The sequence below is a fragment of the Onychostruthus taczanowskii genome, unplaced genomic scaffold (genome assembly GCF_017590055.1).
Source record: "Onychostruthus taczanowskii isolate IOZ18803 unplaced genomic scaffold, ASM1759005v1 scaffold185, whole genome shotgun sequence".
NCBI classification, from domain to species: domain Eukaryota; kingdom Metazoa; phylum Chordata; class Aves; order Passeriformes; family Passeridae; genus Onychostruthus; species Onychostruthus taczanowskii.
Genome location: NW_024499073.1, coordinates 2792 through 74880, shown reverse-complemented (window position 1 = coordinate 74880; position 72089 = coordinate 2792). Strand labels below are relative to the sequence as shown.

General features: G+C 39.8%; 1 protein-coding gene across 1 annotated transcript; it reads right to left on the bottom strand.

Annotated features, from left to right (window-relative positions):
• Positions 1–12731: 12731 nt before the first annotated feature.
• On the bottom strand, positions 12732–60821 carry MOB3B (MOB kinase activator 3B). The gene is made up of 3 exons (XM_041401123.1): positions 60259–60821; positions 29435–29637; positions 12732–13621 (listed from the first exon to the last, which is right to left on the bottom strand). Exons 1-3 carry the CDS (start codon positions 60674–60676, stop codon positions 13592–13594), a joined length of 651 nt encoding a protein of 216 aa, XP_041257057.1. The 5' UTR covers positions 60677–60821; the 3' UTR covers positions 12732–13591.
• Positions 60822–72089: the final 11268 nt, after the last annotated feature.

The following is a 72089-nucleotide window of genomic DNA, read 5'->3' as shown; positions in this document are numbered from 1 at the left end:
TCATCCCCTACACAATCATTCCAGGCAGTGCAGAGACGTGTGCAAGGAATTCAAGCTGAGATTAAGCATAGTGTATGTGACACTAAAGGTTTAGGTTCATATCCAAAGCAGTCTAGGAATGACTGATTGGCTGATGAATGAATAGGGGTATAAAGCAATGTTAAACAGCTACCGGGGTATTTGTACTGCAAGACACAAGCAAATGTGATTTTGAGCTGAGAGGCTGAGTTAGCAAAACTAGACACATGGTAAATGTGGAAAAGAACCCCCACGACATGACACTGAAGTTTTCCAGATTGGTTATGGATATATTTTGCTTCCATACAGTGAAAATTTAGATATATGTGTGCATCTGTATTACACAGATAATCTATAAAAGGTTTAATTTCAGGCTACTAGTTCTTAGCTGTCTTGCAATTGATCTACAAGAATCTAATTGTCTTATTATTTACTTTTCTCCTTTTTCCACAATCGCAGATTCTCTTCCATTTTCATTTTTCAACAAATAATTACACTGCCTGACATCTTGATGAATAAGCATTGCTAGAGGAACAAAGTTAATGAGATCTATCCCACTAATTTCCTGTCATGGTCTTTTTGAAAATGCTTTATGTTCCACATATAAACATGTATTGTACTTAGGATTATCTTCTCCCCTTTTTGCCCTCATTAAGTGCTCCAGAAGGGAACCAGTTGAGTGTACCAGAGCCAATACCTCCTGCCCATGGATGATTTTCTATGACATCATTTCCTATTATTTCTTTTCTTTTTTTTCCCAAAACAAGTACCAGAGGAAGTTGCTACTAACAAAAAATCCCCACAAAAACACAAAATCCTCAACAACACTCCCAAAAAGCAAAGAAAGAATTAAACTCCAGAACAGAATAAAATATGAGGCACTTCATACTAGTCTAGAAGATAATTTCTCCTCCTGAATTTCTTTCTGTTTATCAATTACAGAATTAGTTTTTTAGTTAAAGCCAGCAAATGGAGTATGTTGCATTCCACTTGGAAAGAAAACACAGATTTTTCCATCTCATAACTAAAAATATATGTAGTGTATTCCTTAAAGGATAGGAGTTCCAATGTCATTTCTATCATGATGATTCCTTGCCACAGCTTTACTCTGAACAGTATTTTAGCAATTCACTTTTATGCACTTGGGTTTGACATCCAAGAAAAAGTCTTAGAGACTTTAGCCTACAGAGGGAACAAGACAAAAGGATTTGGACATTTCCTGATTTATTTTCCCCCTCCTCCTAGACATAGGACAGAAAGCCTTAGGCAGAGCAGCAGAGATGCTTAAAAAAACAAAAGAAAACCAAACCAAACTCAACCATCCATCCACCCACCCAACCAAGCAAAAAGAAGAAACCAACCTGAAGAGCTTAAAGTCTGTACAGTGAAACAATTACAGAAGAGACAGTCTTGTTTTCCTTTATTTAAATATAAAAGTACATGGGCAACAGCTGATATTTTTACTTTCACATAGGAACTAGAAGAGTAAAAAAAAAAAACCCAAAAAAACCAAACAAACAAAAAAAAACCCAAAAAAAAAACAAAAACCAAAACAAAAAAAAAAAAAAAACCCCAAAAAAACCAAAAAAACAAAAAAAAACCCAAAAAAAAAACAAAAACCAAAACAAAAAAAAAAAAAAAACCCCAAAAAAACCCAACAAACCAAAAAATAGCCCCTGTTTCAGTGTTTGGACTTGAGACTATTTAACTAGTAATGGCATCCAGATCTTTCACTAGGAAAAGTTAAATACCATATCTCTGTTTATTGTCTTTTATTCTTTAATTTGTTCAAACAAAGACCTTTCTCGTTCACTCACTTGTGCTGTGGTTTCTCTGCTTTGTACATCTCTTTCTTTCTCAGAAAGGGAGAATGTCCCGTTCCGCTATAAAAGGGGAGTCGGGGAGGATTCTTTTTGGCAGATTTCTCTGATGAAAATAAGACGCAAATGCAGCAATACTATATCTGAGAACCGTCTATTGATACAAAAAGGTAAGTGTTCCTACTAATAGAGGAATAGAAAAAAAGAGCAGAGAGGGAAAAAGAGAGACAGAGAAAGAAAGAGAAGAGAGGGACAGCGTTACCATGAGCCCCCTGACGCTCTGCCGGCGCCGGCTCGACGCACGGAGCAGGCATGCTGCCAGCCGTGGTGTGTCTGCGTAGCTCCCGCGGCGGGCGGGGTACGATTTCCAAACAGCAGCGGTCTGCGTGTCCCTTCCATCGGCGAAGAACAGGCTGCTGTGGCTGCGGGTGAGCTCCTAGAGGGAACTGCGGGTTCTCGGGTCGGGGCACCACAGCTGCGGGCGCGCCCGAGAGCAGGAGGCGGCGGTGGCGGGGCTGCAGCGGTCGCAGCCGGGTTGCCCAAGTTGGCGGCGAGAGGCTGGTCGCTGTGGGCAGTGCTGGTCGCTGTGGGCAGTGCTGGGCAGGTGCTCAGCGGGCAGCGCAGGGAGCGCAGCGGCGGCGGCGGGCTCGGCCGCGGCAGCCGCAGCGGGAGCGGCCGGGCAGCGCAGGGGGAGCACGAGGTTGTCCCTGTGGTGAGCTGGTTGGTGGAAAAGGAGAAGCAGGGTAGGGAAGCAGGACCACAGCGGGGAAAAAGCGAGACGGGGGGAGAAGGGCCAAGATGACCCTCCGAGTGAGGCCCTGATCCCTCCGAGAAGCGTAAAGCAAAAATGGCTGGTGTTGTGTAACAGCTATTTGCTTCAATGTGTTTCTCCCACAGCCCGACATCACGGGCGTTTTTGGCACGCTTGCTTTGCAGGCACCCGGGTATCTGCCCCACCAGCCTGCGGCAGGTTCTCTTGCAGAACGATCGTGGAAGTTTTCTCTGCCCTGATCCACTGTCAGGGGAAGCCTCTCCGGGGACAGGGCTGTCTACACCTGTACAGTCCTGATAGGAATCCTTCGCCTCATGTATACCATACGTTGAGACATAAATAAAAATCAGATTGTCCATCTCAGGGAAGTTTATTTCATCCCTCTGAATACGTCTCATAACTGGGCTAGCTGGATCAAATAATGACACTTTGGCTGTGCCACACGGGCAGGAAATAGCCAATCTGTTAGAGTAACTGTTTTGAATGAATGCATTAAGTCCACCTTGAGTCCTGCAAAACCACCTCCAAACTAAGAACAGGAAATGGCAGCAAGTTCAGTCCTATTTGTCATTCCAGTCACTGAATGAATGAATGAACGGCGCTAAGAAGGTTTTTATAAACTTGCTTTTATAGAGGTCAATTTTTCAACCATGAGTTTGTTCTCAGGTGTGAGTTTTAGTTTCATTATGTTCCCGTTACAGTAGTTTGATCAATTTTCAGGCACCAGTTTGGATAATAGCAACGTGTGGCAATGCAAGAGCTCACAAATCAGAAGTAACAAACTAAAGACATTTTCTCCCCCAGCACCAGTGAAGTGGCAGTGTCAGAAACAACACCAGTACAGGCTGGCCTTCGACATCACAGTCAAGGCCTGCAGAGTAAGTCCATCAGCTTGTTTAGTTGTTTTCCTCCTTTTTTTTCTCTCTGTTGTACTTTGTATTTTGGAATTGTTTTTTTCAAACGGGCTGGTATAAAGATTGATTTATGTCGGCCCATTGAATGAAATCAGCTTGTGAAATGCTGGCTAATAGCAACAAAATGCTATGTCAAACTAAGGTAGCGATTTATCACAGTTCCTGCTCATTTTCAGGAACATTTGGGTTGTTTGAGATAGAAACCCTGGCAGACACTCAGACATTCATCTACCAGTAAAATTCAATTTTTGGTGTGTTATTTGGAACTGACATTTTGAAGGTCAGACATACATCACAAAGCTCAGGATCATGCACTAGTGATACTAAAAGTTGATTTTTTTTTGAGTCAACTCAGACTTTTCCTTTAGTTCAATCTTCTTCCCATTTTTATATGTCATGTCCAAGTGACTCTGAGACAGAAAGACAGACTGGGCAAGTCTGATTTCACTGCCGTGGATGATCATCTTAGAAGAAAATGATCAGCAGATTGTTTGATCAATGGGCTTCAAACACCACTACTAAAACAAAACAGTATTCTTTGTGCAATTTTCTTTTCTTATACTGATTTTTTCTCTGCTAGGAAAATCTAGCACAGGATTGCTTAATGAAGCGTGTCCTGTCAGTGAGACCTGTTATTTAAGGAAATCAGCTCTCCTTCCCAGGCGCATGCACTCCCTCATAAATTTATTGACAAAATCATAGAACCATAGAGCAGTTTGTATTGGAAGGAACTGTAAATGTCACCTAGTTCCAACCCCCCTGCCATGGGCAGGGTCACCTCCCTCTAGAGCAGGTTGCTCAGAGCTGCATCCAGTCTCTCCTTGAGCAGCACCTTGGGCAACCCGCTCCACCGCCTCAGAGAGCTCACAGAACCTGCCTTCTTTCAGTTTAAAGTCATTATTCCTTGTTCTATCACTATAAGCCCTTGTCAAAAATTTTCTTGTAGGTCCTATTTAGGTATTACATACCACCCTGTTTGAGAAGGACAAATGCAGTATATTAGACTATTAGGATTTTGGGGGTGTAAAGAGTTTTTCAGCTAGTAAATATAATTTGTCTCCTCACACTTTATCACGTCATATCTCCCTAGAAATTAGGCAATCAAACAGATAGATTAATTGGCCATAGTATTGGTATGGCTGGGAGATCAGGTGACTTAATTCTTGGACTTAACTCTGTAGGTCTTACCTGTGTGTGTCCCTGAAGCTACTGGTTATTATGAGGGATTTTAGACTGCACTGTTAGCTTATTTCTCTGATTATTTTCTAGGATAAAGCCTCAGAAAGTTTAAACAGGTGGTTGAATCGTTGTCTTTATTTTGTTAACATAGTATAAAGTGCATGTATATTTAGTTTAATAAACACTTATCTTCTGGGACCACAATGGAACAGTTTGTGGAAACATGTGATTTTTACAGTTTGAGTCCAGGGGAGGCTGAAAGACAGAGACCATGAGTGAAGTGCACTCCAGCACAGCATGGTGAGACAAGGCTTGGATAATCATTTACAGCTGACTTTAGACCTCTCTGCAGACTCAGGAGGTCTTCCAAACCTGGGCCAGAATTCTGTTACTATCACTGCATCCACGGATTCTCTTTTTACTAATGAACATTGATGCCAATGTGTAGCAAGCAAATTGATGATTTGTCTGAAAGGAAAGCACCGCTAAGACAGAGACTACTAGCAATAACAGAAGCAGCTTTGTTCAGTTTGTTCCCAGCCATTTTGAGGTTTTCCTGCTCCATCCACATAAAGTTAAGTGTGTTCAGCAAGAGCCGTCCTTCATTTGGTGAAAGTGATGTCACTTTTTAGAAGCCAGTCTCTTGCTATAAGACCTTTCTAGTGCATGAGCTGGTGGCTGTTGCCCATTGCAAGTCAGAAAGTAACATGAAACATGCTTAACACTGAAAAAAAAGTGTCCTGATTTGCAGAGCTGACTAGCCTGACAAGATTTTGTGGTGGTCTAGGAGTACTCTGTGACACAGTTGATACGTATAAATGCCAGATTTCATAACTAGTCTGGTCTTGGTTTTATGCTTTTGTGGGTTTTTTTTACTTTTCGATGGATAGAATGTAATTACACCAAGAGAGTGCTACTGTTCATGCACCTCCCCTCCTAACTACTGCTATCCTTTGTGCCATATTTGTTCCTGAATAGTTAGTAATTACCTACAGTGTGGCTTTTAAGGGTGTGAGTAACGTGTGGCTTTTACTCTGCCAGAATGGCTCCACTTCCCAAAGTGCATGCATCAGGTGGGTGACACCTTCAGATGACCTGTAAATTTACTTTAACTGCTTTAATTGCCATGATATATTAAACACAATCTAAGGTTTCAAACCATGAGTGAAATCTGTTCCGTATCATATGTAATTTTTGTTAATTAGGAAGATCTGCTTGTTTCTCTGTTGTAGTGTGCTTTTATACTTTGTAATACTTTGTAAGAGTTTTGATTTTGTATCCCCTTAGTCTCCCCAGATGATGTACCCCCTTTTTGTACCCCCTTCCTCTACCTGTGTAACCATTCTCCTGTGTTGAGATCATCCTCCAAATCCCCACCCTGGCTCTCTGTCAGTCACTCAGCATCCCATCCCCTCTATCTAGATCTTTTGGTCAAAGCCGTCAAGTGATTTGCCCGAAGCCAGGGGTCAGCCTCCCAAGGATGATGTTATATGCTATCCCAAATGTCTATCCCTAAGGCTGCATCCCTGGGGAGAAATAGGGGGATACAAAATCAAAACTATTACAAAGTATTACAAAGTATAAAAGCACACTACAACATTTCTCACCCCATCACCTGCTGGGTTTGCCTCACTTTTATTTTGTGCTTTCTCCAAGGACTGTGAAGAGTAGTTTGGAATAGAAAAGGGAGGCTGGATCCTGCTTTGCCATCATATTGAGCAGCAACAGCAAAAAAATTATCCTGTTTATGGTGGTAATGCATAGCTGAGACAACTTGTGTGCTGCAGCAAGGCATGCGGGCTGCAACAGCCAATAGTCGCCTATAGTCGCTTCTGCCACACTGCTTCGCTTCTTGGCCGATGCAGGGAAGTGCCTTCCTCTTGCTGCTCAGCTTTCACTGCTGTATGGAATCAGGATAGGTAGGCATGCAACAACATTCCATAGCAGGGTTTCCTACCGTGATTTCCCCTGATAGAACAGGTCTCTTCTGGCCTTGACAAGGGGATTGTGAACAGCACACTGAAGAGCCTCATCACTTCTGGACAGCCTAGATAGCTGCTGTGGTTGCAGGCCTACCACACCACTGGACTGGAGGCACTGCTGGCAGTCCCTAGTTCAATGCCACACTCAGAGCAAGGTCACTTTGAACAGGTTTTTTATGTGTTTAACACAAGATTCCTGTACTTTGTATCCAATTGCTTCTGTCATTGGATACCACTGAGAAAAGTCTGACTGTTTTCTTCACTCACCTCATTAAATGTTTTTAGATAGGGATAACATTCCCCATTGGGCTTCTGCAGGATAAGCAGCCCCATCTCTTTCAGCTTCCCCTTGTGTGAGAGATTTCCTGGTCCATTCATCATGCTTGTGGCCCTTTTCTGCATTCTTCCAGTCTGTACTGTCTCTTGTATTGATGCATCCAGGAGTGGACTTAGCACTCCAGGCATGTCTCACCAGGGCTGATCACAGAGGAAAGATCAGCTCTTGAACTGCTGGTAACACTCCTCTTAATGCAGTCCAGGAGGCTATTTGACATATTTGTCATGAGGGCAGATTACTGGGTTGTGGTGAGCTTGCTGTCTACTGCGGCCCTGGGTCCTTCCCTGCCAAACTGTTTTTCAGCTGAGTGATTCCTGCATATACAGGCAGAGCCTGGTCCTCTCAAATGCAGGACTTTCCATTTCCCTTTATTCAACTTCATGAGCTTTCTCTTGGCATTTTTCTACAAGCTTTTGAGGACCCTCTGAATGGTGGCACAGACTTTTGGTGTACAGAGGTGCACACGCTATCCTGCAAAACTTCCTGCTACTCTTGCCACTGGGCTTCTTTCAGCTTCCAAGTTCCTCAGCTTCCCTCAGCAGCTGTTTTCCAGTTACTCCTTTAGTCTCAGCATCTCTAATCTTCTGATCCTCCTTGTGCCAGAGAGAGACACTGAAAGTCCAGCATCAGCTCTCCTGCTGGGTGTTGTCTCTACTGTGCCATTCTTAATCATAATGCTTCTGCTCCCCTCGAGCTCCGTACCTGACTCGTATTAAGTACAGCAATTTCAACACGTAATTTTGCACAAACATGTGCTTATCTGCGCTTTAGGAATGAGGACAAAGAGAACAATGCAGTAAGTGCCCAAGTCCGTATGCTGGAGATAGTTTCTATTGCCTACTAGGCCTCTTTTCTGTCTGTGGCAGCCAAATTCTAACTGAGGCTCTTGAGGTTTTTTTTTTAGGAGACAAAACTTTGCCTTTAACTAGCTATTTGGTACTACTTACCCGTCACTCCTGGAGGCTCCTTGGAGTGTCTCACAGGACCCCGGTTAAAGGACATAATGAAGTCCCTGAGTTGCCCAAGCACAAATATTTGACAGATAAAAATGAGCAAGCCAGCTTAGCTAAGGAATGGCTACTCACATGCTTTGTCAGTGCACAGTGCTGGTGAGAGGCTGGCCAGTTGCATCAGCATGACATTTGGTCAATTTTTCTTGGTATCACATTGGTGATGGGAGGACTGTGAAGCTGGTGCATTGGCAGTGATGAATCTCACTCACCTCTGAGTCCAGGGAGCCTGCCAGAGAATTCTGCTCTGTGGTATGAAAACCACATGCATTTTTCTTGCTGAAGAGTTAGATGGGAAATAACTTCACAATACTTCTGCATTGTTATGTTTATTTTATTTATATTTGTATTCAATTGCTTCATCCATAATGATTGGTTTGAAAAGTAAACTTTCCTTTTCTTTTAATGATTACAACAGTTAACGTTGGTCTCTCTTCCCAAACAGTTGAACAAATATTTAATAACAAACAACTAAAAAAGTTTGAGACAAATGTGACAGCATTAAAAAAAATTAACACACCAAACAGAGCTGATGCATGGAGGAAGAAAAGGAATCAACCACTTACTTCTTACAGAGAAGCATTCCCCTAAAAATTACCAAAATTTTTAAAAAATGTATTTTATAGGAAAGAGCAGGGAGTGTACATGTGCATATGCTGATGCTTCCACATCCATACCCCCAAACATACACATAGAGATTTATATCTGTATATATACACGCACATGCACATACACAGACACACATGTATTAGACTGGACAAGTAAATTACTTTTTTCCCTGGAAGAAAATTATTATAACTTTTAATTATATTATATCTGTCTTTAAAACAGGAAAACTTATTAAAACACAGAACAGAAACTACTTTAAGAGTTCTAACATATTTCGCTAAACCTTGGAAATCACTGCCTATTTAGCACAGAACACATTCAAAAATCAATTTTTATTTAAATGTACACCATCACCAGGTTCTTAGTGCTGATTTGGCTTGCTTTGCCTTTGGAATAATCTCCATAATTGTTAAAAATGTCTTTTATTAAAAATTTCTTCTAATATATAAGAGAAAATGTTTAAATACTGACCACTATACTGGATGCCCCAGTGTTATCCCCTTTCTGAAGCCCATAGATCATGCTTTACTATAGCAATCATATTTCTATTTTACATGCAGTGACTGCTGTTTTGCTGCCCTTGCAGGAACCTCTTGCTCTTGCTTTTGTTCTTCTGAAGAGATGGTAAACAGCCAGCCCTTGATGGTCTCTCTTCAGAGGGCATAGCTGAGAAGTAGCCCTTCTAGAGGCACAGAGACAGGTGAGAAAGCTACTTTTTGTAACAGCAATGTCCTTGGGGAAGCAAAAGGAACACTAAAAGGCTGAAGGTTGGCTCTGAGACCTACCATCCAGAAAATGAGAAACCTCAAGAACTTGCAGAGAAGGTAAAAAGCAACAGAAATTAGTAGCTTTTTGTGAGACATCTCCAAAATGTGTAATTTAACCCAAAGATGCTTAAAGTCCTTTTAATCCGTCATTAGTAGAGACTTGACAAGAGTGGCTTCCCAGTTACAAAGAGTATCATTCTCTGTATTCTCTTCACAGACAAGGAATTTGTGGTCACTGAGGATAATGTGCACCCATTATGTTTCTGCACGTCTTGAGCTGTTGTCTGTATGTCCCTGTAGAGTTACTCCTTATCTGTTTTCCTCTCTTTTCCTGCCTTCTTCTAAATGAATTCGTTCATCAGGAGAGTCAGATAACTTGCCCGATGTAAGTTTTGCTGCTTTAGAGCCTGAGTTCTTGGAGGAAACTGGTAAGTTTCATAAGTCTCCAGCTTCTCTCAAATCTGATAGAAATCATCAATTTCACTGTTGTGGATTAGTAAAAAAACCCACCCTTCAAAAGACCCTGGGACTCCAGTGTTCATAAAACCTAAGGGAGGTTATGTTCATGTTGTATTCCATTTTATGTAAATGGTATGCCCTGTCTCACCCCTCCGAAATGTATGGTATATTCTAAGCCTGTGGTCCTGCCCTGAACCATCCTGTATCTGTCATCCCATTGGCCCAATGTGATTCCGCGCCCACTTCAATTCTCCTCTTAAGCTGTGCTAGGAGATCAGTCTGTCTCTTAGCCCTTCCTCTCTCTCAGCCTCTTCCCCCCTCTTGCCCCTTCCCTCCCCGAGGCTCCCCCTCCCTCCCCCTTCCCCCCTTTTCCCTCAGTAGCCGTCCTGTACCCGGGGTTGGGACTCCAAATAAACCTTCATCTGATCAGCACCCTCAGAAGCCGTGTGGAGTCTCCTTGCCTGCCTGCTGCTGCCAGCCAGCTCACAGCCTAGGGGGCCCTCCGGGGACATCCCCGGGATGCCCCCACCTCAAAACGCACCGCAACATGTTCAGATTTGTTTCATATTACAGTTGTCACTAATCCATGTTAACATAAACCAGAAGTTCATTACAAAATCTATTACAGAGACAATCAATAGAAGCTGTCAAGTCTTTAACAACTGAAATCAAGTTTGGTGTCATAGGAACCTTTCACAACCTTTCATTACTTCAGAGTACTGCTGAGTTTCAGTCAGTTGAAACGATTCCTCTATAAAGGCACTAAGAAGTGCCTTGAAGCTTAACACAACTTAAAGGTAAGTATCAAGGAAAAAAATGTAAGAAAAACAAAACCTGATTGAAGAACTAGAAAAGTGATTAAAAAACCACAACAAAATAAAAAATCCAAACAAAACCCTCTTTTTTCCCCTCTCCTCCCCCCACCTTTCCCAATCCCAGAACAATATGGAATGCTGGCATTAGTAGAAACATAAGTAATAATAAGATCAGGTAGAAAAAGCATTAACAATCAAAACATGATTCTGTCTGTTTGTAACCCTGAGCAAATTACTGATGAAGCTGGAACACTTGATCAGCTACCACAAAGTGGAACAGCAGAGATGGCCTGTGGCATACGATGGCCAAGTGATAGCTGACTAGCTGTGCTGCAGAAGCAAGAGTACTTGTTGGGAGATACTCAGCAGAAGGCCACACCTTGTCAGATGGAGGAAGGAAACTCCATGTTCTTCCTAGCAGAATAAGCAACCAAAACAAGTCCACTTTTCCTTTCTTTGCAGCTGGTTCATCTCCTGTGTATTAATGGACTTTTACCATTACAGGGATTTTGGCCAGGTTGAACACAAACAATCCTCTAGGGTTCAATTCTGCATTTCTCTCTTTTGCTTTATACAGTGTGCTCTACCAGAAAATGAAACATAGGGGTTTGTGGGGAAAAAAAAAAAAAAGGCAGTTAAAAAAATAGGAAAATACTTCCAACTGATAAGTTTTGCATTCACAAAATGTATGCATTCACAGAAAGGTAACTGAAATTTTTCTCACGTGATTTTTTCTCAGCCTAATTCTCAGACTGAGCTGCAGTGAATAGTCTCCACAGCACATGGTAAGTAGTGTAATAAAATGAAGACTAAATTATGCATAAAACCCCATGTTTTTCAATTTGTGTAGTGACTTTGATCTTTATGTGCTTTGCACACCTTTGCATCTTTATGTTAATCTTTTAAATACAGTGCTGCCCAGACTGAGAACACCAGAAAGCAACTGTCCATGGTGGCAGTGAAATTCAAGTGCACTGCATCAGCTACAGCTCCATCTCAAACAGTGCCATATCCCAGGCACTTTGGAGGAGTTCAAGACACCTATCATAAGCAATTGAAGTCATAATTCCAGGCAGTTGCCAGCTACATGAACCACCCCAAAGAAGTCATATATTTAATCTTCTTTAACATGAGGCAAGCTCAAGAGTAGCTATGGCCATGAATTCCAGAAGCTAGTTATATACTGGGCACAACAGAAATCATCTGTGTGTGCATCCCAATCCCCAGAGAAGTAACCTGATTGCAAAGACTACCAAAGGAGGTAAGAACACTTAGGTCCATCCCCTTGAAAGCTAAGGATAATGCTGCTTGCCTAGTTCTAGAGATGCAGAAAAGCCCCCATCATAGCAACACCAAATGTTCACAGACAAAAGCACTTTTTCCAGCAAGAGTTTTACACGTCCTGATTTAAGCAAGCAGGCAAATAAATCATCATGTGCTACAACACTGAGCTAGAAAATATTTGCTGTTATTCTTTAGTGTCTGCTACCACTCTATTTCAAATGTCCCAATCACTGGATACTCCATGAGATTTTCTTCTGTTTCTGTCTCAGAAGATGTAAACCTACCTAAAATTATTCAAGGAGAAGGTAGCAACAGGGTTCAGCACTTACTCAGGAAAAAGTAACTTTTCACAATAACACAAGTGTGCAACATTCATTACAAGGCACAGAATACATAGGTGTGTTCCACTTGATTCCCATTTATTCAGAAGTATTTATCTTGTGATATTCTGTATCACTTTCATTTTTTTAATTTTTTTTTTTTTTTTTCAGAAGAAAGCCCCCTCAGGGCTTATTTGGTGTAGAAGACTTGATTTGCTGCAATGGATCCTTCTAGACTGTCCATACACATGTTAATTTTCCAGAATTAAGTTCTGGAAAAAAGTATTGTGTTAGCCCAGTGTATAAAGCAAGTCACATTACTGGGCACTGTTTAACTGCAACAGGGACCTTCAATTAATTCCTCCCGCTCTAACATTTTTTACTATTCATCTTTACTGTATCTTCCTGCAAGTTACCCAAATTAAATTTATTTTTCTCTGTAAAGATGAAATTTTAGGGTGATTGAGTGGGATCCTTTTCCTAAGGAGATAAAAGGATACAAAATTACATGACAGATTGGTGTACTTTATAGGGTACTTCAGGGAAATGATGACTGTAGCTTTTTTTTTTAATGTAATATAGAGATACCGAGAACGTTTGCTGTCAGTCACAGCATGAATTCAAGGAAAATACCTCAGCACTGCAGAGCTATATCTGGGTCCCTGTTCATGTAGTTGAGATCAGAAACCCTTCCATTGTCATTAAATTATGAGTCACAATGAAGCATAAACTGCATGTTCAGCTGAAGGATATGGCTGTCTTCCCAGAAACACAAGGTTTGCTAGTATTTGGGAATGGTGGCCAAGCTTTGGGTGGCCTGGAGTGGGGTAGGGGGCATTAAAGGCTAAGTCTTCTTTGATTCCAGAACCTCTTCATAGTCTGTTGCAGTTAGGAAAGAAAGCACATACCAAGAAACAAAAGAAAAAGAAAGCAAAATTGCAATTTCATTTCAAAACAGCAAGTCTGGAGGTCAGCCCAAGGACCTGAATCTCAGTAAATCTTTAGCAGCAGGGGCCCTATCTGCCATTTTTGTGGCTGAAGAGGTTCTTATCCCTGATAAAGGAGCTAGAACTGATATGATTCTTCTTTTTCTCAATAATCCATGTTGCTCAGATGAGGTTCCTAGCAGCCTATTTAGGGTTAACATCATTGACACTGGAGAGAAGCATTTGTGACAGTAACTGTGGCTTCCAACTTTCCTGCATTCAGGCATTAAGAAGCAGGTTCAGTCCATGAGGGCTGTCATATTCTTGAACTCTGCGGTAGGAAGGAAATTGGACTTTGCTTTTATTCAGTGGGTAGTTTTTAGTGACACATCCTGGTTGTCATCTCTTTCTGTAAAACAAGAAGGGGAAAAAAAAAAAACAAATGGCATTTGTGATAAAGTGTGCACAGGCCTCTTCACTGTTAGTATTTCTGCAACTCTGCAAATTCATATAGTTTTATATGGCACCATGCTTCTGTCCCTTTCTGTCACTTTCAAGGACAATGAACATAACTGAAAGTAAAATACAGCATTTTGTCACTTTTGACAGCTTTAATAATGTAATAAATCCCTAGCCATGTCATCTAAATGGTGCTACATCCCCCTGCCCTAGGAAATAAATCAACTGGAAATGCCAGAGAACTTTTAATTTAATGTAAGGAAAAAAATGAACCTGCAGGCAAAAGGAGTCCTAGATATACCTTCTCTGCCTAGTTATTTCTGCCTATCCACAGGAGCAAAGGGCACAGGAACCCAAACCTTGACGACTCGACCAGAGCTGTGGCATTCATGTCTAGGATAGGGTTTTGAACCATTCACAGACTTCGTTAGGAACTGAGGTTTGGGATCCACATAGGATTTTATTTGATTTGATTTACAAACACTCTGATACAAACTCTCTGGTAACTGGCTGCCCCATTCTATAAAATTTCATATTTGTCAGCAGATTTTCTGGAAAGCCATTATCTTACCAACAGCCATCCACATACACCAGACCACACAGCATTTACCTTGGAAAATCAATTGAGATTTACCAGCTTACCAGAAGTCTCTGAAAAATCTGTTAGCTTGCTTGAATAATTTTTTTATAATTTAAAAGGTCATTAAGAGCTAATGCAAATGGCTTCATGACAATTTTGTAACTGTATATTACTCTCTGTTTAACAAATTATGTTTCCACCTAGAATCCTACACATAATCATGGGACTTTCTGCTCCCTTTCCAAACCTTTAACTAGTTTTTCTTTCTTGTATACTTATCTTGCATTACTTGTTATTTTGTTGCCATGCATGTAACAGAATGGGATATTGTCACTTGTTATAAAGACAATGGTAATTAGTACAGGAGTTTATACAGTAAAATGTGATCTCCAAAGTGATATAGACGGTAAACTGAACTAGTACTGGCTTCTCCCCCAATTTGTTAAAGATGACAAAGCTGACTGTTCATGGAAAAACCTGTCTCCTTTTCTCCTTAAAAAGAAGAAAGTTTTTGTGTTTTTTTTTTTTTTTTTTTTTTTTTTACTTTTTTGGGGTTATTTTGTTTCTTTTCCTTAAATAGCTGTGATTAGGTTTATTTCATTAGAGCAACAAACACAAATGCAGAACTAAATAAAATTCAGCACAGTGTTGGACAGCTTCCAACTGAAGATTAATTAGGTGTTCAAGCATTTCAAGGCAGTTTTTGTCTTTGTTGGCCCCTAATTTTACACATATTCAGTGTCTGCACATTCGTAGTGTACTTCCTATAATCAAGGCTGAAAGATCTGTGGTAAAACACTGCAACTTCCTTCTACAACTTCTGCTGAACAGAAGTTCTGATTTTCAGTCAGACTGTATCATCTTACCCTGTTATAAAAGCATTCCAGGGAGTAATATAGACCATATCAGAGCCATTGTAAACTGGGCCACCCTCCTGCAGACACAGTGGGAGGCAAACTGCAATAGCATCAGAGGTAGGAGTCTAGATATGGATAAATGTGTCCAGGAAAAGGGCAGAGTAGGAACTTAGATGATCTATGCATAAGATGTAAACTAGAGGGCTTTAAACCTGTTTGCCATGACAGCCATGATGCATGTCCCTATCATGCAATTTCTACCTTCTCTCTAGAGGAAGAATTTATTTTTATAGTAATACAAATTATCCTCAAACCTCTCTCTCCCTTAATTTCTAAGGGTTTTTTTTTGTAATACAGTTACATCCACAGTCTTCTCCCTAGATCCTACTTCCCCACCCTGTCAGGAGAACATTGCTGCAAATGGCGCCGCAAATTCCTTCTTGCAAGGCCTTCTGTCCCAACAGCTGCTAGGCTAGTTTTGGAAATGCCACCAAAGCTGTAAATTCAGAAAAACGTATAACCTTAATAAATATTGACATCATTGATGCATAAAAACATTCTGTGTATTGATCTATATTGTTACTGGTAAATGAAGGACACACAAGTACAGTCACAATGCATGCTTGCATATATGTGCTTGAGCTTTTACTGATTTCACCCAATGACAATGATTTAGATGCACTTTAAAAAAAAGAAAAAGCCCGTGATTCCTGTGATAGTGAACTTTGTGCAAGCTTTGTGGGAGTGACCCACTTCTACTTGTTATTTTCTTAGAGGAATTCACAAAACAACCAGGAAATAGTTTCTCAAAGAGACTGATATAATTGGGATGCTGGCAAAGAAAAAGTTAGCTTCACTCAAAATGTTGGTGAGAAGGTGAGGAAGGGTCACACCCTCAGGATCCAATCTGGGCTGGGCAGCAGCATGAGCCATGCTGTGTGCTGCAGAGCCTGCTGCTGAGCATGGTACTGAACAAGCTGCTCCTACTTACCAGACTCTGCCTCCTCTGAGATACTTACCTTTCAAAATTATCTGCCCATTCTTCTCAGAGCATGCTGGCATATCTCTCACTGATTCTGATGGGCACCAGAGAACTTAGCACACATTCCCCCCTCCACTTAACTCTGCAGGACAGTCCCCTTCATACCTCACCAAAGATCTGATCCTTAGTTACTCTGCTGCTGCATAGCCTTGGGTGGAGCACTGTCTAACAAAAAGCTGAATGTTCTTCAGTGTCTCCTGAGTCTTCTTGGATTTGTGCTTCTGTGAAACATCACTATTCATTTTAAATTGGGAAAGGTATAGAAGTGTGCTCTTGACTAACAGTTATTGATTAAAAGCACATAAGAGTATTTCCCAAACATGGCAGATGACAACCAGCTATCAACTGACTCTTCTGAGAAGGCAGAAAGACTGGAAATGCACTTTGCCTTAAGGTATTGTGATACCCAGTCCCAGCTGGATATTGAATGAAATAAAAAGGCTAGAGAGACAAGGGAATCAGAAAGTCAAACACAGAGACACAGATAGGCACACATGAGTACTTGAAAACACACTGAAAATTTTCAAAGTCTTTCTGTACTCATTAACAGAAACTCTCCTACCAGAACTTTTGATACCAGATGCACTTCTTCTTGAAAAATAATTACAAGACACTCCAGAGCATTATTATGCATTTCTACATTCAGACTTGCTCCTGGTCTCAATTCTGGATTACACAGTAACTCAAAAACATGAAGGCAAAAGTAGATGCTGTTTTTCAAATCCAAAATGCAAATCAGAAGCCTGGACCCATTCTATGTGTTGAATATGCCCAAGACCAGTAACTGAGGAGAATTTTACACAGAGCTCACTTCTAAGGAACATAAAGAGAAACATTTGCTATTCTCTATGAAGTCCTTCAAGTATTTACTTACTTGCTGGAATTAATGCAGAAAGCCTCTGCAAGCATCAGGAACCTATCTGATTTGCTAGTATTTGTGATTTCATGGAGGACACATTTCTGAATATTTATCAAGGAGTAGCAACTTGATTAACCAGATGAAGGAAAAAAATAAATATTTTAAAAGGTAATCAATATTTATATCTAAAGAATATCTGGCCCTCTCCCTTCCAAAATGCTCCAACATAAATTTCAGATACATTCAGCACATAAATCTATACCTAACTATTTAAATTTTTATTCCTCACTTCACCTTTAAATGCAGCAGGAGAAGAATGGAAAAAATGCAACGTAGCCAGAAGTAGCTGAGAAAATATCTTTTTAATGTGACAAATTTACCTGTGGTAAGATATTGATTGCATCTGAATGGATTACAAGAAGAATTAATTTCCCATAAAGAATGATGTTCTTCTAGGAAAATTGTGTTTCTATACTTATACGAGTATAATATATAGCCAGCAAAACACAAGGCAAAAACCCTTCAAACAAACATCACCTTTGTACCAGTATATAATTGAAGTCAGAGGCCCCTCCTGTGCAAAGCTGATAAGAAAGTAGATGAAGTGAAAAAAACAGTGTAAGTAATAGTGTTCTATAAGAATACCAGGAAAAATAATAAATCCAATAATGACCTTCACTAAAACCAGTGTTGTTTTAAAGATTCATATCCTCTTTTGGTGCCTGGGTCCCATCCTCACTTCCAGTTCTCCAAACTGAAGCAAAGCATGTCTTGATTCACTCTCCTCAGCTCCCCTTGCTGCTAGTTAGCAAGCCTAAGGATGGTGTGGAAACATCTCCTTTTAACCCCTTGACAACTGTTTTAAACATAGTGAGGTTTTTAAATGTATATACAAGTGAGTTCGCAGACAAGTGGATAGAGAAACAGCACTACCTGCTGACAGGCAGGGATACCTTGCTGGAGGCACCCATCAGCCTGGAAGACCTGAGCAAGAGGCAAAGAGCAAGGACATGCCAGCAGCGGGCACCACACCAAATACACTTGCCAAGCTTACTGAATCCACAGGGAGCCACTCATGTCTCCAAATACTGCAGTCAAAAAAACCCAAGCCAAACCAAACCAAACAAAAAAAACCCCACAAACAAAAAACATTGCCCAGCATTAACCACAGTCTCACAGGTAAGGAACTTAGAATCTATTCAACCATCCTGTGAAGCAGGATGTTGGGCAGAAAGGCCTTCCCATTTATGGACCCATAACAGTCCAATCCAACCGGACCTGAGGTTCATGACTAGAAGGCTCTGCTGAGCAAACACAAGCATCACTGGGACACACATTTCTCCTCCCTACTCTCATGGACAGAAAAGCAAGCCACAGCCACAGGGAATGGTATATGCACACAGAGAGGCTCAGTGATGCATCAACACAGCCAGCTCACAGTCTTTTTGTAGTTCAAATCACAACTGCAGAATAAGCAGATGAAAAAGAGAAAGATCTGTTCATCAAAGCACAAATGGTTATGACATCTGTCACTTTTTCTTGCTGCTTTCTTCACAAACCTCTCAACAGTTAACAAATAATTAACATGTGGACTGACTACAAAAGAAGCTGTTTACAACGGAATAGCACCTGATCATGAGGTCTGTGATCCTGTGCTGCACAACCAATGTGTATCCAGACAGCTGATTGATCAGGGGAGGAAGGCTGACAACAGAATTGTAACAGTAAATTCATCTACAAAACTTCTTTTTTTTTTTAATTAAAGTTTTAGTTAGAACTATGTCCTGAATATTCATTTAGAAATTGTTCTCCAAAGTTAGTAAAAAAGAAATTTTTCTACTTCTTCTATTGCCACTCCCTCTGTGTCCTCACTGAAAAAAACCCAACAGACTGGTAATTGCTGTCCAGTGGGTATATTGATCATTCAGTTATTTCCTTTGCTAGGTTCCACAATCAATTATCATTATGCACAGCATTAAATTAATCTCTCAATCTCTTTTGGCTTCAGGGTAGTTATTTTGAAGCTAAGGACAGGCTGACAATAATCCCATTTGGTTCCTCCTGAATTTGTTTGGTGATGTTTGCAGGACACAGATAATACTCTTGTCTGCAAATGTAACCCCTTATCACTGATGACAAAGGTATTTTATCAACTGACTGCAAGCAGGAACAGGATCAGGAAACTACCCTGCCAAATACACCTGTGAGTAGAGCTAGACCCAGCTAGATACAAAGTACATGCATTTGGATGACTGACTTGCTTAAAATCATCATATTCCAAGGAGGTATTTTCACCTTCTGCATGTTTTTGTCTTCTGTAACAATAAAATAAAAGTTTGGTTTAGTGTACCTTACCATATTAAATGAACTTAAAATGTGTTGCTTTTTACACTGAAGTAATGCAGAATGAATAAGCAAACACTACAACTATATTTAGCATAAAAGTTTTGCATAACATTAATCAGGAGACATGTTAGTTCTCTACTATGAGATACAAGTTTGTTGCATATAGTAGGTATTTTGCATAGATTATTTTATACACTAACAGATCTAATTAAATGGGACAATAAATACCTCATTTCTTTTTTCTTTTGCAGAACTTCTAAGTTCATGCGATATGAGATTTTTTTTCCTTTGACAATTAGAAAAAGTAGACTTGTTTTTTCTCAGTTTTCTGGTTCTTGTGGATTTAGAGAGAATATTAACAGTCCAATCCAATACTCGATAAAACTCACAGAGTCACTCAACAAGTACTGGTCAGAGAAAACACATACTTTTAGTCAAGTAGTTTTTCTGAAATTTTTTCTTTATACTGCCTTTACAATTGCCTTATGACTAGTTAGACTATTGAAGGGAGATGTTAAATGTTAAAGAAAGGAGATCATAGGCAATTTTTTAACAGTTAACCAAAATCTCACTAGGAAAGTCTTTCTGCCTTCAGTTAAATGCAAGCAAAGCAGCTGATGCCATAGAAATAGTCACTAAAAATGTGTGCCAGAAATTACGTATTCAGAAAATCCAGCACACCTTAAAGCTCTGCTTTCTTCAAGCATCAGAGCTGAGAATTCTCACTTTCAGCAATGTTAAATCCTAAGGTTCTCAATATCCTTCTAATTTCCTGCAGGACATGCAAAAGACGGCATTTACCTATAACTGATTTCTTCTTTAGTTAGTGATTAAATCAATTTTTTGATAAATTCTCACTGCTTGTACAATGTAAAGAAAATCCTGTTGGATATTAACATCATAACTGGACTGGGGGCAGGAAATACTAGGTTGTTTGGGTTTTTTGGTTGGTTGGTTGTTTTTTTGCACTTCTGAAAGGAAAAAAACCTGTTTTCTAGTTGGCAGCTGTGACTGAACAAGTCTGAACAAGACTAAAAGTTACATGCTACAACAAGAACACAGTAGCTATAATGAGATTAGTTCTTCTGTACTCTTGAGCTCAAACTGTCCTCTGCTGATTGGCAAATAATTTGTATTTCAGACTCTACTGATTTGTGCATGTGTTCACTGATTTCAGGAAGATTATAAGTGGGTATACAAAGAATATGGACTGGAAAAGTGCAAATTCTAATTTTCACCATCAACATAAAAAAATAACTACATAGAAAAAGTGATATTTTGGAAAAAACTCCAGTGAATTAAAAAAATGAATACTTTTATTTTAAAATATATGCTTGAAAATTTTGTCTGCATAAAAAGTCTCTCCTAATGATCCTGTTTCACACAGCTGTGCTTCATCTGAGCACGCCTGCATCAAAATGCCAGTATTTTGCCATGTTTTGCTAAACCTGCTACAGCTGAGTTTTCCACTGTGAGTACTGAATGAAACTAGTGCCAGAAGTGTTATGGTCATAGTATTTCTACTACATTTATGGCATTTCTGGCAATGAATTGCCTGATAAGCAAACATTCTTTTGTAGTATAGACAAAGATGCTGCAAAGCTGCTAATTTTTACTGAAAAGATATAAATTAGACATATACCAGTAGCTACTTTGGCCTCACGCACAGAGGCAGAGTGACAAGACTTACAGAGCTGAGGAACTGATATTTATGAGGTCTGTAACCCTGGAAAAACAAAAAGCACAAAAGAAATTCTCAGGTGTTCATCTGAGCACTACATGACTACATTACTTTTGATTGGCACACCTTGAAATAGACAGCAGACTTGGCAGAACTTGTGTGAAAACAGAGGCTTCTCGGTTTGGTACCTTGACTTCCATGCTATAATTGCTTTCAGGCAACTCCAAAAACCAGATGAAAATGTTTTCAGGAACTAATCATGCTATATAGCCAATGGGAGCTTTTACAGTGAGAATAATGAGGCTAGAAAATCTTAATGTCCTTGTTTATCCTGCAGAGAAAGTCCATACTCATAGAGGCAATTACCAGCTTCACCATTTTTATATACTCAGCTCCACTGATGGTCACCACTTCCACACCCAATTCTAGCCAGTTGCTACCATGGCTGATAGTTTCTGCATCTAAATGAAACCAGCATTTCAAAAGTAAGCAGAACAATGCACGGAAGTAATGTTCTTCTCTACTTTTTGTCATTCAAATGTAATTATTACTTTCTGTTCTTATGAAAAAATGTTTATAAAAATTACTTTGAGGAAAAGCTCAATGTTTTCATAGGATGTGGTTTATAAAAAAAAACAACTTGAGAAGAATAACTGAAGCAGATTACTACATTCTGCTGTCTATTACCCCTAACCTCCGCAGAAAATTTCGCTACCGCCAATAGTTTCCAGTTATTTAGTAATCTGCCAGGAAACTAACTGATTTGCACTGCTATCAAACTAGTAGGAGTGGGATGGACTGAGGTTCCCCTCCCACTGGCACCTTTGGTTTAAAGGCCTCTTCACCAGTTTGGCAAGCCCTATGGCTGAAAATGCTCTTCCCCTCCTCTGACAGATGCACCCATCAGCCCACAGCAGACCAGGTTCTTGAAAGCTTGCTCATTTCCCATTTCCACCAGTGTAACTCCTATAGCAACAGCACAGAAATCAGCAAACACCAAGAAAGCTTTTGTATTTCTTTTGTATGTGGCAAGGATCCAGTTTGCTGCTGAAGGTAGGAGGTAGAACTAGGAGCAAGCTCTTCTCTTGCAACTCTTATTTTGTGGCACCAGAGTACTTTGCAAACACTGTTAAATTCAGGCTCACAAGACTTCTGTCAAATGTCAATATTTTGTATGACACATAAGAAGACTAATGAAGAGATCTATTACCCAGAGATAGACAAAAAAACCTAAAACAAAATTGGAAACAGAAAGAAAGTTTTTCACCAATAGATGACATATGACTTAGAAGAGGATGTTTGTACTGGGCCTTACTGGAAAGGATTTTGTGGCAGGGGGCTAGCAGGGTGGGTTGTGGTGGCAGGAGGTCATGTATTGTCCTGTGCCAGCCAGCTACTGGCATCTGCCCCTAACACCACTGCAATAAACCCACCGTGCACCAAAATTTCTGCTAGAGAAGCACATGGTGCCTCTGCTCACAGATATTTAAGAAACCAGCAGATGTTAAGCGGAGAAGACAAATGGTGGCACTGTTGGGATGTGGTTGAAGACATATTTTTGGAAGGAAGGGCCATGTGCCAGAGCAAACACAGCCCTAAAGGGACTGTGGGTCATGGGTGCACACCAGAACAGAGACACCATGGAGAGACTGTGTCCCACAGCAAACCCACACTGTGGTGGAGGAGCACAAGTAAGAATCAAGAAGGAACGGACACCTCCCCAGTGTCCTGCATTGTCCCTTGCCTCCCAGAAGGGATTAGGAGTATCTGAATGTAACCTAGCAAACTCAAGGTGAGTGGAGACCTGCAAGCAGGGAGATGTTTGATACAGAATTAGAGCCCATGGAAGAAAGGTGTTTCTTTGCCAACCATTTTGTTTAATTTCCTTTTTTTCTCCTCAATACACAGATCAGTAATCCAAAGTTTTGTTAACTGGCAATAAATTAAATAAATTCCATTAACCAAGATTGTTTTGCTCATGATGTGCTTATAAAGTAATATGGTTGTTTTGGGTTGACTATATGATGTTTTTATCTTCAATCGTCTTGTTCTGTTTATACTGAATAATAAGTTGGAGATATTTCTCTTGAACCGGTTGGGAGGGAGGGGGCAATTGAATCTGCTTTCGTAGAGAAGCCCCTTTGGAGGTTATCTCCCAAACTTGCCCTAAACCAGGACAAGTACAGTTAGTGGCGCCCAACGCGTGGCTTGAGAAAATGAAAAAAACCCCTTTATTGATTGCAAGGTTGTTGTGCTTGCTGTGTAGTAGGTTAAAGTACCCAGTAGCCATGCGGAAACATGTCTGCAGAGATTGGAGGATAAGATTGAGGAGAATCATAAGAAGCTGAGAGAGGAAATTAAAGAAGACCTCCAAATCTCAGCAGTACAGATCAGAGGTTCTGGTACCCAACGCAGACGTTCCCCAGATGGAGAGAGAAGGTACATCCCACGAGCTGAGCTATGGTTCTTCCTGCGCGATTGTGGAGAAAACATGAGGAGATGGGATGGAAAGCCAACTGCTGCTCTGGCCCAACGGGTTCGTGAACTGAAGACTCAGAGAGGAAGTTCCAAAAGGGAAGCAGCTCCAGTAACCCATAACCAAGCTGCCATAAATGAAGATGATGCCAATATTTTTGATCTCCTTGAAGGAACCTCCAAGACATATGCCCAGGGAAAGAAAGATAACCAGGCTTAGAGGGGCCCTGCCTCTGGCCAGGTAGAGGCAAAGGAAAACCGTGGTTTTTGGACAGTGTGGATTCGTTGGCCTGGCACATCTGAACCACAAAAATATAAAGCTTTAGTTGATACTGGTGCGCAGTGCACATTAATTCCATCAAGACATATGGGGGCAAAATCTGTTTCTATCGCTGGTGTGACAGAGGAATCACAGGATTTTACTTTGGTGGAAGCTGAGTTGAGCCTGACTGGAAATGAGTGGAAGAAACACCCTATTGTGACTGGCCCAGAAGCCCCATGTATTTTGGGCATAGATTATTTCCGAAGTGGGTATTTCAAAGACCCAAAGGGACTCAGACGGGCATTCGGAATAGCTGCTGTAGAGACAGAGGGTGTCAAGCAATTGAATACCTTGCCTGGACTATCAGAAAACCCATCTGCAGTAAGACTCCTGAAGGTAGAGGAGCAACGAGTGCCGATTGCCACCTCGACAGTGCACCGCCGACAATACAGAACTAATCAAGATGCTGTGATCCCCATCCACAAAATGATCTGCGAGCTGGAGAGCCAAGGGGTGGTCAGCAAGACCCACTCCCCTTTCAACAGCCCCATCTGAAACACAATACGCTCTTTTTACTGATGGTTCCTGTCTCATGGTAGGAATGAATCAGAAGTGGAAAGCAGCTGTATGGAGCCCCACACGACAGGTCGCAGAAGCCACTGAAAGAGAAGATGGATCAAGCCAACTTGCTGAGCTCAAAGCTGTTCAACTGGCCTTAGACATTGCTGAAAGAGAGAGGTGGCCAAAGATCTGGCTCTCCACTGATTCATGGATAGTAGCCAATGCTCTGTGGGGATGGCTGGAGAGGTGGAAAGAGGCTAATTGGCAGCATAGAGGAAAACCAATTTGGGCTGCTGAAGAGTGGAAAGACATAGCTACCAGGGTAGGGAGGCTACCTGTGAAGGTCCGCCATGTAGATGCCCATGTCCCCAAGAATAGAGCTAATGAGGAGCACAAAAACAATGAGCAGGTAGACCAGGCTTCAAAGATAAGGGTGTCCAAGATAGACCTAGATTGAGAGCACAAGGGAGAGTTATTCCTAGCTCGATGGGCCCATGATGCCTCAGGTCATCAGGGCAGAGATACCACGTATAAGTAGGCACGAGACCGAAGGGTGGATTTAACCATGGACAGTATTTCTCAAGTTATCCATGACTGTGAGACGTGTGCTGCCATCAAACAGGCCAAGCGGGTGAAGCCCTTATGGTATAGTGAGCGGTGGTCCAAGTACAAGTACGGGGAGGCCTGGCAAATTGACTACATCACACTGCCCCAGACACGCCAAGGCAAGTGCTACGTGCTCACAATTGTAGAAGCCACCACAGGGTGGTTGGAAACCTACCCTGTGTCTCATGCTACTGCCTGTAACACCATCCTGGGTCTTGAAAAGCAGATCCTTTGGAGGCATGGTACCCCTGAGAGGATTGAGTCAGACAATGGGACTCATTTCAAGAACAGCCTTATCAACACCTGGGCTAGGGAACATGGCATTGAATGGGTGTACCATATCCCCTACCATGCACCAGCTGCAGGCAAAGTGGAAAGGTACAATGGACTGCTAAAAACCACCTTAAAAGCCTTAGGTGGGGGATCTTTCAAAAATTGGGAGCAGCATCTGGCAAAAGCCACCTGGTTAGTTAATACCCGAGGCTCTACTAACCGAGTGGGCCCTGCCCAATCTGAGCCTTTGCACAGAGCAGATGGAGACAAAGTCCCAGTGGTACATGTCAGGGGTTTGTTAGGGAAAACAGTTTGGATCAATCCTGCCTGGAGTACAAACAAACCCATTCGTGGGGTTGTTTTTGCTCAGGGACCAGGTTGCACATGGTGGATAATGCAAAAAGATGGAAGAACACAATGTGTACCTCAGGGAGATCTGATTGTTGGATGAGAATTATGTATAAATATCACTGTTTGCTGAATGTTACTACCATTGTCTGTATATAGCTGTATATTGGATGTATAATGTATGTGTTTGTAGAATTAGAATATATATTAGTTTTAGTAGTAAGCTGACGATATGGGGATAAGGGGTGGAATGTCCTGGGTTGACTATATGATGCTTTTATCCCCAATCGTCTTGTCTTGTTTATACTGAATAATAAGTTTTACACCTTTAAGACTCTCTTCCAGAGAGTGAAGAGGGGAGGGAAGAAGCGCGCAGTTTGTTTTCAGACTGCACTCACTCCTCCATATTCCTGCTCCTGGACTGTGTTGTCTGCGGACGTACAGACAGCAGGACAGAGCTCCTCTTTTCCCCTTTTTTTTGCTTTTAGTTAGTTTTAGCTAGCTGAGGCAAAGAAGTTCCCTGGACTGTGATTTTTCCTTTTTCTTGGATCTGTTCAAGCCTGCTCTGGACTGAACACCCAGAAGAGCACCGGCAGCTCCACCTGAGGCCCCTTGGCCGGGCCTGGGCCGCGGCATTTCCAGCACCAGAGAGACTGATCAGAAACTGAGTGAGACGAACTGCAACCTGGGGAGGGGACTGTTCTGAGTTTGTTTTTTTGGAGCAGTGAGAAGTTATATTGTTTGGGTTCTATTGTTTAATAAACAGGTTTCTTTCCACTTTTTCTCCAAGGAGATATTTTCTCCTGAACCGGTTGGGAGGGAGGGGGCAATTGAATCTGCTTTCGTAGAGAAGCCCCTTTGGAGGTTATCTCCCAAACTTGCCCTAAACCAAGACAATGGTATATTTCTTAAGTCCTACATACTGTAGAATACACTGTCAGATGTATTCTACAGGATTACAGGAAGGAAGTAGAGGGGCAATACTTGCCGTAGCTGTTCTAATGTTTGAGCAACAAATTTATGAGCTGAGGCATCTGCATAAATATTCTCACTAAAAAGGATATTTAGATGCTGTGTTTGAATTTTGACAAGCTGTCACCTACAAAGGGTGAGGGTGGGATGTGGGTAATAGGCACCCCCATGCCTGTGGTGTTTTGGCCATTGGAAGAGGGTCAGAAGTGAATTAAGGTGAATTACTGACAGTGGGAAATAAAGCTGGCCACACAGGGAAGCAGCATAAACAAACAACACATCTTAAAGCTAAGTATGCTTCCCCATAGCCTCCCCACGGAGGCACACTTTAAAGGTCTTCTGAGAGCTCTCATGGTGCTGCCTTGTCTGTCTGTTGGCTGCAAAGAAGAAATCAAACACTTTCAGATGTCTTCTTTTCCCCTAAATTAACCAATTGGACATGTGTTTTTTCCTCAGGGTGCCCTGTGGGGCAGTGACTATGTCAGTTTCCTCTTTTGTCCCCATACAAAACAACTCTATGAAAGACTCAAGAATCTGTCAAATTAACCTGATGATGGGTATGGGAAAATGACATATAACCACCTCTTTGACTGCAGAAAGGACAAGTTATGCAACTCCCAGATGGGAGGGAGAGCCCTGTTTGAATTATTTCTTCATTTGATTTTATAACTGCTGCACTGGGTTGCAAAAGTCTGATAAAATCTATTTTAAACATAGAGCATAAGTCCTGCAGACTAATATCATGACTCATCTACTGCCAACTTCCGCAATTATTCTCCCTTCTTAAAGTTATGTTGATAAATCAGTTGTCTTCCCATTTATTAAAGTATATGGCAGTCTGTTTATTTAATCATCTCTTGGCCTATTTTCTAATTAAGGGAGATAATGCAGGCTCATTTCCTACCATGGTAAACCTGGCAGTCCACAGGTTGTCCTCAGCTACCACATTAAAATTCAAGAATATTTGTAATGCCTGCATTGTTTAACAATTCCCTCGCTTCTCCTTGCTCAGCTGAAGAGAAAAATACAGGCATGGGGTTTCTATTTTTGCATTTCCACACTGCTGACACCTACCCATGTCAAGGACAGGAAGAGGGAAGAAGATGAAACATTTATCTGGGAGATGGTGAATCCCAGCAAAGTTAATAATCATACAAAGATCCCAAGGTTAATTTTGTGAAGGGAGGAATACAAAAGGAAAGCATACACCAATTGGAGCACATTCCCATCTTGCTCTGCTGCTGGGCTTGAGTAACCTGCTGCACCACTCTGTCCCCATGTGTCAACTTTGTGCAGGGGTATTGATGCCCACTAACTGCAGCATTAAACCATTTTTGTCCACTCTGTATTCTAAAGCTCTTGTAATAGACTTAAGATCACCTCAATTCCTATCTCTGAGATACTCTGATTTGTATCTTGCATTTGATTCAGCTTCTGTATTTAATAGCTACAGGCTAAGCTAGCATCACTAGTCTGGCAGGAGAACACTCTTTACCAGGTTTGCCTTCTACCCCTTGGGACATATTTATATAGAAGACTAAATTCTTCTATGCAGAAAAAAACCATAGATACATTTCAGCTTCTCAATACATGCCAAAGAAGCGTCTTTCAGGGGGCCTTGTAATGTGTTGAAAAAAAAGATGATACATTGTGTCTTACTTCACAGCCTCTCCTCCAATCAGTGTAAGTATATACAAGAACCACACCTGCAACAGCTCCAATTCCTGCAGAAATGCAGGCAATCATCAGTTTGCCACACTTTCAGAATTGTTTCATATCAACTGTGCTACACATGGCCTTGAAATGTGCCTTTATATGAAACATGTAAAAGATGATGTGGTGCTAGGTACCCTTTCCAGGTGACACATGGATTTGGACTACGTGATATCCACAGGTGCCAGCCAATACCTCAGCTGTCCTGTGATTATGTGTGGAGAAAAAAAAAAAAAAAACAAAACCAAAAACCAAACCAAAACAACAACAACAACAACAAAATCCAAAAAAAACCACCAAAAACCAACAAACCAAAAAAACCCACACACACACACACAAAAACCACCCAAAACAAACACCAAACCAGTGATTCCAGCACTTCCTAATAGGCTGTATGATACAGCATAGTCCAAGCTCTGACTATGGGGAAATGTCTCCCTCATCCCTTTTAAAGTTGGCTAAACACCCACAGTGAGGATTTGAACTGCTTTCTGAATTGTTCCTTACTTTTCCTTCTCTGCTTATTTTTTTAAATTTGCATTTGCAAGCAACAGCAAAAACATTTCAATTTCTGGGCCCTTGCTTCTGGAAACAGTTTTAATTTTAATCTATTTCAGTCCACAAGGAAGTGTCTAGTTTTTTTACACTGCTAATTATCTGAACCTCTGTCTCACTTCATCTATCTCATTTAGATTCAGGGTGTACTCTGGGTCTAACACACTCAATACCTTCACAAACACCTACTTAAGGACTTAAAAACTTTCACAAATCACCTTTACACAGATAATTGTTCCCTTTCCATGCATTTAAGTGACTGCCATGACTTACTGCCATGCTGTCACTGACCAGTGAAAACAGACAAAATAAAATTGTATACTAAATATATTGTACTGGAAGAAGCAGAAGACAAATGAACTTCTATTTTCAAATGTCAGGATTTTCTACTTTGTGTTTTTCCATACAACACACATTGAACTTTTCTCTTTCTACAGGGCCTATTTAGGATTTCACAAATACTGCTGAAGAAGGAATGGGTCTATGCAGAGAGGCAGAGTTCATCCCTTTAAATTGTCTGTGTTGAATGAAAAACCTTGTTCCTAAAGAAAACTCACTGCAACAAGGATGAGAAAGTCTTGGTGAAGGGAGGAGGAAAATTTCCTAGAGCTTTTGCCCAGACCCCACACTTACCAAAGGCTCTAGTTCTTTGCGGTCTATGAGGTTGAGCTCTGTCACAAAATAATAAAAATGCTTGTAACAGGTGTTGACATGGGCCTCAGCCCTCATAAGGATGATACGGTCGAAGTGATGGATGTAGACATGAACAAATACCCGAAAAAGCCGACAGAGTATCTTCTTGCAGATCTGGAGAAAGTTCTTTGGAAAGGGAACACCTGTGAATAGAGAAGGCCAAATTGTCATAACCATCCTGTCATCCTCCCAACACAAAAACTTTACAGCTAAGTGTGAGATTTTAACTGCAAACTAGGTTATGACTTCCTAGGCCTCCTTTCCAATCCAGAAGATCACTTTATGCATGCATTTATTTGACAGCTAGCACCAAAGACAGCTAAATACTTAAACAGCTTTAATGGGTCAAGACTGACAAGAACAAGTTATTTTTCTTCCCACAAGTAATTCAGTGAATCCATCCGGTATTGTAACATTCAGAAAGGTGTTTTTCACCGCAGTGCACACCAAACTTTTAACATCAATGGATTTACATCATGCATAAGTGCTCCCCAAAGTGATACATACAGATACATACTTCTTAGAAGTAACACACTTCCTGCTCATGTTACTCAACAGTGTACTCATGTACTCAACATTTAACAGTATCAAATTTAATAACAAATTTGAAATAACTGACAGAAGGACCCTTTTGCTTTCAACTTCCTCCCAGTTACATGTACCAATCTGATTGCTCCTTTAATAAAAAATCTCTTTGATTTACAGGAATGGCTCTTTCAAAACACCTTTAAAGTTACACTACTTTGTACCTGGAAACTCCAAAACAGCTGCAAAAGCACCATTTGCTAATAAACTGTCAGGCATCAATAATGGGGCATAAATAATTTCTTCAGAACTGCTCTCCATTAAAGACTGATCTTGCATGGAGTTATGTGCCACTAAGCTGTCCCCAAAATCTTAAAGTTTCATCTCCTTTTATGATTGTCTCTCAGATATAATGACTTTAGTGTCATGCTTGGAACTTTACTGCTACTCTGCTTTGTTGCACAGTTCCCTGGTTTTTTTAGTTATCAAATTCATGCTTTATTTGGATTTGAATCACATAAATGCAGCTATTGCTTCTTAAAAAATTAGAAAAAACCCTCACAGCCAAGCATTTCCATACTGCCTAAAAGCCCAGTTCATGCTCTGAACAAGGAAAACATTTATTATAGGCAGAAAGAAGGTGGAGGTACTAAATTAATGCTTTTGCAAGCTTTCTAGTTTTCAAATTTTAGTCTCCTGTTAAATGTTGCTCAGCACTCGTAAGTGTGGTGAATTGACAGACAAATTGCCCAGCTTCACTGAGGGTGATGTGAGGACATACAGAGAGAATTTCCATAACAAAACCAGATTTTTGATTACAGCTGACATAAATTATCAATTGTGTAGCAACCAGTTTGCATCTGATCAACATAAACATGCATCTTACTTTGGAATCCCTGGCCAAGGAGGTACCAGGATATATCCACCGCGGATGTGAACATTGGTGTGTCCATCAGTATGTGAGTAGGGAAACACATCAGCCTGTAGAAGTATCCCTGAACTGCTTCTACGTTTGCCATTGCTGAGGTGCAGATAATGCTGGGAAATGTCTTGGGTTTTTTTTGGCCTGTACTGAGTTCACCAGATATTTCAAAATCCTTTTGAAACAATTTTAAGTAGCTTGTAGACATGCAGTGCTGCCCTTCTTATTCCTGATGTACAAACCAAGGATCAGAAAAATAGCTGCATCTATCAAAGCACAGCTACTTTATCTTAAGAAATGTTTGCTTTTTGTTGTCAACTCCATTCATTTAAATGCTAAAGCTATTATGGAAGGTTATGGAGGAGAAGACTTGAATGCTCAAGACATGAACTGAGACATGGTTAAATTATAGAAATGACAGTATGTACAGATGTCTTGGCAATGCTTAAATCACAACTCCACACAATTAGCCAAGCACCTGGATTATAACAATTTTTGTTATTTCCAAGGGCAAAATAAACATAATCTATAAAAACATAATAGAAACTCCATGTAGTTGCTCATTAATAAGGGTGATCACATTTACATTCCAGCCATCAGAGCATGGCTAAATTCAGGAATGATTATAGCAGCAACCTGCTCTACATTTCTGTAAAATATACCCATACCAGAAATTTTAAAAATACCCTAGAAAATGTCCAGTCTTAAAAAAGGGGAATAACTGGCTCTTTTCTCTGGAGGTGGTTTGCTGAACTGAGAGATGAATTCTTGAAAGCACTGTATTTTGTAATCAAGAACAAATATGTTCCAAAATGGAGAATAATTAGTTTCGTCTTCCAAGGGTGACACAAAATTTTTACTGAAGAATGTTGCTGTAATGAAAACATTCATACTTCTGTATTAACTGACTAAAACAATCTGAATAAACCAAGGTGACAAATCCTTTAATTTCTCTTTAGCGCATGTTCCCATTTCACAGTTATAGGCAGTAAGTGCAAAAGCCACAGAGCACTGTTTTTGCTGCAAGAGAGGACCTTCACTGGACAGTTTTTTAGGTGCATTAAACAGTCAATTTGAGAACATATAAACAACACTTTTTAAAAAATGGCTTGTGTAGAACAGCCTAAGATTCATAATAAACTTGCAGTGCTTCCCCCTGCTCCTCACATGAATCTAGGTTTCAGACCAATTGCATAGTTTCACTTGCTGTTGCAGAATCTCTCCTATTTTGTGGAGTTGTATATGATTCATTTACTCTTAAATAAACAGTGAAAGATTGCTGCTATCACAAATACATCACTTGGGCACAGCAGAATTGGTAGAGGCTCTCTTGATTTCTTTCACATTCCAGCAAAACTGATTTACAAACTGACACAGTGTCCTAAAGAGTTAAAAAGCCACTCCTAGTATCACTGAAAGCAACTGATAACTTTTTGGTGAGCTACCTACACTCCTCAGTCTCGGAGAGCCTGTCAGTCTGTCTGTCTGTCCCCAGCACACAGAATAGACTCAAAATCTGGTCAGCCTCAAGGTACAAATGCACATATTGAGGTGCCTGCAGCCCTATTTTGAACACACACCCTGCTGCTCTTTGTGCTTAAAATTAGATAAAAGAGAACAGATTCTGACCTCAATTACAATAGAATGAACTCCAAGTAATGTCATCAAAATTGAAAAAATCAGAGCAAAATGATTCTAGATTTATATTCTGAGGTCAGAATTTGGCCTCATGTTTTGTTCCCATCGCAACTTTACAGTTATAAATAAATCAGCCACAGAAGAGAGTAATTAGAAGTGTCTCTTGGGACTGGACTAACTTATATTTAGATAATTTAATTTGTTAAGAAGCCTGTTTTCTGTCCTTCATCTCAACCACAACAGTCTTTGCCTTACAATCATCAAAGTTGGAAGAGACCTACAAGATCATCCAGTCCAACTGTCCACCCAGAACGATGACTGTAGTCCCTAAACCACATCACCAGCACCAGACCCTGGTGTCTCTTGAACACTTCCAGGGATGACAACTCCACCACCTACCCCAGACAACCTATTCTAGTGCCTGACCACCTGGCAGTGAAAATTTTTTTCTAATTACTGATCTGAATCTCTCCTGTCTCAGCTTAAGGCAACGTCCTTTTGTCCTCTCACTGCAGGCACAGCAGGAGCAACCAATCCCCACCTCCAGTCAGCTGGAACTCCTCCAGTTAACCAGGACTGCTGATAGATGATTGAAGGGGGCTTGGCAAGTTCTTCTGCCACTTCCCTTATTACTGTGGGGTGGATCCCATCAAGCGCCATGGACTTGTGTCTAACTGGCATAACAGATCACTAACCACTTCCTCCTGGCTCTCTAGGGCTTCACTAAGCTCCCTGTCCCTAACTTCCAGCTCTGGGGGCTGCATATCCTGAGGACACCTGATCCTGATATTAAAGACTGAGACAAAAAAAGGCATTAAGTACATCAGCCTTTTCCTCATCCTTTGTCACTACACTACCCTCTGTATTCAACAAGTGAAGGAGAATCTCCTTGACCCTCCTTTTGCTACCTATGTATTTATAGAAAGTTTTTTCATTGTCCTTAACTGAAGACCAAATCAAGCTCTAGCTGAGCTAGAACTTGGCCCTTCTAATCTTCTCCATCCATGACCTCACTGTATCCTGATATTCCTGTGAAGTCTTCTCGTCCTCCTTCCAGAGACAACAGATTTCTTTTTTTCCCTAAGTTCCAGCTGAAGTTCTCTGTTTTACCAGGTCAGTCTTATTCCTGACAACTTGTCTTTCTACATGTGGGGACAGCCTGTTTCTGAATATTTAACAATTCCTTTCTGAAACACATCCATCCTTCCTGGACTCCTTTGCTCTTCAGGGCTGAGTCCCAACAGACCCTTGTCAAACAGCCTCCTAGACGTGCCAAAGTCTCCCTGCTGGAAGACCAAGGCGAAAGTTCTGCTGATGCTCCTCCTTACGTCACCCAGTGTTGAAAACTAACATTTCATGGTCACTATGCCCAAGATAGCCACTGACTACCACATCACCCACTAGTCCTCTGTTCACAGTCAGTGTAGCAGAGCACCACCTCTAGAAGGCTCATTCACCAGTTGTGTAAGGAAGTTGTCTTCCACACACTTCAGAAACCTTCTAGACTGCTTTCTCTCTGTTGCATTGTATTTCCAGCAGACACTTGGCCAGTTGAAGTTGCCCACAAGTACTAGGTCTGTAGATTGTGAGACTTCTGCCAGTGCTTGCAGAATGCCTCATCAGCTGTTCATCCTTGTTGGGTTGTTTAACAGACTCCCACCACTCACCCTGCTGATCTTTACCCTGATCTTCATCCACTCAACCTTGTCATCTTCATCATCATCACTTTCAATACAATCAAAACACTCCCTAAGGTGCAGTGGTACCCCAACCCCTTTTTCTGCTTTGCCCATCTCCCTTCTGAAGAGTTTATAGACACCTGTTGCAGCACTCCAGCCACAGGAGTCATTCCAGTGAGTTTCCATGATGGCAAACACATCATAGCTTTCCTGCTGCACAATGGTTTCCAGCTTCTTCTGTTTGTTATTCATGTGCATCAGTGTAGGTGCACTTCAGCTGGGCTGTCCATTGCACCAATATCTGGTTTGTCATCCACAGGCTCGTCTCTAGAGATCCTGACCTTATCCCCTTCCCCTTCTAACTCAGTTAAAAGATTGTATTACTATCTGCAATGTGACACTGTAAAGAGACAGAATGTAAACCCACCAAACTAGACTGCTCAGTTATGGTTATTAAAAGACAAACAAAGATGTTACTGAAAATCTTGAGCTAGCTGATTCTGAAAGAAGTATTTCTAAATGAGTGAAATGGCAGCCTTGATTCCTATGTAGGATGAGCCCCAGTGCTGCCACAATGGAAGAAAGTACCAAAAAAAAAAAAAAAAAAAAAAAAGTAACTGATCCAACATTTTGGTTAAGTTGGCGTTTGAAAGCCTAGAATTCCCCAACATGCCCAAGAATGTGCAAGCAGCTTTTAAAATGTTTCAGTCACATGGCAGAAGTTTCTTTAACTACATATGCAGTTGGGAAATAATGGGGCTTATATAGGCATGGTAACAAGCATTGTGAATCTGCCTGTTCCTGTACCTCTCAGGAGTGTGGGCCATACATGCCACTTTTGTACTAAGGGATGACGTACTCCTGCAGAAATCTGCACCCAAATGCTCTGGTGAGTGATCATAGTTGGCTGCCCCTAACCTTTATGTTTTCAGCTGGTACCTCCTCATTTGTTAATACAAGGTCCAGCAACACACCTTTCCTTGCTGGCTCCTCCACCACTTGCATCAAAAAGTTGTCTTCAATAAAGTGCAGGAACTTCCTGGACTGTGTGTGCTGGGCTGTGTAGCCCCTCCAGCAAATACCAGGGTGGTTGAAGTCCCAAGGGGAACATGAGCCTGTGCCTTATCAACTCCCTCCTTTGGACTATGTAGCCTATGGTGAACACCCACAAGAGTGCCACTCAGATTGTGCCTGTCCCTCAACTCTTACCCATATATTCTCAGCTAGGTAAAGCTTGATACATTCCAATTACTGTCTCATATAAAGAGCAACTTTACCACCTCACCTCTCTGACCTGTCCTTACCAAAAAGCCTCCCATCATACATAGCCATGGCAATATTCCAGTCATGTGTGCGATCTCACCAGGACTCAGCAATTGCAATCAGATCATGACCCTGTGAACACATACATTTCCAGTTCTTATTTATTTCCCATGCTGCATCCATTTGTATGCAGGCACTTTGAGATATCTATATCTATATTATATATATCTATCTATATATATACATATCTTATATACATAATATAATCAAGAAACTACATTCTCCCAGAGGAGTGTAAGAGGATTCACTGTAACCATAAGCACCCATGATTTGTTTTGATCCTCAATTTCAGGGGCAGCCAAGGAGCATCTCACTCTGTAGTGGTTGCTATGACCTGCTTCCCAGGAGGAAGCAATGGCACAATTGTTGGCATTTGCACCCTGACTCCCAGTCCTTCGGTTTAAAGTCCATCTCACCAGACTGGCTGGAGTGCTGCCAATGATTCTCTTGTCCGTTTTAGCCGGGGATCCCCTTCCCCCATAACAGGCTAAAAATCATAAAAACACAACTCACTGTTATAGAAGCCAAAACCTTCTTGATGGTTTTGGCCACAAGCCCAGACATTGATCTGCACAATATGTCTGCCTCTGGCTGTCCTGATTTCTCTAACAGAGAGGACAGATGAGATGACTTGGGTATGGGGATGACTTGTGATATTTTTCACCTGCCTCGCCAGGGCTTTATAGTCTTCCTTGATCCCACCTATATTTTGGTTTGTGATGTTATTTGTAGCCACAAGAAAAAGTGATGGGGGTGGTGGTCTAAGACAGGTCAGGGTACCCTCTTGGCAACACCATGGATCCCAGCTCCTGGAGGGCAGGATACCCCTCATGACTGTCTATCAGGCCAGCAGATAAACAACTCAGTGCCCTTAACACAGAGCTACCCACTACAATTCTTTTTACAGTAAAGTGCTGCTGGTGCAGTTCTCCTTGCTGGCCTGTTCATGGATGTATAAAGCCTTTGAAGGAGCACATCTGCTTGTGCACCACAGCAGCATAATAGAACAGCCACACTGTTTCCCTGGTGTGCCAGTCTCCCCATACTCTGATCTTTTTGCTTCTGTTGACATGCTGGAAAACCTACTTCTCACATAAAGCAGGGCTCTCTACAACTTACAAAACTCAACCGGCCCAATATATTTCTAAAGGTCTTAAGAAAGACTTAAGGTCTTTCTTACATCTGCGGAAAATAGAGGGATTTTCCTTTTCTTTCTGAAATCAGCCATATACCCACGGCTCTCTGTGACTATCAACTTCATTCTTTACATTTTTAAAATTTGCTGTCAGGTGATCTGCTCCTGTGCTGGAATGAGGATCCAGACCTAATCTACCCATCATCAAGCATATAGCACAGTGCTACAAAAGCGAATCATGACATTGATCTTTTGCCTTATTTCTTTTCATATTCCACCTGCATAACTGCAGCGAGTGTCATGGCCCTCCTCTCATGACTCACTCTCCAAAGGCACAATTACAACTCCTATCTTCTGAAAAAGCTGGTCACAATGACATGGAAATATATGCTGAGCATCTTGCACAGTGATTATCAGTAAGCTAATGGTCTGCCAGTTTAAAACACAGATGTTTCAATGTCATTATGAAGGTCCTAATTTAAATCCTGCTGATAAAAAAACTGTTCTTTGCATGATGAAAAAAAAAAAAAAAAAGATGGATTAAGAAAGAGAGATTAAAAGATTAAAAGTTAAAGAAATTAGGTGGGGATAAAGGAGGGTAACTAAATGTCTGAGATGAATGCCACAGGCAAAAATCTTGTCTCATTTGACATATAAATCTTGAATCTTCTTACTTCAATATGCATCACAATGTCCCTGGAATAGGTCAATTGCACAAGTGAGAGAGGAAACAGAAGAAAAGTCACTATACACAGGGTCTTTGTTGCCTGATTTTCTCTAGGAAAGAATCAGAATGCACAAGGTCACAGAAAGACAATAATGAGGAGCCAGAGAGAACAACCTGGCCTTTTGTCAGCCACATTACCTGCAGTTCTCAACTGGCCCACACTACTCCTGTCTGTAACATGCAAGGAAAATGACTGCCTAGTTAAACCTTCAGTGATCCAGACGCATGAACAACTTTACCTCCTGCATTTACGTGGTTTGAAGTCTTGCTCTACTCAAGAGCAGCTGTTAAGTCCTTTGGCAGTTGTGCACAGAAATTCTGATGCACATTTGAAAATCTTTTTACAGGCCACAGTCATAATTAATTCTTTTTTAAAAATACATGTGGGGGGAAAAAAGATTGCATTCTCCATTGTCAAAAGGATTGACACTATTCTATTGCTAACACAGCTTAAAAATGTAACAACCTGGTAAAGTAAGAACTGTTTCCAATTTTATAATAGCAATCAAGAAAACAATGTTACCAGAATCTAACAATGTTGAGGAGTTAGCTGAACCAAACCCTTCCACTCTTCCTTCTCGAAGCATGAAAATTTGCAAAAGATGCCCTTTGCTGCAAAAACATCTATCCTGAGCTAAGCCAATGTGTAATGTTTTCACAGTGTGTTAGTCAAGGAAGTGTCAAAGCTTCTCAAAGGTCAATGAAAACAATGTTCATTTTGCTGGACTTTGTTCATCAAATAAATAAGTGGATAGCTGCAAAATATTAGGGATAATCTACAGGACCGTGTACCTGTATCATCATAATATTGCCCTCCCTTCTGCTGTCAAATCCGAAGAAGCAGAAGGAAGGAAAACACTCTTGAGATTATATGGCTTTCTTAGCAAAGTGGTGTACCACCTACTTTTTAAATCGGAATACCCCTAACAGTGTTACTCTTCAGTAGCATAAATCAGCAGGCCAGTCCACTGTCAATTCTTCAACAAAAGTATTCAAGTGCTGTCCTGAAGAGAACTCTAAAGGCAACAGGTTACAAATCAGAAAATTGTTGGAAGCATTACAGCATAACAGTTCTCTCTGCTGCTCTATTTCAAGAAATGGCCCTAAACCTGCCATTTAATTGTCAATTTTACCACAAGACCAATCTTATAATGCAAATACTGTATGTGAAACAGTGTGCAAAGCACCTGAATTAAACTCTCTCTGAAATCAGAGTACAGAGACTTAAATTCCTGCCCTGCATAAGCCAGATCCCTTGGACGTTGAGCAAATTTACAGAGGCTGTTACTTGACTGCAAATCTTACCTCCTCCCCTTCACTGATTACTTCTGCTGCTGCTGTTACAGAGGAACAGAAAAGAAACTCTGCAATGCCACAGATCAGAACACTCTTGCTGCCTGTTCCAAGCAAAGGTCGTTTTACTCCAGACAATAATCAGCCTGATAAACCCATTAGAACAGCTCTGTAACTCTTCAAGGCAAGGAGAACACTGACATAAAAAGCTGCAGAGTCATGATTATGTGTCAGTATAACTCATTTGCCATGGAAGATTAATTTTCCACATAGTAACAAAATTAGGTTTGTTGGATTGCTGCATTTGAGCAAGTATGTATGGCATTTACACATACATATATATCCTAAACTAGCTTAGAAAACCATCAGAATACTTCCGAGAGCAGAAACCACAGTGCAGGTGAACTGCAAAATGCAGCCTCTTTTGGGACAGAAAATATAGCAGCTATTTGGCAGTATAACAGCTTAGGAAGGGAAAAGAGAATTTATTAACCCATTGAATGAACTTAAGGAAAAAGTATGTACGTTTGTACAACACTGGAGCCTGGCCAAGTTATCAGTGGAAAAGCATTCCTCCCTACTTGTTAATAGGCTTTTTCATACCATACTTACAATGAACTAACAATTTCTGGGCAATGATGTGGTTTTGGCTTTCCATGCTAAGTGTACCACAGCACAGCTTATACTTCCTTTAATTCCTGATGTCTTCAGTAACAAAGATTCTGGTTGCCCATTAATTTCACAGGGATACTGGAAGACACATGCTGTTCTAAGGGCCCGTCTCCAGAGGGGCTGCAAGAGGCAGTCAAATGAAACATTATCAGAAGTAGCAAGCAGCACAGTCTCAGTGATGCACTCAGAACCAGACTTCCTGTCCACAGCATACAGATATTCCAGCAGTTAACTGAAGTACACAGGCCCCACATCTGACAAAATTCAACATGACACTAACAAGCAGCTGTAGTTAACAGGTTAATATCACAAAAGAAAATTTTGCTCTTAAGAAGATTACTGTGCTAAATTAATTTTCAGTGGGCCATTAGAAGAAATGGGCAACTTTAACTCCTCACACTGCAGCCCTTATGTCCTCTAATGCAAGGTGTTTTCTGACTCTTTGTGCCGACTTAAGAAGTTTGTATGTGTATGACAATATTCTCAGTGCATCTCTCATCAGGAGATGATTCATAAAAGGAAATCCATTTCAACTTATTCTGGAATAGGAACCAGAGTACACAGGAATTTACACTCACAGGTGACAACACTTTCCAAGAAATTTCAGATTATATCAACAGGCACACACATGCACATATATACACACACAAATTCAAACACAAGAATACAGGGGAGGCTGCAGAAAACCTATCACTGACTGACAGGTTTTGGGTCCAGCATAATTCCAAACCAGGAATACAAACCATATGAAGAGAATTTGAATATTTTTATTGCATATGCCCCAAAACACCTATGTTTACCAAAAAAGTATAGGCCAAAGATGCTTGGATTCACAAGGCACTCAAAACCTACTATTGTCTGTGCACAAGGAGCTACTACTATTTAAACAGATTATTCCAGTATGTCATTAATTGATAACATCTGACTCTTCAGATGCCATGGGGTCCATCTGGCACCTGGAAATCAAAGAAAGCTTAGCCACTAATTTGCTTGAAAATAAGTATAGAAATTTAATAAGGAAAAATATCCTACCTCTTTTAAAGAAAAAAACCCTAAGTTGAACAAGAATATATTAATGTCATTAATAAAGGACATTTTCAGAAGCAATTTCAAAAGATTCAATAATCTGACCTACACTAATGACTTTTGTGAGATACATTCAGGGCCAAGTAAAATATAGAAGAAAAATAAGTCAATAAACATCAAATGCACAATTGGAATAAAAGTTTTGGAAGAAAACAAATAAAAGGGTCATTTAAAGACATAACTAGCCAAAAATAAGTTAATTTGCTCTATCATCAAATTCAGCTGAAAAAGGGAGGCACCCTGATTTCACTGGAGTATTTTTTTTTCTTTTACAGATTAATTACACAGTTAATACAAATTGAATCCTTCCCTAAGTTGGCATCCATCATCCAATTCTAAAGTAAGGTAACAGTAAGAAAGTTAATTGTTCCATTCCCTGCAGTAGCACCTATAAGCATTAACATGAATGCTTATATTTTTCTTGGATGACCAATTTCAGTGGCCACTGAAGCTAGAGTACAATCTATTTCAGCATTCTCTGGGTTCTTGCTCTTTATTACTTTAGCTCACCCACTCATAACATCTTGGCCTGCTTGACTTTCTTTGACAGTTATTAATTTGGCAGTTGAGCCATTTTCTGCTATTTCAACGTAGTGCTCATGTGTATTGCATCATCAAGAATAATGTGGTGCCCTCAGTGGGTAAGACTTTTGTAAACATCTCCTCCCACTTTCAAGATCACAGAAAACTCTTAAAACTTTCCTACTGCCTTTTACTTTATTCCTTCAGGCAGTTAAGTTTCACCACACTCCTAGAAGTTAATGCTGTGTATGGCATTAGATTGAGACTGTCCATTGCTGTGAATCATGTGCTGCCTCTTGTACATTCCCAGCATCCACTGTAAGGCTTATCCAAAGAACCATGTGTTTCTGCCATTCACACAGTCATGTGATCAAATAATTAATAATTTCTGAAAATTTAAAAGCTACTCCAAGCTTTTCCTTTTCCTTTGAGACCATCAGGATTAAAAGTAAACATTAAAAGAGATTCATATTTCTGCTTAAAAGAAAAAAAATTAAAAAAAAAAAAAGGAAGAAAAACCCAATTCAAAATGTAGATGACATTGAACAGCAAGTGAAATATAAATTGGAAACTTTGTGTCTAACTCTCTTGGTATAACCATATTAGAAAAAAGCACTGTGTAGAGTCCAAATGTGGTATGCAGATGATAAGTTTAATAGGTATCTTTAAGCACCATTAGGTAATTTTACAGCTTGTCCCAGGCCAACAAGGGGAAATGGGTCGTCAAAGATGAAATACTAAGAAGGAGTTATCTGCCAAAGCCTGCAGAGGCTGGCTGGCTGAATTAGTGGCTGGGTCTACAGCTGAGAGGCCTTGCACTCATGTCTTTGTCTATCACAGTCAACAGAAATTAACAATGGGAAGTTCTGCTTTGCAAAGAGTACTGGAAATTCCCCTACTTGCCTTCTGGGTATCATATTCTGACAAATAGATTGTTAGTCAAAATTTTACTCATTAGGTGAGAGATTGGTGGTGGAAGATAACAGCTTTAAATTTCTATCTGGCTGAATAAATCTAGACCAGAAGAATATATACATTATAGATGAGAATGCAGGGAACAGATAGCAGCCAAGAAGAGAAAAAATATAAACAAGAGAAAGACATTATTTGTTCTATTCTAGAAGAAAATATTATTAAGAAAAAAAAAAAAAGAGCAAAAATAATCTGAAACTAGTAATCCTGATCTTCAATATTCTAGTTTTCATAGTCAGGCATACTACAGTGAAGGCAATTTTCAGTTTTAAGTAATCTAAAATTTATCTGAAATTTGATTAATAATCTGTATTTCCATCCTATCTTTTTCTCTTTGCCTATAATACATATCATCCAAATGTATTTTCTGAACAAGTTAGTGTGTATAAGTAGCTACACTTAGAGAGGTTTTATGGAAATGGATTTTGCTTCCCGCACCTTCTGTTATTCTTTCCCAGAGCCACCTGCCTGTGTCTCCCAGCAGCTGTCAGCTACATGGCCCCATGGGGTTTTGGAAGAAGGGGTTTGACATCCAGCAGAGAACATTTTGGCAGGTCAGATTCAGACTAGTTTGCCATCTAGGGTTATACCACAAAATGCCATTTAAAAAGTCGTTGCATGCACATCAGAAACTGTAACACTTGTTCTAAGTAACCACATTATAAATGTTGACAGAAGGACTGCAGTTAGAGGACTGCAATGAAGGGATGCAGGCTTTTAAAGTAGGAGAGGCAGGCATGGTGATGTGGGGAATAACCTGCTTTGCGAGAGCATTTGAAATGCAAACAGATCTGCCTTGAGGCATGACAGGAGTCGGTGACGAGTTTCTTCATCAAGATTAATGGGCAGACCAACACGGGCACTGTTATGGTGGGAATGTTCTATAGCTTACCTGCTCAGGAAAATGTGGGCAATGCCTTCAGCAAACAAACAGACGTTTTCACTGCCTCTGGTCCTCAAGAGGAGCCTTAATGCCCTTAAGATTTCCTGGAAGAACAGTACAGCAGGACTCAAGTAATCTAGGATATTTCTTGTGTGCATTGCAACCTCCTGGAACACATAATGGAGGAGCAAAGACATGTACTCAGCCAAGTCTTAAAGATACTTAAAGAAGATGGAAGAACTGTTGGGAAACATGACAGTTAGAGGCTGCCTTGGCTGCAGTGACTATATAGTGGTGGAGGGCAGATCCTAAAACGAGATAGGAATGCAAAAATCAAGACCACAGCCTTGGATTACACAAAAAACCATTTATATCTCTTTGAGGATCTGCCTAGAAGAATGCCATGGGATAAAATCCTGTGGAAAAGAAGGTTCCAGTAGGGCTGGCTGATATGAAAGGATCATCTCCAGGAGCTCAAGAAAGGTCTGTCCAGACAAATATGAAATAAAGCAGAATAATCTTCCAGGAGGCCTGCATGGATGTGCAATGAGCATATTGCTCCTAACAGCAGCTGAAATCTTGGAAGGTATTTGAACAGCAACAATAAAGGATTTTACAAGTAAACAAACTGCAAAAGAAAAACAAAGGAAAATATGTGTCTGCTGCTGAATGGAGCATGGGAACTGGTGATACGTGACACAGAAAAGTCAGAGCCTTCCTAGGCTCAGTCTTCACTAATTAGATGGGCCTTTAGAAACCCAAGGGAAAGTAAGGAAAAAAGAATAATTACCCTCAGTGGAGGAGAACTCACTTAGGGGAAGGTTAAGATATGTGTTTTCTGACATCCATAAATCCATGGGGTCTGAAGGGATGCACCCAAAAGAGCTGAGGGAACTGTTACTACAAGGTCACTCTTGATTACCTTTGAAAGGTCATGGTGATCTCATGTTCCTAGAAACAGGGAGAAAGCAAAGATTACTTCTATCTTCAAGAAGACTGAGTTGGAAATGTGGGTAACTCCAGGACACAGAGCCTCACCTCAGTCTCTGGGAGCTAATGGGAGAAAATCTTCCTGAAACACGTTTTCAAACACATTAATGACAAGAAGTTTATTGAGAGCAGTCAGCATGTATTTATGAGGGGAAAACACACTTGTCCAACCTGATGGCTTTTCTTATGAGGTCACTAGCTAGGCAGATAAAATGAGGAGAGAACCTGATCTTTATCTTCACTCCAGCGAAGTCACTCTATCTCTGCCACCAAAGATAAGCTAGCAAATTGAGGGTTAGAAAAGTGGACAATGACACGGATTGAAAGTGGGCTGAGCTGCTTAGCCTAAAGAGTTACTACCAGTGGCTTGAAATCTAGTTGGAAGTAAGTCAGTACCTGGGTATCTTGAGGCTCAATACTGGGGTCAGTACAGTTTAACCTTTTCACCAGTGACCTGGGATATTGGGTCAGAGTACATCCTCAGAAAGTTTGAGGATGACACAAATCTGGGAGGAGTGACTAATAAACCATAAGGATGCAGTGCTCTTCAGATGTACCTAAAGAGGTTGAAAAAATAGGTGGACAGAAACCTCATTAAGTTCAGCATAGGTAACTGCACAGTATTGTTCCTGGGGTGGAACAACTGAGGTACCAGTATATTCTGGCAGCTGAGAAGCTGGAAGGCAGCTTTGCTGAGGAGAACATTTGGGTTCTGGCAGACCAAGCTGACCATAGGTGAACATTATGCTCTCAGGGTGAAAAAGGCCAACAGCATCCTGGGCGGCATTAAGAAGAGCACTAGGAGCAGGTCAAAGGCAGGATCTTTCCCTCTACTCAGCCCTGATGAGGCTGCACCTGAGTGCTCAGTCCAGTTCTGGGCTCCTCAGTAGAAGAAAGGCATGGATTTAACTGAGCAGTGTCAAGTGCAGGACCTGAGAGATAATGGATGAAGGAACCAGAACATCTCTCATATGTAGAGAGGCTCAGAGATAGGACTATTCACTTTGAAAATAGAACACTTGGGATTTTGTCTATGTGTATAAGTACCTGATAAGAGAGAATGAAGATGATGGGGGCAGATTCTTCTGCATAGTCCAGCTGGCAGGACAAGAGGCAACTGGCACAAATTATGAGATGAAATACCACCTGACCACAACAAAACAAATTTTTGCTCTGGAGGTGGTCAATAACTGGAACAGATTGTCAGAAAGGCTGTGGAATCTCCATCCATGGATTGGACAACCTGCTCTACATAGCCCTGCTTTGAGCAGGGAGGTTAGACCAGATGATTTCAAGAGGTCTTTTCCAGCCTAAATTATTCGGTGACTCCAGTTTTGTCCAGTATAGCCCCAAATGTGAGGATCAGTGCCAGAGAGCTCACTGTCTCACCATGCTGCACTCATAGCCTTTAAGAAAGCTTTTACACTAGAGCTGCTAGGGTGTGATTTAAGCATGATCACTTTAGGAGGTGAGGAGGCCTGTTCCCATCAACCAACCTGGTGTTGTAACGTGCAGCTCCCACCTGGACTTGCACAGCTATAGAAGTACTTTGACAGAATAACTTAGGTAGCAGACCTAGACCAAATGTTACAGATTGTATGTTGACAGGTTCACAGAGCAATTCCTTCCCCAACAGCAAGAGAGGAATGGAAACACACTTGCATTTCCATCCAGCAGCAGAGCCTAGAGACTGGAAACAGATTCAGGGATGCAAACAGCTTAGGTACATGCTCAGCCAGGTACCTTGGTGAAGGTCTTTGACACAGGACAGGTTATTTTCTCATTGCTGGAAAAGCAAAATCTAATTTTCTACTTATCACTGGAAACATTTGTAAATACATAGTTTGTAGTATGGGGCCAAAAATTTAGCAGGTGACAGTTTACATTATTACAATATGTATCACACAATAAGACTGAAAAGGACTTGTTCAGTTCAAAAATTAAATATTTCAAAAGTCAAACTATTAAAAGAAATGGGGACTGAATTCTCTGAAGGAACAATATTTTAATAAGACCTTTAAATCCATTTGTGGCCTCCATAGCTATATATCCCCATGATGCTGAAAGGAGCTACAGTTCATTAGTCGTTACTATTTCCAGTGAGCTTTTATGGGTTTAACTGCAGGATAAAGCAGGAGTTGAAATAGCTTTCAAAGGCAGCTGCATTTTTTTCCATCATCACTGCAGCTGCCTGACAGAGAAGTTTTTGTCGAAGCAGAAATCCAGTTTTGTTGTGCCATGCATAAATAGGGTTTGGTGCACTACAGTAGTACTGGTGTACATCTGAGGATCCCACCTGTTCAAGAAATTTTCTGTGACCTTTACGACAATTTTGGCTAAGCAGTCAATTAGCCAAAGTGCTAAGTGGCACTAACTGCAAGTGGTGGAAAGAACTGTTATGGGGTTTTTTCATCTATTTTTTTATTTTAGCCTAAACACTCTGAAATACTTCCAGTGACAGAAATCATTAGGTTATTGCTCCCAGTTATGCCATAAAGAATCAGCCTGTCTTAGAAAGGTTTTATAAAATATTCAGATTTTAGATTCAAAAATGTCAATGAATGTCAATGATATTTAGAGGCTAACTCTGTTTCCCCTTTATTTATGAAACCAAGCATGATGATAAAAAATGTAAGGGGAAGTTGCACTACCAACAAAACAGAATCCCGATACAATAAATATAACTTTTGTTAATTAGCCCTATAAAAACATACATATAGAAAAACCTGCTCAAAAAAAAATCAAGGAACGGTCCTGTTGTCACCAGCATTCACTTTGACAATTAAAAGATTTTTATGGTTTATTTAAAAAGGAACTGTTAAGACATAATGTGAATGAAAAGAAGTTTTGTGTGCTTTAATAGCTGAGGCCTTATAAGAGGAGACATGCTAGAGTAAGCTTGGTCAGATGACAGGAGAGATTAACAAGGAAAACCTTCATTCCAGCTAAGGCTATATTCCATGTGATAACTTTTTCATCTTGAATACATACAACTTTGCTTGCTTTATGTCAAACCTTTTAGCTCACACACAAGCAGCTGAATCTTCAGAAAGACGTTCTCAGTGTCCTGCAACCCAATTATCTGCAGGAGGCACAAACTATGCAAAACTAAAACTTTTCCTAATTCTGGTGGCAAATGTCCACATGAGTGAATAACCCCAGTTTCTTTGAGTCAACAAGCTTCAGTTGTCTTTAGTTTTTTCCTTCTTTTCTCTTTTTCTGCTGTTGGTTTCTCAGAAGACAATTATATTATTGTAATTTTTTTTAAGTTTCTTGACACATTTTGCCATGCCTTGGGACATTTACAGAAGTCTGCAATCTCTGTAGCAAAAAATATATCTTGTTAGTTAACTGATATTCAACCAGCTGCAATTAAAACACAACCTGAATAATAAAATTATCATTGCTTTTTGCTCAAAAACTTTGGGTCTGGCTGTGACTGCTACTGTGACATAAAATGTTTTCAACATATGCCTGTCCAAGGACAATTTATCATCTGCTCCGTTCTTTGCCAGGAAAATTCACAGACAGAAATTCTCAATGCAGCCCAAACAGTAGAAAATTGAAATGCATAAAACAGGGAGTCACCACAAAGATAAAACAGTAAGATTGTAATTTGTGAGATTTTCATTCTTACTAGAATTCCCCAGGTCAGAGAATATTTTGACTCCTCTGAGGCAATCTCTATCATGTGGATTGCTGGAATTTGGAAATAGCATCCTTCCCTTTCTCTTTCTTATATTGAACAATGAACATTCCCTGTTTGGCCGAATGGACCCTTGCTTTGACATTTACAGCCCTGCTTCTGCAGATTGTGTATTTAAAAGCCAGGGATCTGGAACCAAAGTGTGATCTCATAGGTCCTGAGTAAACAAACAGCTAGGTAAAATCTTTCTATTTGACCTACAATTTAAATTCCCCCAGAAACTGCATCAAGCATTCTCTTGGAGGGCTAGAAATGGATGGGATTTGAAGTCTTTCTAAAGCCTTTCAGTTTTCATTCTCTTTACTCTAAATGCATATAGGGAACTAGGAGTTTAGGAACAGATAAAGAGTACACTTGGCATCACTGACACTACGATGTGTTTGTGACCTGTTTCTGGATCCACAAACAAACAAACAAACCACAATTAAAGAAAAATAATTTTTACTTAGAATTTCCTATCTGAACAGCTACTTATACACTATGTAGACTTCTTTGAGTACCTGAGATTTGGCCTTCAATTTGACAAATGAAATGGTAACATTTACCATGCCTTACAGGGCTCTTGAACAACTACATCTCATTAAAAAAACAAACAAACCAAGCCCTAAAAATCCAAAAGAAAGGCAGCCATGCTATGCAATTAATTTTAAAGCATACAAATTCTAAACAGATGTATTGTTATAATGCCTAAATATTCATTGGCACTTTTCTAAAAGATATTATGTCATCCAGCATGTGATTTGGACATGTTTCTGCTGCTGAGTGCTATAGCCAGCTTCAGGGATTTGTCTGTTCGAGGACTGGGTTTTTTCTGTTAAGTCTGGTTAGAGTCAATGCTGCACAAATAATAATCACCATTATTTCACCGTGCTAATGTTGAAATATACATTCATTGGTAAAATATAATGTTTCTCAGTTCACCTGAACATTGTCTTTTTAAAAGAAAAAATACTTCTTTCCATATCCAGATGAGAGGTTAGTCTATCAAACATATGCTGTTCACTGTCCTCCCTTTCCCCCTCCAACTATTAATTGACTTTGATTATTGCCTTCTTGATTATTTCTGATTCCTACTGATTACTCAGCAACCCTCCTTCTGTTTCTAAATGAGTCAAGGTACCATCGATTCACATTATGAGAAGGAAATACAAGGTTCCGCTGCATATTTTCAAGCATATGAAATGACACTGCCTTTCTGAAATTCCTAGACATGATTCACTGTGAGATGGAAAGAAATAAAAAAATCCCCCGTGTCAGCACTGTCAGTAAAGCCTGTTTCACTCCATACTGTTGCTGAGATGCTCTTAGCATTTGTCAGGTTTTTCCTAATCTTTGAGTATCCTGCAAGTGTTATTTTCTGCTTAGTAATACAAAACAGTCACCGAACAGGTATCACATTTACCCCCTATTACAAGGATTCTAAGCATGACTCAGAGGATTTTCCAAGTGAAACAAACTTCCAGAAAGGGAGACACATGAAACATTACAAAGATCTGTGTTTTCAGGAAATTCCTATGTTCATTTGCATATGGAGGAAGAAACTGCCATGGAAAATCATCTGCTGGACAGCATCTTGGATGAGTCTTCAGGGAAAAGGGAACAATTTAGGCCTTGGCTTTTGTGGTTTTTCTCTACTTGGAAACAATTATTTTAGGTTAAATGTGTAATCAAAAATTGTGTAATGACTTGCGGTTTCATATAAACAGTGTCAGACACTGAAAATTATTTTATATTTCCACAGTCCACAATATGCACATGTAAGTTTTGTGGCACTGTAACTGAAGAATTTGTACTATAAAGATTGTTTATCCCTGTGACACAGAGCTTACAACTCAGCCCAAGAATGACTGTCAGACTGCAGAGCCTGTTATTAATGTGAGTTACAGGGTAGTAACACTTGCCTGGTGTCTCAGTCACCGCTTAGGCACAAGGAGCCTACACTGAACATTAGGGGAGGAGAAGTACAGTTTATTGCCTCAATACAGCTATCCACACGGCTTGCAGAAGGTAACAGAGAAGGTAACTATTACATTATTTCTTTTACTCATCGGATCTGTTTGTACTTCAAGCACTAGGCCCTGCCACAGATACATTTATAAGATTGGCCTTGATCTTTTGGCTTTGAACACCAAAAGGCAAATGCAGGATGCACAGGGTTTTTTTTCCTGTTTCACTGCAAGCATTTTCTGGAATGTATTGGTTGATGGGTTTCAGTCAAAACTGCTCAGCGTACAGTCAGTTACAGCATTAAGAAGAGAATGAAAGAGAATTATTAAATTCCAGATTCTGTTGTATATCTGTGCAATTCCAGTCAAATAGGAAGTAGATTTTCATGAAGGTAACAGGTCTGCACAGAGGTAACTTTTGGGTAGATTGGAGACTGTAGATGAAATTCTACAGGGCTTAAAAACCATGACCCTGTAAAGTTGTACACCTCCCACGAACAACCACAGGATGGTTTTTTAAGGAGCAAGAAAGCAAGTCACATAGAAAGGTCCGTGCTGGTGGACTGAGAAAACACAACTCCCAGTTATCAAGGACTCACCACCAATTAACACTCACCACCTAAAGACATGCCTTATATTGGTCATATCTATAGAAGTATTTGCATTGCTGCTCTGAAAATTCAAGACTTCTGCTTTCATTTTTCCAGGACATTGAAAAGGTGTAAGAGGGCATTTAATGCTTTCTTGGATAGACCCATAAAAGCAGAACGGAATAACCTACCAAAGCTTCTAACTTTGGTTTAGGTTTTCTAAAGTCAGGCAGTCCCCCAGCACATAAGAGGTTTCCATGCTAGAACCAAAACACACATTTGCCCTGTCAAAGCACAGAGCATAAGCTGGTGAGTATCCATTTTTGTTGAGCTGTTCTAGTGTTTTCAGTTACTTTATTTTCTACCATTCAGTGTGGACCTATGTATCCTTCAAAAACTTTTCTGCTATTTAGTTTTTGAAGCTTCCATTAGCTAGGAAGTTGTAGAAAACATGTCTTAGGAATATTACAGTACTGCCAGCTAATATGAACAACTCTATGCTCAAACCCCATTTTTGACAGGAAAAACAATTTTTTACTTAAACAGGGAAAAACTCATTACTTTAAACTCATTACTGGAACATTAAACGAAGAAATGTGTTTTACAGCAGTGTCACTAATACTTGTGTACACAGCACCAGCTATGAGTCCTGTGTGTGCCAACAGTTTGACAGCTATGGCACGAACAAGCCCTTTTCCTGTAGCGAACAAATGATAACTTGAACCTGCTTTTAAGAGTAATTCAGCTTTTCCTGAATGTAGCACATAAACTGTTAAATCTGTTCTATTTTAAAGAATGGCTGAATTACTCTACCACAGTCTTGTGGAACATATACGGCAAGCCTTGGGTCCCTTTGCTAAGGACAAAGGGACAGTGAATAAGCAGGAGGTTTGTGTGAACTGTAGAAAAGTTTTCAAAGAAACTTAACATTGTCCTTAACAATGCAAAGACTAACAATGGTGCAAGACTGTCTGCCTTTTTCTCCTCCTCTACTTCCTAAGCAACCTTTTATGTTCATGTTCAGGGTTGCATGAACTTACATTTTTCAAAATGAAAAGGAAACTGTTGTCCTTCCTACTTAAAGTTGTCTGTCAAGGTCCCAGGCCTGTTACAACCCTTAATAATCAATACACTAGAAAAAATAAAGTTGTCTTTTTCAAGTTCACATCAGTCTAGATTTCAAGTTGTTTACCTCAAAGTACTGAGTACCTAAGGAACAGAGTACTGACAATCCTCTGCGTGAGGGACTACAGTGGGCCACATACCACAAAAATAGTGTATACAACAACCACAGAGCTAAAGGGAAGCCACTCAGAGTCTCTGAAATAAACTCCCTTCAGAATGACCCCCATCACCCCATCTTTAAAGTTTTTGGTATGGCCTTAACACACTCATGAAGAAAAGAGATACATAAGATACAGTTATGCAGCAAGGACTAATGATGTCATGTGCAGCACTACTAATGAGTGCTGAAAACACTGACCAAACTAATATGATGCAGAAAAATCCATCCTAGCAGAAGCCGTACTAAACAGCTTTTCTTCCTGTTATATAATAATTATATATATATATTTGTATATATATTGTTATATATATATATTATCTATCTGTTTTATATATATTTTTATATATATATATACACATATTTATAAAATAATAATTTTCTTCCTGTAATCTCTTGTTTACTTTTTTTTTTCTATGAGCATGCAAAGCTCCTCAAGGCAGAGAACTTCTGCAGAACTAGCCACAGAAATGTACAAATACAGTTGTCGTTCAGTGGTTAACACACAAGTGACTTAATCACACCTACAAATACTGTTGAAAAAGTTTTCTCTGTGGCATTATCAGAATGAACACTGTACTTACAAATGTTTCAGGTTATCTGAATATATAATTCTTGGCTTTGTGTTTAAAGATAAAAGAACAATGAAATTATTTAGGTTTGAAAAGACTCTTAAGATCAGGTCGAGTCATAAACCTAACAGTGTCAAGTTCATCACTAAGACATGTACCCAACTACCTTCTACATGACATCTACATATCTTTTAAATACCTCCAAACAACTCAAACACTCTCTGGGCAGCTTGTTCCAATGCTTAGCAATGCTTTTCATGGAGCAATTTTCCCCAGTATTCAATCAAAACTCCTCCTAGCACAACATGGGGCTATTTTCTCTTGTCTGGTCGCTGACTACGTGAGAGTGGCAGCTGACCCTTGGTCTGGCTACAACCTCTCATCATGTGGCTGTAGAGAGAAATCCCCCTCTCAGACTCCTTTTCTCCAGACTAAACATGCCCAGCTCCCTCAGCCACTCCACATAAGACCTGTGCTCCAGACCCTTCACCAGCCTTGTTACCCTTTTCTGAAATCGCTCCAGCTCCTCAATGTCCTTCTTGTAGGGAGTGACCCAGAACTAGGCACAGGATTCAAGGTGGGACTCACCAGTGCCAAGTACAGAGGGAAGATCACTGCCTTCGTCCTGTTGGCCACATTATTTTTGGCATTTAGCTGCACAATGTTTTTTTGTCCATGTATTTTCTACATACATATTTGACTTTCTTAAAAAAATACTATGAAATACATTAGAACCTCATTTAAAAGCAACTAATAAGTTTTCTCCCTCCTAAAGTTTCTGCTTTTGTTCCATTTACATAATCTCTATGAATTTAGAAGACAAAAATTCTATTTGAAAGAGGATGGAGAAACTTTAAGATAGTATTGATGCTCCTGTCTGAAGCAAAAATCTTGTCCTAGGTTTAGGCCTTTTAAAAGTTCCCTAAGAGCCACACTAAGCAAGACTCCAGCCACTCAACAGTGAAATCAAATTGAGATTGCTGTTTAAACAAATTAGGATTAAATTATTTTATTTTCACCCTTCTATGATCACACTTCATTCTGATGATTGTTATCATATATCTGGTGCAGATGATGATACCCTGTAATCAGGGCATACATCTCTTCCCTTGGCCAGATTGTGTATAAAACATGTCCCAAAGTACCAGTGTTGTCCTCAGAAGATTGACCTTAAGGATGAAAATACATTTCTCAAAGTAGGGACTACCATGAATTTTCTACAATATTTTTGAGCTTAAACAACAACTTCAATTTGGCAAAAAAAAACATAAGCAAGAGGTAGTTACTTAAAAAAAATTATTCCTGTGAATCTTATTTTGTTTGTGCTCCAAACAATGAACCAGCAGAGTCATTATGATATGTAAATTCCTCTCCTACACACATTCTGCCTTGCAGCCTATGACGTAAAGTTTTTTTATAAGGTTTCACATAAGAAGCTATTCTTCTGCAGAATGCAGAATGCTCAGTTCACAAAAACCCACTTTCCAAGGTAAAACATGTTCAAGGCATCACATTTCTCACACTTTTTGAGGTGGGCACAAGCTCAACCCCAGCATGCCGACTTAAACATTGTAGATATCGGCTGTGCTGTGAAGGTGGCTAAAGAGAACAGGTCAAAAATTCAGTTAGGGGAGAAGCTGTGGTTGTGCCACTGCTGATTCTCTGAGAGACTAATTTAAGTAGTGTCCCACAACACATGTTCTGACAATGTGCTGGAAAGCTGAATTCCTCAAGAACAAGGGAGATGGCAGATATTGGACAGACCACCCCAGTTCCTACATGGGACACCACTTCTTGTGGGTGTTCTGTATTTTTTCTTCCCCCAAAAACAGCATCAGATTGAGCAGAGATCCTGAAACCTTTGCAGAGCCAGTTAATACATCCCTCTCCTCTCAAGTTTTCCCTCCACCACCATTCATGCCACCACTTAAGGTGACTTCCTTTTATTTTATTATTATTAATGGAGAACGGAGGAAGAAAGTCACTGAGACCTGCTCCTCAGTCTGTTAGCAAAAGTGTTTTTTAGCCCTTAATGACTACCATAATATTGAAAACATGTCACACAAGGCATCAGACTCCCAGTACATTCTCCAAATGAGACAGCATTCCCTCATACTAGAAGTGCAAAATCCTTCTCATGGAAAAGCAGAGAATACACTAATAGATTTGCACTTACTTTCTACTGTACATACTTTCTTCTATCATCAAAACTAGATTGCAGAATGGTTTAATTCATATGGCTAAGCCAGCAGTGGACCTTTATGTACCTCAAATGACACACAGAGCAACAGATCAAGGGGGTACACTGAGGAAGGCATGTCAGTGATATGGCTCCAGGACTAGACTACTAGTGTAGAATACTCCCAAGCTTCAGTCCCTATTATTGTATAAGTAGAATACCTAAACCAATCAAGGCATTTTAGATATCAGATGCAAATAGGGAATCAAATTCCTCCAAGATATAATCAGTCAGCAAGAAAGTAATGCAATGCTAAGAAGACCAGACAGCTAACTGCTAAACTGCATCACTCACCATCCAGATGGACTTAATGCAATTTTCATCAATCTTTTGTGATGATACTCTTGAAGCAAGCTAGGTTTGTGGGCTGGTTCAGATGCCAGCTTAGGTTACTTTGAATCACCTGTTAGATCCTGAACCACAGGGGCAGGAAAAACGTGCAAGGAGGAGAAAGCTCAGATATGTAATCTAGTAGTAAGATACCTACCTGATATTTTCCAAGCACATACATTTCAAGACACCAAACTCTCTGTGAGCATAGCTGTGCTGCTGCTGTAACATATGTATAAGCACAGAATTCATAAAGTTTAATAACTGGAAAAAAAGCTGTAGCCATAGAACAGTCTGTGTTTTGCAGAATTTTCTTTATTTCATTGACATAAATAATAATTCAAAGTTCCTGGCAGGTACATCCATATTGAAGGAGGGACGAACAAAGGGCTGCTCTTGTTTACCAGGGGCAAGCTGGTAAACCTTACAAAATAAAACCCTTCTATAGACCAAATTCATCAATAGTGTGACAGGTGCGAAGATCAAGCAGAAAGGTTGTTTTTGATTTTACATTCTTCTTCAGGCAGTAGACTACAGCCATATGCATTCAGCACTGGGTGACTGAATCACCAGGGAACAGCCAGCAATCTGACCCCTCCCTTTGGTCCTTGGCAAAGCTTTGTCTTAAAAAGCAGGAAACATACCAGCTATAGAGATTGTATATTTTTTATTGTAGAGTGGGTGGGCATGAAACAATGGCAGTTCCTAGATAGTGCAATTGCAACAGATGAAAAAAATGAACAAAAAGTGTATGCAGGAAATGTCAGCAAGCACCACTTTAACCACATTATGGACACTACCTCATACTTTGGAACAGCAATAAGACAGACATAACTGTAAGAAATGAAAACTGTTGAAAATTCTACAATAATAACTGTAGAAAATTCTACAATATTAGTAAGAAACCATAGAAAAATTTGAATCATGTCTACAAGGGCCCTCCAGAATCTTGATCTGCTTTTGTAGGTGCATTGTTGTGACCTACTGGGCTCCTTTCTTTGAAAGCAGTATCACACACATGCTCTGTGCAAAACCTGAAGCTGCTAGCTACCAAAATTTACTAGCAAACATGGAACAGCCAAAGTATTGATAAAGATAAATTAATTTTTCAGCTGAAGTCCTAGGCTTTAAATATGCTCAAAGTATTTTTATTTTGATCAGCCATAACTAAACTGTTTGATTACATTAGTAACTTTTTAAATCCTCCTATACAAGAACTTTCATAGCTTGAAAGTGATTTTGTACTTCCTTTAAATGTCAAACTGTGTTTTCTTAAACTGCTTAATCTGGTCTTAATAAATTTAGTTCTTTTAGTTCCTTACACAGCCTGGCAGTGCTGAAATTGGAATTAAGAATCACAGAATATTTAAGGCTAGTACTGATTTCGGGAAGTCTGCATCCCATCAGATCAGGTTGCTCAGGGTTTTATTCTGCCTGGTCTTGAAAACCCTGAAGGATGGAGATGGTACAACCTTTGTTCTCTTTCACCTGCTTTATTTTCTTCATGGGGAAAAAAATAATCATTATGTCAAGTCAGAAAAAAAGTCAATTTTCTGTTAATTTCAGCAACATATTCTGTTTGACCATCTTCTCATTTCACTCTGTGGACCTGATGAAGAAATCATGTCGTGATGTTCCTTGGCCTGTGTTATGCTGGTGTTCAGATTAGAATAAGTGACATAATGGCCTGTGGCCTTTAATTTCTCCGTATTTTTCCCAGTTACTCTTACAACAGAAAAAGCCTCATCATTCCCTTCACTGAAAAGTGAATGAAATCCCAACAAGATATAACTACTCCCATTTTAAGGCTGCAATTAGTAGAGGAAAGAACTTAAAGAAAATTAATTTATCATATTTGGGAATCAGGATTTAAAGGGAGCACAGAAAAACAGAATTCTTCTGTGAGAATTCTTTCTTAGCTCCTTTTTTGAGGTTGCCAAAACTCATATGGTGAAAGCTGACACAGTTCAACAAAAACTGCATCTTTTCCCAGGATCTACTGCTTTCCACTCCAAATTATTTCTTCAGACTGTTTACCAAAAGCTGAGAAATATATTGCTTGAAAAGTGTTAAACAGTGAGACTAGTAGGTGCCCTAAAGAGTAACTAGTATTTACCAAAGAATTTACTCTAAAGCTAAATAAACCACAAGTACATTACAAAAATTAATTTTGGGGATGGACAGCTTCACTGTAGCGACCGAGCAGGCACGCAGACTCTCCTCTGTTCTATTACTGCATTCCCACCCACTGAGGACGGAGACAGATCTCTGTGTGGTTAACTACAGAGCTTGTTTCCAGAGCTGTCAGCCTCTTACATGCTATAAATCCACTTGAATAGATAAAGAAATTGGTAACAATGGAAATAATACAAAAACAGTCCTTCAAGTTTTGCTATACAAAGAAGTGGTCTTGATATTCAGCACCGGCTTTTATCACCTGCACAAAATTCTTGACGGTTCTTCTTTTTACATGCAAACAGCTCCCTGCAAGTGGAAGAGTGGTGGAAGGATGAGGCTCTTTACCAGAAAACAAATAAACCAGAAGGACAGGGGAAAGCAGAAAGGAAATACCAGACAACAGGATGACTGGTAAGAGGCCAGAGGTCACTGTGCCAGTATAAACACTGACAAGGTTAAATATAACATTTATAACAATTTATAACTCAATTGCATTTGTGGTGGTTTTTTTTGTTTGTTTGTTTCTTTGTTTGTTTGTTTGTTTTGGGGGGGTTGTGGGTTTTTTTTTTTTTTTTTTTTTTTTTCTTGAACCGCAGAGGAAAACCACCACCACAAAATTAAGATCCCACCAAACCTGGCTATCCCTACTCTGAAATTATTTTCCTTGAAACTAACTCCTCAGTGAAAGCTGCACTTAATTACAGTTCTTGAAATCCCTCTTTAGATAGCTTGCACGAGACATGCTAAATGAAAAAGGAGAAGTTTAATAGGATTAAGCTGAGAAAAGTGTGTTCAGGTTTCTGTGAACAGCACTTACTAATCCAGCTCTGGATCCTCATTAAACTTATTTGCTAATGAGAAAGTCAGCCCAAATACCATCCATTGGACACCTTTTTTTTTTCCAGAACTATTATCTTTAGACTAGAAAGATTCAAAGCAATGAAGCAATCTCTAATTTACAGGCACTCAACACTTTAAAATTGTTGTCCTATTAGTAAGGTCATACAAACTGTTTGTTTGCTGAGTATATCATATTTCAAGATTTATTTCAGCTGCGGTGAAGAATGAACAATTGTCATATTCATCACCATTAATTTATATGAATGAAAATAGAGAATTTAATTAGTACTATGCCTATGGTGCATAGGCTAACCAAAAGGCTGTTGCAGAACAGGTAGGAACAAACAGTACGTAACAATGCCAATACTTGGCATTGTTTTTACAAAAGCAAGAGCATAGCAGTCACAGAACAAGGTTCCCTCTCTGATCACTTGTGAAATGCAGAACAGGTAACAATACACATGCTCAGTGACTGCATTTCATTCAACAGCTTTATAAGCAGTATAGGTTAACAGGTAGTATCACATCCAAATATGGCACTGATATGAAAATCAATCAAAAAGATTCTTTTGAAAGGCAACTTACCCCAGGAACAGATCCAAACTTCCCTTTGAATGTTTTGAGTCCCTAAGTAGAGACTTGCTCACATAAGAGATACCCAGAACACCAAATTCAACACAGCATATATCTGTCCCTGAATTGAAAGATCTAAAGATCTCCTAAGCAATTTTATCAACAGTTTCATATCAAAATTGATAAATCAAAAATATAATGAGAAGTATGCAGGGGGCCAGCATGGTATCTGCAACAAAGGATGAAGAGGAAGCAAGAAAGAAACAGGGGTACAAGTGCTGATGTAATAATGCTCTAAAGGTATTTATAAAATCTCTTTAAGGGACTGTCCAATCATCTCAGTCTGTCATATGAATATGGCATAGTCCAATGCAAGTAGACTTGTCCCTTTCCTTTGGAAATCAATTCAGAGTGAGACAAAGATTTTTATGAACATTGGGCTTCCCTGTTTTGACTTTTATCAGAGTCCAGCCCTCTTTTAGAGACCAGATGTCTTTCCCCTTCTTCAGTTGCTTCATGTTTGATTTAATTGACAACAGCAGAAGCTGCTGGGAGAAGCAGACTGAGAGTAATTACTGATGTTATTCTTAGCTTACAATAGGTAAACCATCAGGACAAAAGTTCCTTCAGAAGTGTTTTACAACAAATATAATGGTGGAGCATCTAGGGCTGAATGCTTGTGTGTTAATTAGCTGGTTCAGTAAAACCCATCAGCACACCAGTTGTGCTACTTGCTCCCCATATCTGCTGGCAAACAACACTTTCTGCATACACAAACAACACAAAAACAGAACAATATTGGAATACTCCAAGGCAGAAACTTGGTATAACAAAAGACTGCAGAAATACCAGTGGAAGCAAAATCACCTATTTCTCTGCACCTTCAAACAATCTTCAACTCTAAAAACCATTGGCCCTGAAGAAACAGAAAGCAACCAATGCTTGAGAAATCAAATCCATTTTTCACTACGCAAAATATATGATATGCTGCTTCTGATATCATCCTTCTTCTTACCGTCTTGTCAAAGTTCAGACTAAAAATGTAATTAATACATCCTTTCTACCTATTAGAGTAGAACAGAAAAGTGATAGAAACTATGAAACAAACCACAGGTTTGTCCAGATAAATAGCCATCAAGTCCAAGTGCAAGGTATTTCAAAGGTCTGGAAACACTGATAGACTCAGTCTCTTGATGCATGATCTACCACTTAGTTACAGGCCCTACCTGCCTATGAACTCCAAAATATTGGGCTGAACTTATCTAAACATATGGCACTCTCTGTTTGTTACTCATCTGGGCCAACCAATATACAACAAATTACGTTTCTTACAGAAAGCGCCCAGCTTTTCCATTGGAAAGCAGTAAATCAGGATCCATTACTTAAAACTGCTAAAAATCATGCAAGTACATTTCTAAAGCATAACTTGTTTGTTGTTGCATGGAGCCACAGCTGCATTGTATAGTGTAGACAGCACAAATATTTATTTATGCTGTCTACGCAATGCACTCTTCCACTTTCAGCAAGGATACTTCAACCTGCTTGTGCCACTCTTCAGAGAGAATGTTATAAAAGGAAATTTGTGAAGTTGTTAACAGCTCTCTCTTCTAGGCTGTCTGCTTAAATAATAACAATGCTTATTAGTTATATGTAGTACTGAAAACAATACTTTGGAGAATAATTCACTTGACAACTTGTGAGTTTTGGATGAGAAATCAAGAGAGGGTGGGAGGGCTAAGTTCACTGCATTCTTGATTCTCCACTGTCTTGTACACACTATGAGAGCAGTGACTAGTTTTGCTTTCCATCCATTCTGTATCTGTCTAAGTAGCTGGACAAAGTGCAAAGCCATACAAATCTGATTAGTTTTCAAGAAGGTATTAATGCAATGCTGATCACCCTCAGTGATTAACCTGAGAGGTTCATCAGGGACAAACACTTAAGGCTAACAAACACTACCATACCTAGAAACCACTGTTAACATTTCATATACTGCATACTATTTCTGATCCCTCCTCCTTCCCACCTGCTGTTCAACAGCTTTCATGTCCCTAAATATGTGGGAAGAGAACATGCTTAGTACAAGAGTGTAAGAAACAAGAAAGGCAGTTTATGCTTCAGGACTTCTTCCTTACACTTACCTACTCTTGTAGGAAATATATCCTCATTGTTGATTTGCACCTCGATCCAGTCCATGAGAAGATTCATATATTGGGGTGCTGGCAATGCTGTGGGCTTCTTGTACTTCAAGTCATCCTGCCACCGGTACTCATACTTGGGGCCTCCAGACATCACTGGGCAGGTCCTCTCCGTGCAGAACTCACAGATAGTTCCATAAATGAGGTTGATTCTGTTGAAGAAGTCGACAACATGAACAGCCACCCAGTCATTCTGGTCTTCTCCACTGGGCAACTGCACAGCTGCTTTCAAGTCCACGCCTGAGTTGAGAGTTGCTTGCGCTCGTTTGTGAAGTTCAAACCTCTGGGTTCCAGGTTCAAATTTGCGTTTTGGGCGGAAAGTCTTATCCTTATTAAAGACTTGCTTGAGTGCTATGGACATGTCTGTTAATCTTCTGCACTGCAGTAGCTGGCAGGAAAGCACGTCTGAGATTTAATGCAAATATCTGAAAACAGCTGCTCTCTATCACAGGCTCTCCAGGCCCCGCTCTTTTTCCAGAGAAGCTTGTATCAACTTCAGAGAAATTTATTAGCTCTTCCTCTTGAAAGCCTCCCTGAAAGGCTTCATTTCCCTAAGGATACAGAAACAATACACATCAATGGCAAACTCAAGTCTGGCCCCGTCAGTTTGCTACTGTTTTACCAGAATTTTCCTGCAATTATAAGATGAAAAATAATATGTAACATGCTAGCCTTAAAAACCGCCCAACTCCTAACCACAAGATTTAATTTTCTTAAGAAGCGACTCATTTTTTTAAGTATTAAGGAATTAACTTCTCTGCTCTTTTTAAATACCTACCCAAATAAAGGCTCTTAAGTTATAAAAATGAGAATTCAATAAATCTTGTATGATCTTCAAATTTTAAAACCAACTTTTTCACTTTGCTACATTTTTACAGCCACTGCATAACATTCAAAACCTGCATATAAGTTCAGTAGAAAAAAAACTATGTGACAATTTAGAATTTTTATCTAACTGTTCCTGGTGGTACCAATGGGGCCTCTAAGCATTAGCCATAGCTTTGGCACCATCTCTGTGGCAAAAAGAAATCAGCAAGAAAAACTTATCCATATTTGTTCTCTGTTTTAAGTTATTGAGGTTCTCACTTTTGCAAACCACATAGTACCAAATAAGAAGGATAACTATGGTATTGCACAAAAATAATTCCCGCTTCCCACAAAATTGTATGGAGATCGTTACTTTTATTGACCCACCTTCAGAAATTCAGTAGTGGACTTAGATTTCTATTGCATCGTGTAGAACTATTAGCAATTGTGAAGCCACCGCTTTCTTATAGCTCTATTTATCCCTAGGGGAATACTTGGCATTGTTCTTACAAAAGCAAGAGCATAGAGTTTGCGTTCCTCCATCTAACCTAAGCTGGCAGTGTAATGGTTTCAACAGTGAGCCTGACTGAACAAATAAATTACTGCACTAGAGCTTTTTTACTCTCATATATGTACATTAAAAAGAGTATATTATCGCCAAATGTATACACTTAGGAATGACAGGATAGATAGGTGCTGCTTCAATTAGACTTTTCTTTTAGTACTAAAGATTTTGTGAGTAATTATAGAGAATAAACATTTCATTCTGTGCAATATTTAAATTAAATAACACAATATATTTCACACCTGCACAGCAATACAAAAATCCTCCACTATCAGTGGCCAGTTCTTATGGGATTATCTGTGTTCCACTGTTTCCCTTAACTAAAATCATGTCCGTGAAAATTTTACTAGGCAGTGTGTGCCTAGCACTAAATTCTTTGGAAGACAGTTGCCTGAGGCTTGCTGAGGGGCAAAAAGGAAGATAAAAAGGTGTTGCTTTCTTCTTAATATCCACAAGAGCAAAGAAATTTGGTGTGCTAGACTCTGTGTCTACTCAATAGGATGTAAGGGCCATAAAAATTCCTCTTCCAAATATGTGAAAGACTAGCATGCAAGCTAATTCGCTGGCAAGCAGCAGTCACATGGAATCAGCAGAGAAGTGCTTGCTTTAACTTTTCCTGATAGCATGATGGAGGGATATTCCAATCATGACCTTATAAACAGTAATTTTTTCCCATATCTGCAAAATCCTAGAAGTTTTGGAATTAACTCCAGGGAGATTATTGTCATATCTGACATGCCCCTTGAGTAATATTCAAAGACTGAGATCCTGAATATTCCAGTCCAGAAATTCTTTCCCCGACAAAGGCGAGGGAAAGAAGACTTTAAACAAAAGTAGCCTTGGAACAGTTAAGTGTCATTGGCAGGAAATGAAGGTACTTTTAAATAGTCAACTTTGTTGACAATTTGTTGTTTGTTACTAAGACCAAAACTTCCAGCCTCAAATACTCTGTGACAGCCATCCATTTATTTAAAAGCCTTTAAAAACATGAGTAGTGCTGCATAGTCTGAGCCTGTGACTGACACACTTGAAGATGGCATGGAGCCAATGTCCCAGTTTGCAATAATAAGCAGGTTACGTCCAGAACTTTACAGCTCAGGTAATTACTTTCTTCCCCACACTAATACACCTGGTGCTCTTATGTGGTTTGACTCCCTTCATCACCTGCAAATATTTATCAGAATATGCAAGGTGTTTTATTTAAAACAACAAGCTGAAAAGCAAATAAAACTCATCTTCAAAAGAGACACTTTGAGGTACAGTACTCACTGCAATTAAAGCTTCTTTAAGAAAAACAGAACACACAGTATTTTATAAGCTATTTTCTACTAATTATGCAAACAAACTGAATCACATTAAATAATGTTTCCCACTCATCTCCATATATTCAGGAAATCTGCATAAAATTAATTAATTCAGAGAAAATTCAATCAAAACATTCAGCAAACAACTCATTATCTCAAGTCTTATGTTGATGTTGAAGGTCTCTGTGGAAGAACACACACATTCTGGTCAAATTCACCTCTAAGACTCATCCAAAGAATTACTCTACTGTGCAGCCAGATGAAACTGTTCTTTAACTCAACAGGGCAGAATCAGAACAAACAAGAACTTCCTATACATTTTGTGCCTGGAGAATCTTCTGTTCAATATCCTGCAATAAAAGCCAAGGCTGTTCCTCTTTCATCTTTCTGTAACTTTACAAAATACAAGAATACAAAGCTGGTTTGTAGCTCACTGCTTAACTCCTCTTAAGAAATACAGCTCTGCTAAGAGCTTGTTTTTTCCTCTTTCTCTGTATGGAAATGTAACTGAAGTCTGTGTCATGCTAGGGGACAAGCAGACTTGCTTTCTCACGTATTCTCACATTCAAGAATGCAAAATAGAAAACTGTAAGACCTGACCTTCACAAAAATACTGCAGTGAATCAACCCTATGAAATATTCCTTTTGCATCCTGGTTCTTGATGGTATTTGCTACCTAATTAACCACTGTCTTTACTCAAAAGCTAATAGAAATGAACAAAGAAATAAGAATTTAGGTTTTTATAAACATTTACAAACAACATAACCCTACTTCCTTGGAATAAAGAAGCTTTTCCTTTACTGACAGGATACAAAGGAACAGGCTCACCTTATTTTCAGTAGAGATCAAGCACAGACATTTTAGGTTTGAATCCTTCAGAAGCTGATGCTAATGGGAGAACTCTAGCCAAAGTCCTTGTGCTCTAAGACTATCTTTTCCGCTTAGGCAATAAAAATGACAGGTGTTAAGGATAGGATGGCCAATCCTTTGCTTAGGCCTGATTTATTAATCTGTTGCAGGAACTCAATTGCCTTTAGACATTTCAGCACTCTGCACTTGAATTAACAATCATGACAAGAAGTTTTTCATTTCATCCCAAACCACATACTGTCAATTAAAACTTTGTACAGGGGAACTTAAAAATCAAAGCTATTGCTTCAAAATTGCATAACATCAGCAAAAATGAAAACTCATCAGATAGCTTCAACAAGAAATGACAAACAAAATCTCACCATTTTTAAAGCACTGAGAATGTAACTTGCCTTGCCAGTCATCACATTAACTTCTATGACAATGAAAATGCTAGAATGAAAAATGCTTCCAGTTTCATGAGCTCAACTGGTCTTGGGAGAACTGTTTCAAAGCTGAAACACTGTGGACAATGTAATATGGGTCAGACTGAATCACAACTCCTTGAAACCTGTGGTACAGTAGCACCCTCATTCCACAAAAAACTAAATTTGTCTCTTGATAAGAGATACTTCGCAGTTTACTGTTATAGTAACGCCAACAGAATTGCTCCTGGTTTATACTTGTGTCAGAAGTGATGTCAGAAACTGGCTTCTAGTCTTTTATGACAGGTTCTAACTATACATAAAGGCATAAAGAATAACATTATAATTCATGGTATTTGGCTTAATATACTGAGTATAGTATTATATATTTGGCTTAATATATTGAGTATATATTATATATTTGGCTTAGTATACTGAGACAATGTCCTGCACATCCCTCTGAACTAAATGACTGTCCTGGTATGGGCAGCTCAGAGAGGTAATTCCTCCCAATGATTTAATTTCTCTGTTTTTTCAGAGCAATGTATATCTGGGACAGTCACCATCATCTTTTCCTGGTGGACTATTCCAAAGCATGTATAATGCAGCTGGGTGAATTCCCATGCCGGCAGACCTATGCCTGAGAATGGTAAACACAGATGTGGAGGTGGTCTCAGGACAATCAGACCTCATAAGCTTCATCCACAGCATCAGCAGCACAGTGATCAACTCTGTCCTCCAGTTCATGCACAGAGACAGAAATTTGGCCTAAAATCACGTGCACCAACATCTGGAAATTATAAAACAGTCCTACCCATGCAGATACCATTAAAAATAACACCCACAACAAACAACACATCATGGCCAGCATCATATCAGAGTCACTGCTGTGTTAAAAGCATAGTATATACTTTCTCCATATATTTTCTATTAAATCACAGGGAACAAGAATGTTAAATGACACACTGTTTCTATACACATACCTTTCATCATGATATTCTAGGGAGTGTTACACAAGCTTTAGAGGTCTGCTGGGTAGGCAGCTGATATAAATCATATTCTATTAAACCAGACAGTGAGGAAACATTATTTCTCCAACATAAAGCACACAGAGAGATGACTATCCAGCAATGCACAATATGAAAGCCAACTCTGCATCAGTTCACTTCTACATTTTTTATATTTTTCTTTTTAAAGTCTAAGTCACCATTCCTCATTCTTTCAGGAGTGATACTGGTTGAGTGGCAATTTCCTTTCCTCTAAAGCTGCTGGGATTACTTTATGCTAGTAACCATAATAATGACCTGCAGACTCAAGACACTCAGGTGAATTATAAAGAAGCCTTCTCACAGTTAGAAACACTTCTAACATATAACAGCATCCATTCATTTGATATGCAATGACTACATTTTGCTTTGTCTGGGCATGGGAAAAAAAAAAGGAGTAAGTGATTTTGCAAGACTAACAAAAAAACAGAATTGTAAACAATCACAGGAATCAGCAGAGTGTTTCCATAATCAAAGTATTAAGGCCCAATGGAGCAAATATAAATAACCTTTGATACCCTTCTAACGTAAAAGACTGGAAAGGGAAAGAAACATACAATGGATAGCTGTCCATAAAACTGTGTGCTTTAAAAATGAATGCAGCTATTAAACAAGAGCTAAATAGTTTCTAAACTGGATCAGCCTGAAATAAATAATTTATGGTTTTGAAAAAATACTGAGGTTTTCATAAGGATAAAACTGAAAAATAATATTTGGCTAAAGAATCACTGTCATGACTGAGTATGAATGGCTTGAGCTTAGATCAGGGCACAATACATGACATTTTTAGACTGATGCCCTTAAACACAGCATCATATTTCCCATGAGCATGTTAGGTAATGTTAGGTAGAACTATTGCATTTATGTATCCCAATAATGTATTTACCAATATTTAATTCCAATTCTTTCAACAAAGTTCCCTTCTATACAGATGGAGAAGCCTCTCTTTCCTTTTTGGAAAACTGATTGTACAAAACAATTAGAAGTTGACTTAACCAGCAGTCATTTCTATGATGAAGTGCATCAGCTGTTCAACAGCAGCAGAATCAGGTATGAGTGCTCAAATCTTAGACGATAAGAGCTGTTTCATAATGCAAATGAAGCATGCTTTTTCTCAATGGCAATAAATGTTTGTTTGAACAGATGACTCGCCGTTCAACTGGTATCATTCTAGTGCCCTTTACAAATCTTAAATCCTATTACACCTCATCCGAAGTTCTGCAAAAGTGCACTGATCACAACAAAGGTACTGAAAATACCCTGACACTTACTCACTACAAATTTATATTGGTTACAGAATCCATGACATTAATTTTTTCCATATCTGCAAAATCCTAGAAGTTTTGGAATTAACTCCAGGGAGATTACTGTCATATCTGACATGTCCCTTGAATAATATAAAATAATGAGTAATAAAATAGGAATGTGGACTTCCTGTAGCATATAATTTAAGGTGAATTGAAATAAGTATCTCTCAGAACTACAGTGAAGAAACTACAAAAGATACATAGATTACACTGAAATTCAGCTTATGTTCCACTGTTATCCAGGAATAAGAGGTCTTAACCCATTACAGGCTGATAGTCATGCAGGGGTGTCTATGGCTACATTTTTTTTCTGAAAACTCAGTCAGACTTCCTCTTCTCTCCTTTCATGCTCCTACCGTCTTGACATCTCCCCTATGATACCTGGCCCAAGCATTTATACATTCCCTTGCAGGGAGCTGTATGAGACTCACACGTAAACTGTAATAATTAAAAAACCCACAGATTTTTCATCCCAATTGACTTCTTTGATCCCATTTGATCACGCAGAACAGGGAAAAGGACAACATAAGAAAAGGTGTGTGGAAGGCAGGAGGAAGGAGGTGGAAGGAAGAAGGAGGCAGGTGTGGAAGGAGGATGAGGCAGATGAATTAAAACCCTATGGGTGTGGTTATTTAGCCATGGCCACTTAAGTGAATAAGTGTTTGCCATGACGATTTCAGACCTCCCAAACTTTAAAGCAGATTGGGAACTCCCTTTAGCTCAGGGAACTACTGACAGAGTGACAGATCACAGTGAAACACTGTGACAGTTCTGACATTCCCTTTGAATGCTGTTTTTTTTGTTGTTGTTGTTGTTTTGTTTTTTTTTTAATTGCACACAGGTTTTTCCAATTCCCTCTCTGGTTCACAGGCTTCTTTCTTTACCAGCCTGAGCTGTTGGTAGTACATGTGCAAGCACAGCGAATCCTGTGCCACTAATCCTGAATCACTAAACCACATTTTCTAAGTACAAAACCAGCCTCTTCTTTCAGTCATCAAGCCCCTGTTACCTACTACATCCTTCCACCACCAAGAAAACAAAGCCTTTACAGCTGCACATGGCTTGTTTCACCAGCTGCTGTTACAATCACTGCTCTTGTACACAGCCGATTATACTGTTGGACTGTGTGGGTTAGCTTACTAGCTGCAGTATGAAGACCAACAGAACCAGCTCACCCACCCTGCTTCTGCCAAAATCCCTTGGTATCTGGGGAGAGAGACTTCACACCAACAGTGGATGGTTGTTAGGCTTTTGTAGTATGCATACTACAGAATTTGCTGCCACAGAGAGCAGTTATCCTTCATTCTTTTATAGTCAATATACTAAGATCAGGTGAAAGGAGTAAGAGTATTTTAATAGCCTTGAAGAAGAAGAGGACACAAATTAAATTACATTTTGATTCTCTATTATAATATAACATTTGTTTCCACCAGCTTGCTTAATTTCTGATTCCAAGCCATTCCTGAAGATGAAATGTTGACTAAGCTGCATTGCTGTGATAATGAATTCAGAAAACAGAGCTAAAATTTTACTGTTACACTCTGAAAACTCTCCTTTACAAAACAATAACATCATTATCAAACTGTGGTTGAACTGAAAAAATATTTCTGTTCTGTTCAGCTTAAATCCTAAACCTACATTCTGGCTTTTAAAAGCACTGAAAAAACTGAGTAAACTCTGAGAAACTTAAAAACTGTTTCCTGCCCTCTCCAACATTATCAGATCATCAGTGCAATTCCCACATGAAAGCCTAAAACCAAGTCCACTCAATTCCATTGCAAAGATCCTAGTCAGCTCTAGGAACAGAAAAATGTGCACACACAAAAATGTGATCTCAGGCCTCATTCCAGGGCCTTTCTGTACAAGGCCTATCTGCTAGAAGTGAGTAATTTATATGCCCTAGAACTTCAGGTGTCCTAGTCTGCATGCCCTGGCCAAACTCAACTTTTATTTTTGGTCTAAATCTCAGCTTTAGGAAACCGCATATCTGTTCTGCTTTAAGAAAAATGTCAAAATCATATGTTTCATCTCAGTGACATTTCAAATAAAGCCACTCATTTTCTTGTCCAAGTAAAGCAAGCAAAAAACCAGGGATACAATAGCAGAGTCAAGTTACAAACACTATGCTGGCACAGATAAATAGCTAACACTGTGGTGAAAAATAGCACTTCCCACAAGCAAACACACTGAAAACATGATGTAAAAAGTTCAGCTGACACCCATTCAGACCCATTAGCCTTAGTCTGGCTTCTCCTACCAAAGTTCAGGTTAATGTGGTGGGATGGACAGCAGAGACACACTGTTGGTGACACAGTGCCTTCAGCAACTGTTCTAAGACATTAATTATATCAGAGGCATTTTCCAAAGCAAAGATCTGCAAAGAGGCTATGACATCCTTAGTTGGTGCACTGCACCCTTTCTTAACAAACACTGATAAATCTGTACATGAACATGATGATTTTCAGTTATAAAAATATTACCCTTAACTCCATGTTGCTAAGAAACAAAAGTCACCTAAAATCATGTGGGAGTCAATGCAGCCCCTCAGATTAACTGCAAATAACTCAAAAGTGATAACTTAATTGTGAATATCTTCCAATTATTTATACCATAAACTGTAATCTTGTCCTGAAATGGACCTCCAGCAGCTGTAGGACCTAATCCATTAACTTTAAAACACAGCTCCGCATGATTATCAGAAAAGCTAAGTGTATGAAATAACAGCAGAAGTCTACTTTCCATGGTTTCGATCAAAGCACTCAATATGGCAATACACAGAGTGGCAGCAACTACAGTTGATAATCACAAAATTCCTGAGTAGGAAGGGACCCATCAGGATCATTAAGTCCAGCTCCTGGCCCTGCACATGACATCTCCAAGAGTCACAGCAGGTGCCTGAGAGTACTGTCTAAACATTTCTTGAACTCTTGAACTTGGTGCTGTGACCCCTTCCCTGGGGACCCTGTTCCAGTGCCCAACCACCCTCTGGGGGAAGAACCTTTTCCTGACATCCAGCCTTAACCTTCCCTGACATAAGATCAAGCCATTCCCTTGGATGCTGTCACTGTCATCACTGAGAAGAGATCAGTGCCTGCCCCTTCTCTTCCTCTCATGTGGAGGCTGTAACTGTAATGAAGTCTCCCCTCAGTCTCCTCCAGGCTGAACCGACAAAGCGACCTCAGCCATTCCTCATACGGCTTCCCCTCAAGGTCCTTCACCATCCTCGTGCCCTCCTTTGGACACTCTCTAACAGCTCAATATCTTTCTTACATTGTGGCACCCAAAACTGCCCCCCATACTCAACGTGAGGCTGCCCCAGTGGAAAGCAAAGTGGGACAATCCCCTCTCTCACCCAGCTGGCAATGCTGTATCTGATGCATCCCAGGATGGACATTTTCAAACTTATATCAAGGAGACAAAGGAAAGGCATTTGTACAGATGTCTTTGGAAGACTTCACAGATTCATGATTTCACAGTTTTATACGTCAAGGGCATGGTGTAGTCATAGCCTGCAATGTGGCAAGTGATACGATGCTTCAGCAGCATGCAGTCACATGGCACAGCCTCTGCAAGTGGTGCTGGGGTCATAATTGTCTAGTTGTGGGATTTGTGCTTTCAAAATTCAAAGAAATAAATCATCCACAATGTTGATTTCTACATAGGTTTTAACTTGCAGAACTGAACTGACTTGATGGCTGAAAAAATTTTTCTCTGGAGAATAATTTTGATCCCCACCATGTAAACTTCAGCATGTTCAAACTTACCATTTGGCCAAAAAGACCTACTACCATGCATAGGGGAAAAAAAAGAGAGTCTGCTAGATGGTAACAGAATACCTAGCGTGGAGCAACTATCCACGCTCCAGAACTCTAAATCAGCAGTCTTGAAGGACTCACTTGAAGGAAAAAACCTGTTTTCCTTGCCATCCGTGATACGTGAAATATGAAAGCAAGTAAAGGAAGTCAGTGATGTCATAAATCAAAAAACAATATTACGAAGAACACTTGAGTATTATGACTACCTCCTCTGAAAAATGCCAGTCTCCTCTTCAATGACAATACAACTAATTGTTGATGTACCAAGGATTTTTCACCAGGGGAGAATTTAGGATAGCAAAAATGTAATGCCTTTAATGCAGTTTAGCAGACAGCAACTAGCCAGCATGGTATTGACTGCATAGCTCTGCACAGACCATAAAGTACCAGCACTAGAGAAGCAAGGCACTAGCAGTATGCACCAGGGAACAACTGTGCAATTGCCTTGTTCTGCCTACACACTGAAAAGTAACTTTCCAGTTCATGACTCTGTTTTACTTTTCTAGCGAAATGAACTACTTTGAAAGTCTTTTCTGCATACTGCTTAACCCATGATGTGCCTCAGAATGAATTTAAGAAAGCAAACAAAACTAATCACAAATGGATCTTGAGGAAGGATTTGGGTAGTTTTTTATATAAATATATCACTGTGGTAGAGCCCTTTATAGTCAGAAGTACAATATTTGATTGCTCTTTACAATTTGTGGTCAGAGCAAGTCTCACACAGTATGAGCTCTCCTTCTAACCATGTACACAAAAAAATTTACTGTAACAGAGCTATAGCACCTAACTCTTAAAAGCTATAAATAGAGGAAAAACTACCTTCACTGCCAGTTAAGGATCTTGCTTTTCAAACCAAGCTGTCCACAGCTGTGGCCAATGAATATTCAATACTACAAAAGAAGGAACAAAACTCATTAGTCACACAGCATACGAACATAACCAGCCAGAAGGGTTGAATTCTTTCTCCTATGACCATTGCAAGCAGTTTACTCTGAAGCAAAATAAATGAGTGCAGTCTTTGTCGTCTGTATGGCCACAGCTGCCAGCACACAGGGAAAGCACAGATTATAAACTCTGGAAGGTGCCATCTGCATTGCAGTACAGTGGTTCCCCACAGCCTGGCAATGCCCAGTTTAGCTCTACACAAAAGTCAATTGCTGATTTTTATCAAAAATTGACTGTAAAAATGGTACAGTTTGAATGCAGGAGTTGTGAGGTGGCTAAGCTTCCTTCTACAAAATGCATTTATGCAGCATGTTTCCCACACTTATGTCCCCCATAATTTCTGATCAAGAAAAAGGAAAGCCTGGTAGCTTCTTGTTTCTACTTGCATATTTGTGCGCAGCACATGCTGTGACTCAACAGGAAGGTCTTTGTCTCAGATCCCAATCAGAGTACACCATTAAAAACTTTAATTTGCTCCTCTAATTAAAAGGTCACTGGAGGGTTCTGTGGTGATATTTATTCAGGACCCCTTGAAACCTTAAGGCCGCGTTCCACCATATCTCATCCCATGGCTTCACAGAAGAATTTTAGTGGGAACTGTTAAAAGCATCGAAATCTTGGCACTTGCTAAGACAGTATAGATGCTGAGAAAATACACTGCAGGACAGGCTATCTTACCAAAGGCACATCCAAACCTAAACATGGTT

Coding starts and splice junctions, on each gene's coding strand:
- MOB3B (XM_041401123.1), bottom strand. CDS start 60,676: ATGTCCATAGCACTCAAGCAAGTCTTTAATAAGGATAAGACTTTCCGC. Junction 29,638..60,258: donor TATATTTCCTACAAGAGTAG/GTAAGTGTAAGG, acceptor CTCTATTCACAG/GTGTTCCCTTTCCAAAGAAC. Junction 13,622..29,434: donor GCAAAGAACTAGAGCCTTTG/GTAAGTGTGGGG, acceptor CTTGTTTTACAG/AAAGAGATGACAACCAGGAT.